Below are 70037 nucleotides of genomic sequence, written 5' to 3'. Positions count from 1 at the left end.
GATGCCGACCTGAGAGCAGAGCTTGATTGGTTGGCTTTTACCGAGCTGTAGGCTGAGGCCGAACTCTTTGTTCGGTCGAATACTGAGACCGAACTGCTTTGGTTGCCGATCTGAGAGTAGAGCTTGATTGGTTGGCTTTTACCGAGCTGTAGGCTGAGGCCGAACTCTTTGGTAATGCCGAACTCATACTCTTCCTTGGGCTTTGGGCTGATGGGCCGTCATTGCTGTTGGGCTTGTTTAGTACGCACCCCATCACTACCCCCCTCGAAGGGCGAAGTGAATCACTTCGGCGAAGTGAGTCACTTCGGCATTCTGGATAAAGGCAAGGGGGAGGCTGATGTCAGGGGACGTGCCTTGCATTAAATGCGACAGTAAAATCCGGCCGTTGAATCCTGAAAAGGTGGGATTCGAAACGGTGCGACGATTTTGAAATCTTCGCCGAATCTGATAAATACCTCCTTTCTTCATCATTGAAGCACTTTTGCGACTGCTTCTTCTGCACTCTCTCTTTTTTGCGAAAATTCTCTCTCCGCTTTCAAGAATTTCTTCAGACTTTCTTCACCTTCAAAAAGTAAGAAAAATGTCTTCTTCTTCTTCTTCGGAGTCGGGTAGCGGTAGGAGAGGCGGTAAGGGGTCTTCTGGCCGGAAAGAGTCCGGGGAGAAGACCGTAGAGTATTTCCATAGTATTTTGAGTAAGGATACTGTGATATCCCTACCCGAAAAATACTTTTTTCCTGGGGGGAAGGTGGTGGTACCTGACGGTGATCATAGGGCTGACTCCCCGCCGGAGGGTTACGCCACCGTGTACGAGGCCTGCTTAGAATGCGGGCTTCGTTTCCCCCTCCCTTCTGCTTTTATAGATTTACTAGATTTTTTTCAGCTTCCTTTAGGCCAGGTGACTCCGAACTCTTGGAGGCACTTGTCGGCCTTCGCTGCCGAACTCCGTAATTTAGGAAGGGATTTGTCTTTGAAGGCGATCCTTAAATTCTTTCAATTTAAGAGGAAGGGGTCTTGGTTTTACTTGATCCCTGTACAGCCCTTTAGGGCCTTTTGTAAAACGAAGTGGCCGAAGTGGCAAAATCGCTTCTTCTACTATGATAGGACCGCGGCTCCTAGTTTTCCCTGGAGAGGGCCGAAGTCCGTTATCCGTCATCCTCGGCCTGAACCGTTGGACGAGCTCGATGGCGAGCTCAACAAGATTCCCATAGTTAGGAAACAATACACGGAGTCTGAGCTCGTCAAGGGCGACGTCGTGTTCGACATCTCGTCTTCGGACGAAGAGGCCGAGGGTGAGGATTTCTCTTTATCTTTATGCTCTGCTGCTTTAACGAAGAAAACTAACCTTGTTTTCTTGCTTTTTGGCAGTGTACATGCTGAATAAGGCTATCCGAAAGTCCTCCGAGCTTGTGGAGCCGGAGAGGCCGAGAGCCCCTCGCTCGGCGTCTGAAGCCGAGAAGGATCCGAAGAGGCAAAAAACCTCTTCTTCGGATCCGAAAGAGCCGGAGTCGTGTTCGGCTAAAGGGAAGGGGAAATTTCATGAGTCCCCAAGAGTGCCGGGGAAAGACCTGGTCATCTCCGAGGTGGTTGCAGACATCCCGGAACACGTCCCTGAGCCTTTTCAATGGCCGACGAATTTTGTGGAGGTAAGCTTTCTGACTTGGCTTCTTTTCCACATTTTTTGATGGCCATTCTGTTGAGTTTTTTCCTTGTTCATCTTCAGAGAGCCAAGCTCGTCTCCGTGGAGCTCTCCAAAGCATCCCACGACTACGAGGAGATGCAGAAGAAGTTGCATCTTGCTCGTAGTCTGGCCGAACAGGCTGAGGCCAAATTTGAGAGGGCCCGAGCTGCTAGGATCTCGGCTCAGGATGAAGCCCGGTCAGCCAAAAACCAGCTCATCATCCTGCAAGAGCAGACGAAGCACCGGGAGGCTCAGAAGGAGGCTGCCGCCGTGGCTGCCCAGGGGGAGGCTCTCCGTGTTTACACGGAGAGACTCTTTTTGAGCAGCCAGTTCTCGGCCTTTGTCGGTAGTCTGGTAAGGCTAATTACCGATAAGGGCGAGCAGGGGGCCGACGTCGTGTTGCCTCTGTACAGCCGAGAGATAGCAGCTCGGCTTCAGAATCTGCCGCTCCTTGAGGAGCTCGCTTCATCCTCGGTCCTGCTTTCTGCAGACCGAGTCCGGAGTTGTCGAGCTGATCGGGACGAGAACCTGGAGGCTATCTTTGCCTCCGTGGGACCCGTTTCACCCGCTTCGACTTACAACGGAGAGGGTGAGGCCGAGCCGCTGGAGCTGGAGGCCGAAGTCGAGCGGGCCGGGCATCCGGAGAAGGAAGCCGATCAGGAGGCGGAGGCGAGGCCGGCAGGATGCGAGGCCGAGGCTGAGGTAGCTCAGGAGAAAGAAGCTGAACCAGACCGAGGATCCGGAGACGAAGCTGGCGGAGTATGATTTCGTCTCCCTTCTCTTAGTCTAGTTTCTTCCTTGTAAAATGGCCTTGAAGCCCTCCTAGTGTAAAAAATTTTCCTTGTGAATGAAAAATTCTCTACACTTGTCTTCGTATAGCTTTTCGTACTCGCCTTTATTCCTGTTGTATTTTACTATCTGCTCGGTACAGCTGCCGAACTAATATAGCTGCCTTGTACTCAAGGAGATGGAGATACTTCACTGGAAACGGCTGTACTCTTCGGCTTTAGACGAAGCTGAGAAAAGAGCTATAGCCGATCAGACGAAGAATGACGAGCTTCTGGCTCGTTTAGTGAAGCTGGAGGCCGATAATAAGGACTTAGAGTCCGATAAGAAGGATCTGGAGGCCGAGCTGAATACGACCATTGCTGAGAGGACTGCGTACGAGGATTACATCCGTGTGCGCGGGGGAGTGACCATATCAGATGTTTAGAGTCGAGTTGACGAACTGTGGGAGGAATATCATGTACTCCGGAGGAACAATGCGCTGGAGAGCTTGGCTTGCCAACAAGTTGTGAAATCATTACGGCGCTGGGTGATGTGAATCAAATTATACATTTTTATTCCCCTAACTTTACATGATTTATATAGTTTGATGCTTGCAAAAGTATGTTTTACGGTGTAGGAATGAAGCTCGGATGGTGAAAAAGCGGTTCAGAAAGCTCTCAAAATTGGCCACCCGGCCGGGTGTATTTTATGCCTAATAATTCTACCCGGCCGGGTATAATGTTCAGAATACGAAAATTCCAGGAAGTCCTCAAAATTGGCCACCCGGCCGGGTGAATTTTATGCCCAATAATCCACCCGGCCGGGTATTTCAAATCTAACTGCAAGTTGGCTGTTACTGTAGCGGTACTGTAGCAGTTACTGTAGCAGACGTGCTGCAGAGAAAGAGAGTGATGGGACGGTTTTTGGGGAGAGCATTAATGATGGAACAAAAAACTGAGAAAAAGAGAGAGGTGACGTGAGGGGGTTGGATTTTGTTGAACAAAAATTGAGGAAAGAGAGTGGACTTGGGTGGTGGCGAATTCACACAAGTTTCGATCAACTTTCCGACGATCCGACTCCAAATCTCCACTCCACTCAACGAGAGCTCGAATCCTACGGTTTTTATTGCAAATTTCACCATGTTTCTAGGCTAAGCTCTCTTTGTTGCTCCAAGTTGTAATCTAGGCTTGTACGGATATTTTTACACCATCAATATCATATGTTTGTGTCCTACAATGTGCTTAATTTTATTCACTATGTTTTTGGCTAATGATGTAGTGATGTTAATTCCTTTGCTATCGTCTCTTTAACATAGCTTAGGATTGATTGTTTGTTGGTATGCTTTCGATTTAGAACTGTTCAGGGGATAAATTGATAGTGGATTAGGTAAGTGATTATAGTAGACGACGTTCGTTCCCGCGCATCTGCAGGAATTAAATGTCGTTGAAAGTTGGTTCATGGAACAAGTGTTCAGCTGACTGTGAACTATACGTCGTAGACATGTTCAGTGCACGCGATTAGGTTGATTAGTTAATCCCAAATATGTGCTTTTAATATAGGTGTAGAACAATACAAGCCTCGTGAGCAACTTGGAGTGACATCTTTTTCCTATTTGAAAAGTCTTCCTTAGTTTGTAAATTTAGTTTTTTTAATCTTGTCAATTCTTGTTAAATAACCTACGCCTCCCTGTGGTTCGACACTCGAAGTACTACAGTCGACTCTGTACTCTTGCAGATAGATTGTAATATTAGAGCTATTTTATTAAATTTGTGTGTTAATAATCCATTAATATAAAAGCTCGAAAATTACACATCAAGTTTTGGCGCCGTTGCCGGGGAGGCAACTGGTTATTTAATTTAGGAGTCTTTTTGTTTTTATTTTAGTATAGTTGTCTAACGTTTTATTTTTTTTGTTTCAGAGTTGTAACTAGAAGACTAAGTCGAGCCAACGACTTTAAACAAAGGCGCTAGTTGGGAGGCAACCCAATGAGTTTTTAGTTTTTTTTTTTTTCCTCTTAATAAATCGAGGGTTTTGTTCGCTCAATTCTTTCCTTCGATGTATTTTTATGAATTGAGTATTTTGTTTTCTTTTTGTTGTTTTTAATTTTTCTTTTTGTAGGAGCAACATGGAGATGGGATTCACATTCGAGCTTATGAGGAAGCACACCGACAAAGGAAAATACACCCACCCACCCACCCGAATGCACTATGGATATCACGCCTAGTTTGGGGGAGTCTTCTTTCCCTTTACTTTTTATGTTCTTCTTTGCTTGCATTGAGGACAATGAAGCATTCAAGTTTGGGGGGGTTGTGATTGATTTGTTATGCATTATGCACGTTTATTGGGTGTATTATATGCTAAAGTGTTGTGAATCATGTAATTGACGGGTGCATGCTAGATCTTCGGCTTTCTGGTTGGGAAATCTTGCTTGATTTTACTTGATCGTTGAAGCTTAGGATGGATGGAATTTGTGCATGTATTTATTTGAAAGAGCATGTTCTGACTACATCCGATTTCTTGAGTTGAGGAGAGTATGAAAGTCATGTCTTGTGGAAATTATCTTGGATTGATTTGCTTTATCGAGTGAACCGCTTGTATTCATTTGTGTCAATGATTTGGGAGGATAAGGCACTAGGATGAACTCCATGGCCAAATGATCACATGCCTAGTCCATCTAATGATCCCCTAGAAGCCACTTTTGAGCTTAATTCCCTTTTATTTGTGTAAACACTTAACCAATTACTTAGCCACTTAAATAAGCCTCATTTTAGCCTCATCAATGGACCTTGCTACTATTTGGGTGCTAAAAACAAGTTTGAGCTTTGGTGATTTGAGTTTTGAGTGTTGGGTGGTGAATTGTAAAGTGTAGACATTTTTTTAGACTTGATGTAATGTATAGGTGAAAAGAATGAAGTTCTTAGAGAAAAAAAAAAGAAGAAACAAAAAGAAAGAAAAAGACGACCTCCAAATTTGCAAAAGTCGAGGTCTTATCTAAAAAAAGAGAAAAGAAAGATGAAAAAAAAATTTGTGAAATAAAGTTAGAGCTTCTATTTGTTTTTAAGAGGTAATCTTGTCTAGAATGATCTCAAGTTTGGGGGAGTGATAGTTTGGTTGTAAAATCTGGTTGTTTGATTTTTGGAAGGGAGTTGTAGGAGGAAAGAATTTGGCACTCAAATGTGTAGCCTTTGAGCTCACTATCCATATTTATCCTACCTCATCCCTAGCCCCATTACAACCTTAAAATAAGACCTTGGACCTTATTGTTGATGCTTGTGGATGTTTTGTGAATAGCTCGGTAGAGTTTTTGAAGTTTGATTTGAAATCCGCAAGTCTATGTGGTAAGTAATGCTTGACGAGTCAATGATGACGGTTTGAGTTGTATGATCATATGTTTGGACTTATTTTGAAATGCACCATGACTTGAAGTTCTAGGTTGATAAGTGATGGTTCATGAGAGTGAGAAATCTTGAATGGAATTGTTGGGGGTTTAGATTTTGTCATTCATGTCTCTATGTGATTCACTCTTTTGGAAAAACTTTTGTGAGTTGAGCTTCAAAGTTTTGTGTTTTATGTGATCTTGCTCGAGGACGAGCAAGCAAATAAGTTTGGGGGTATTTGATGTGAATCAAATTATACATTTTTATTCCCCTAACTTTACATGATTTATATAGTTTGATGCTTGCAAAAGTATGTTTTACGGTGTAGGAATGAAGCTCGGATGGTGAAAAAGCGGTTCAGAAAGCTCTCAAAATTGGCCACCCGGCCGGGTGTATTTTATGCCTAATAATTCTACCCGGCCGGGTATAATGTTCAGAATACGAAAATTCCAGGAAGTCCTCAAAATTGGCCACCCGGCCGGGTGAATTTTATGCCCAATAATCCACCCGGCCGGGTATTTCAAATCTAACTGCAAGTTGGCTGTTACTGTAGCGGTACTGTAGCAGTTACTGTAGCAGACGTGCTGCAGAGAAAGAGAGTGATGGGACGGTTTTTGGGGAGAGCATTAATGATGGAACAAAAAACTGAGAAAAAGAGAGAGGTGACGTGAGGGGGTTGGATTTTGTTGAACAAAAATTGAGGAAAGAGAGTGGACTTGGGTGGTGGCGAATTCACACAAGTTTCGATCAACTTTCCGACGATCCGACTCCAAATCTCCACTCCACTCAACGAGAGCTCGAATCCTACGGTTTTTATTGCAAATTTCACCATGTTTCTAGGCTAAGCTCTCTTTGTTGCTCCAAGTTGTAATCTAGGCTTGTACGGATATTTTTACACCATCAATATCATATGTTTGTGTCCTACAATGTGCTTAATTTTATTCACTATGTTTTTGGCTAATGATGTAGTGATGTTAATTCCTTTGCTATCGTCTCTTTAACATAGCTTAGGATTGATTGTTTGTTGGTATGCTTTCGATTTAGAACTGTTCAGGGGATAAATTGATAGTGGATTAGGTAAGTGATTATAGTAGACGACGTTCGTTCCCGCGCATCTGCAGGAATTAAATGTCGTTGAAAGTTGGTTCATGGAACAAGTGTTCAGCTGACTGTGAACTATACGTCGTAGACATGTTCAGTGCACGCGATTAGGTTGATTAGTTAATCCCAAATATGTGCTTTTAATATAGGTGTAGAACAATACAAGCCTCGTGAGCAACTTGGAGTGACATCTTTTTCCTATTTGAAAAGTCTTCCTTAGTTTGTAAATTTAGTTTTTTTAATCTTGTCAATTCTTGTTAAATAACCTACGCCTCCCTGTGGTTCGACACTCGAAGTACTACAGTCGACTCTGTACTCTTGCAGATAGATTGTAATATTAGAGCTATTTTATTAAATTTGTGTGTTAATAATCCATTAATATAAAAGCTCGAAAATTACACATCACTGGGCTTCTCGGTACGACATCATTCTTTCCCGGCGTCCCGCAATCGAGAGGTTCCTTAGGCATTTCCCGCCAACAGATGCTCGCACTCCAGATCAAGCCTCTGGTTCCCTTGTTCAAAATCCTACTCCAAGTCAACAACGAACTCCGGAACAGCCGGAAACGTCAAGACGAGAACGGGCTCAGGAGCAACCGGAATCGTCAAGACAGGGACGGACTGAAATTCGCCGAGGAGTTGTGACTATGAGCGAGCAAGATCAGCAGATGCTTATTGCAGAGACTCTTCATCGCCGAGGGGTTAGAGCTTCTGGGGCTCGCGGAAGAGGTGTTGGGTCGAGGATAGCGTCTCGTCGACCTGCTTATTCTTCATTTGCTCGGAACAACCGAACTCGGCTTCCAGAGGATTTTGCAGATAGGTGGCTTAACTTCAGCAACCCTGGACAGTAGAATAGTCCTTTGTAATAGCGTAACGCCATTTTGTAGGGTAGCTGAGTTGTATGCCGAACAAGATTTGAAAAATGAAATTTTGTTTTCGCTTCTAACACTGTATTTACAGCTTAGCGAAAAAATTTCATCGTACTTGTCCTCGGTCTTATGAAGTAAACTTCTTTGACCGGACTTGGTCCTTGGTCTTATGAAGTAAACTTCTTTGACCGGACTTGGTCCTTGGTCTGATGAAATAAACATCTTTGACCGGACTTGGTTTGTGTCCTAATTTGGCGAGTTTTATCGCTCGGATCGGACTTTCCGTTGTCCTAATTTGGGGATCGGACTTTCCCTTGTCCTAATTCGGCGAGTTTTATCGCGTGGATCGGACTTTCCCTGTTAACCGAAGTGGTCTCATGCAGTAAACCTCTTTGACTAGACATGGTCGTCCCCGGTCTTATGAGGTAAACTTCTTTGACCGAACTTGGTCGTCCTAATTCGGCGAGGTTTATCGCGTGGATCGGACTTTCCCTTATTGCAGTTCGTTTCAGACGAAGTGCTTATTAAGCTGAATTGCGGTCTTGTATCCTCCTTGGAAGCTTGGACTCACAATCGTTGGCTTATTGCAGTTCGTTCCAGACGGACTGCTTGTTAAGCTGAATTGTGGTCTTATATCCTCCTTAGAAGCTTGGACTCACAATAGTCTTTAATAATCGATCTAAAAAGGGGATCAGTCTTTAAAGAACGATATACCTTGGTACCATTTGTAAGAGACGACAAGCACATAGAGACAGGACACATAGAGAAAAAAATGAAAAAGATGAAGGAAAAAAACTTTAAACTTTTTTTTTTTTTTAAAAAACGACAAGTAAAAGGTACAAGTAAGAAACAAACAAATAAAAACACATACCCCTATGACCGAACTAGACACGAGACGGACTGACCGGACTTTTGTCTCTTACAAGTGGAACTTCTTGAGGTTGGAGACGTGCCATGTTCGGGGTACTTGTTCTCCTGACATGTGAGTCAATTTATAAGACCCTTTGCCGAGGACTTCTGACACCCGATATGGACCCTCCCATGTGGGTTCGAGTTTGCCCAGCTTTTCTGCTCGGCTTACTTCGTTGTTTCTCAAGACGAGATCTCCCACTTGAAATTGAAGCTTTTTCACCCTTTGGTTATAATACCGGGCTACTTGCTCCTTATACTTGGCTGCTTTTATGCACGCCAATTCTCTTCTTTCTTCGGCGAGATCTAGTTCTGCTCTCAGTCCGTCGTCATTCATTTCTGAGGAGAAATTTAGAGTTCGGGGACTGGGTACGCCGATCTCCACCGGAATTACGGCTTCAGTGCCGTACACCAGACTATACGGAGTTTCACCGTTGGAGGTTTTGGGTGTAGTTCGGTAGGACCATAGGACTTGAGGGAGATTTTCTACCCATTGTCCTTTGGCTTGTTCTAACCGAGCTTTTAACCCTTTCACCAGAATCCGGTTCGTTACTTCCGTTTGTCCGTTTGCTTGGGGATGGGAGACCGAAGTGAACCGCTGTTGAATGTTCAGCTCTTGGCACCAATTCTTGAACGTCTTGTCGGTGAACTGAGTCCCATTATCCGAGATGAGGATGTGGGGTATGCCAAATCGGCACACTATGTTCTTCCAGACGAAGTCCAATGCCTTTGAGCTCGTTATCGTAGCTAATGGTTCAGCCTCCACCCACTTCGTGAAGTAGTCCACGGCAACGATAAGGAATTTCATTTGCCGATGAGCTTGAGGAAGTGGTCCCACTATGTCTATGCCCCATTGCATGAAAGGCCAAGGGCTTTGCATAGTGTATAGATCGGTCTGCGGCATCCTTGGGACATTTGCATGAATTTGGCACTTCGTACACTTCTTGACGAGCTGCACTGCCTCTTGTACCATGGTTGGCCAATAATATCCCCATCTCAGAACTTTTTTAGCTAAAGCTCTGGCTCCGATGTGGCTACCGCACGATCCTTCATGAACTTCTCTGAGGATGTAGTCCGTCTCTTCTGGTCCTACGCACCGCAATAACGGCTGGAGGTAAGACTTTCTAAAGAGGACTCCTTCATGAAGTTCGTACCGAAGTGCTCGGCACGTGATCTTCCGAGCTTCCCTCTTATCCTCGGGCAATTGTCCTTGATCCAGATACTGCAAGATCGGCGTCATCCAGTTCGGCGAGCTGGATACTGAATGTACCTCGGCTTCATCAATGCTTCGATGCATTAATTCTTCCGCCTTTGAGCTCGGATCTGAGGCCAACTTACTTAAGGTATCTGCTCGGCTATTTTCCGCTCTGGGAATGCGGATTATCTGAAAATAGGAGAAATTTCGGCTGATGCTTTGCGCTTTGTCCAAATACTTCTTCATTCTCTCGTCACGAGCTTCACTTGTGCCCAACATGTGATTTACTATGACTTGTGAATCACAATGGACTTTGAGAGATTTGACGAGCAGACTTTGCGCTAACTGGAGTCCGGCCAGGAGGGCTTCGTACTCGGCTTCATTATTAGTAGTGGGGAATAGGAACCGAAGTGAGTAGGTTACCTCGTGTCCGTCGGGAGCGACAAGTAGAATACCAGCTCCACTTCCCATCTTGTTTGAAGCTCCATCTACGAATCCGCTCCAGCAGTCCGGCGGCTCTACTTCGGATTCCAAGGGCTGTGCTAGTTCGGCATTGGCGGAATTCTTCTGTTCGGCAATAACAGGAATTGCTTGATCGAACTTTGCTTCTGCAAGAAAATCTGCCAAGGCTTGTCCCTTGATGGCTTTCCGAGGTAGATATTCAATTGTGTGCTCTCCCAACTCTATAGCCCACTTGGCGATTCTGCCTGATGCTTCTGGTTTGGTCAACACTTGCCGAAGTGGCAGATCAGTTAAGACGCATACCTTGTGAGCATAGAAGTATGGCCGCAGTCTCCTTGCTGCATTTACTAATGCCAGAGCAATCTTTTCCAGAGGTTGATACCTGGTTTCTGGACCTCTTAATGCTCGGCTTGTAAAATAGATGGGAAGCTGCTTTAGGCCTTCTTCTCGTACAAGCACCGCGCTGATGGTTTGATCCGATGCCGCTAAGTATAAGAATATTACTTCGGCTTCGGTTGGAGCAGAGAGAATAGGAAGCTCGGCTAGATAACTTTTGAGCTCGTCAAAGGCCTTTTTCTGCTCGGCTCCCCACTCGAACTTTGGTGCCTTTTTCAACACCTTGAAGAACGGCAGTTGCTTTTCGGCTGCTTGGGAAAGGAATCGATTCAGTGCGGCTAGACATCCGGTTAGCCTTTGCACGTCATGTATGGACTTCGGCATTGCCATGTTCTGAACGACTTGAACTTTTGAGGGGTTTGCCTTGAGTCCGTCCTTTGAAACCCAACAACCCAGAAACTTTCCCGAATCTACCAAAAAGGTACACTTTTGGGGATTAAGTTTGAGGTTGGCTTTCTTGAGCACGTTGAGAGTGGACTTGAGGTTGTGCTCGTACTCCGAAGTGCTTTTGCTTTTGACGACTATATCGTCAACATACACTTCGACCTCCTTTCCAATCAGGTGCCGAAAAAGCTTGTCTACCATCCTTTGATAAGTGGCTCCGGCATTCTTTAAACCGAATGGCATCTTTTTATAAGCGAAAATGCCGAAATCAGTAATGAAGGCCGTTTTTGAAGCGTCAATCTCATCCATTAAAACTTGATGGTATCCTTTGTATAGATCAAGAAAACAAAAAATTTCAAAGCCTATCAAAGCTTCTACTTTTTTATCTATGTTCGGAAGGGGATAGCAATCTTTGGGACAATGCTTATTTAGATCGGTGAAATCTATGCACATCCGCCATCCTCCTTCCTTTTTCTTGATCATGACAGGATTGGCCACCCACGAAGGATACTTCACTTCGAATAACACATCCGCCTTCAATAATTGACGGACTTCGTCATGGATGACTTGACTTCGTTCTGCCGCAAAGAGTCTTTGCTTCTGTTTTACCGGCCGGACCGAAGGATCAATATTTAACCGATGAGTGATTACCTCGGGGGGCACTCCGGTCATGTCCAACGGAGACCATGCAAAGACGTCTTTATACTCCTTGAGGAGCTGGATGGTTTTTTCCCGAAGTAGAGGCGTTCCCGCGAAGCCGATCTTAACCGTTCTGGATGGATCGTCTTCGTACAGCTGAACTGTCATCGAATTCGGCTCCGGTATGACTTCGGTCATTGCCTCTGACTCCGGCTGCTGTGATTGCTATGCTTGGTGGTGCCGATCTGACTGCTCGGCACTTCTAAGCGCAATTTGCAGACATTCCTTTGCTCTCTTTTGGTCACCTCGGATGACCGCTATCCCTCCTTTAGTAGGGATCTTGATGGTGAGGTGATAAGTGGAGCAAATGGCCCGAACTGTGTTGAGCCAGTCTCTTCCCAGGATGACGTTGTACGGGGACCGAGCTTTCACCACGAAAAACTCAATCATCGTACTGGAGCTAGTAGGCGCTTTCCCCACCGTGATCGGAAGGCTGATAATACCTTCAGGGCGGGTGTCCTCCTGGGCGAAGCTCTTCAGGGGAAGCGGAGCCGGACTGAGCCGAGCTGGGTCCACTTCTAGTTTGTCGAAGCACTCTTTGAAAAGAATGCTGACTGACGCTCCTGTATCCACAAACACCCTGTGGATCAGTTTGTTTGCCACTCCGGCTTGGATGACAATGGCGTCTTGGTGAGGAGAGATGGCCGGGACGGGATCAGCATCCGAGAAAGTAATCACTTCGTCCTGCTTCAGCCTTTTATGCGTTGGCTCCTCTCGATTGGAGCCTCTGCGCTCTGACTTCAGGGACGACTTGGTCTTCCCGGCAGGGAGAGCGTCAATAGTCAGGATTACTCCATCATATTGCGGCTCGTCATCGTCTTCGGGATCCGGCTGCCTTTTCGGATCCTGAGGAGCGCAGTTCGCACCTCTCTGCTTCTTATTCTTCTTTGACTGCTTGCTTTGGTATTTTTTCAATGTCCCTGCCCTCACAAGAACATCGATACCTGCAGCCAAGTTTCTGCACTCCTCGGTATCGTGACCGTGGTCTTGATGGTAGGAGCAGTAGTTATCCTGGGGTCGGCGCGCGGCTGATTTCGTCATCCGCTTTGGCTTTTCGAACAGGTCAGAGTGCAGTTCGAAAATTTCCGCTCTCGGCTTGTTCAGCGGTACGAACTGAGCGGACGGCTTCTCGGGATTGAGACGGGGTTCCAATCTGTCTTGCACCGGAGTCCTTTGAATCCTTTCAAAAGGAGTTCGGCGAGGATGTCCCTGATCGCCAAAAGAGTTCGGCGAGGATGTCCCTGATCGCTATGATCGGGCTTCCTCCTGTCTCCTCGGGATGAGCTGTCTAAAGACCGTTTGCGACGGTCAGCCTCATCGGCACGGGAGAACTGGTCCGCAATGTCCCACATCTCTTGAGCTGTTTGCGGACTGCATTCCACGAGCTTTCTGTAGAGAGCTCCGGGCAGGATTCCATTTTGGAATGCCGAAATGACAAGTAGATCGTTGAGATCATCTACTTGTAGGCATTCCTTGTGGAATATCGTCATGAAGTCGCTGATCCTTTCGTCGCGACCTTGACGTATAGAAAGCAGCTGAGCCGAAGTGATCCGGGCTTCCGCTTTCTGAAAGAACCTCCTGTGGAAAGCATCCATTAGATCTCGGTAAGATCTAATGCTGCCTTGGGGGAGGCTATCGAACCACCTTCTCGCGTTCCCGATAAGCAGCTCGGGGAACAGCTTGCACATGTGGACCTCATTGAGACCCTGGTTCGCCATGTTATACTGATAGCGTCCCAGGAAGTCATGAGGATCCACGAGTCCGTCATAGGTTATCGACGGAGTTCGGTAGTTCTGTGGAAGGGGAGTTCGGGTGATATCGTCCGAGAACGGAGTCTTCAATGCTCCGTACATTGCGAACCCGACATCTCTTCGGTATGGAGGAGATGGAGATCTCCTGTGATTCCGGTACCGAGGAGGAACAGGAATATGTCGGGGTTGAGGATTCTTCTTCCTGGAAGACACGGCACTACTGCGGTAGTGACTTTCATGTCTGGATGAGGAAGGAGAATCCTCCGTTTTCGTCTTCGGCTCTTGGCTCTTTTGCAGGAAGGCTAAGAACTCATCCTGCTTCTCAGCCAAGAACAGCTTGACAGCCTCATTCAAATCAGGCTGCTGGGAAGACTCAGTGGGACGATTTTTGGAGCGGCTTGTTCCTTCGCCATGAGAACTGGTGGTGGATTTATCCCTAGGCTGTTTTCCAGACCTATGGGATGGATTGGCTTCCTCCTGGTTCTCACGGGCAGGAATACGGGTACTCTGCGATCTGGTATGCATTTTTTGGGTGGAAAAAATGGATCAAAAATTCGCTTTATCACAAATTTTGTTCTCTGGTTCCCACAGACGGCGCCAGTGATGAATCCGCGAATTTCTGATGTTAGTAAATGCTGGTAGAGAATGAAGACTACGACACAAAGAATTTACGTGGTTCGATTTACTGAAGTAAATCTACGTCCACGGGAAGAAGGGAGGGCAAGATTGTATTGCTTGATCTGGGATTACAGCTTACAACACAGACTTGCTATATGATTTTATCTCTAGAGAGCTTAACCTCTTTCTATCTGATCTAAGTTCTATTTATATATTGAACTAAGATCGTGGCTTGCATCACCACCCTAAGTCGTGGATGTCGTGTAGGTCATGGCCTAAGATCGTGGATGTAGCGTAGGTCATGGCCTACGATCGTGGCCTGAGTTGACACCAAGTGGTAGTGGGTGTGTTGGAAGTTGTGGAAATCCTGTATGGGTCCACTAACTCCTTGTTCGGTCGAATACTGAGACCGAACTGCTTTGGTTGCCGATCTGAGAGCAGAGCTTGATGCCGACCTGAGAGCAGAGCTTGATTGGTTGGCTTTTACCGAGCTGTAGGCTGAGGCCGAACTCTTTGTTCGGTCGAATACTGAGACCGAACTGCTTTGGTTGCCGATCTGAGAGTAGAGCTTGATTGGTTGGCTTTTACCGAGCTGTAGGCTGAGGCCGAACTCTTTGGTAATGCCGAACTCATACTCTTCCTTGGGCTTTGGGCTGATGGGCCGTCATTGCTGTTGGGCTTGTTTAGTACGCACCCCATCAGTAACAATGAAGGAAATGGCACAGGTGAGAAACAGAGGATCCAATAAGCATAAGTAGATTGCAGGTAATCTCACTACAATAGATCAGAAACTGATGAAGCAATGGAAATTACCAGTCTCACATTTATACTTTAAAGTTGTGGCGCGATACAGATACAAGATCAAGACGAACCAGAAACAGTTAGTGGCAATCCAAAAACATCTCACGCCACGAACCAACAAACAGAAAAAACTCAATTTATACAAGACTCGAATAGCACAAATACAATCTCAGATCCTGCAACTCAGTTGGCGTTTCATCCGTGTCACAAGACTCACAACCAACCCGATCAATACAACACAGATTCAAGTTAATGTTGATTTTGTCCAAGCAATGCAATTGATCAAACACGAGGCCAAGATTCAAGCAAGCACACCACCACTCACAAAGCAATAGAGCTCAGCAACTAACCACGCGTTTGATCCACTACATTGAAAATTAATTCCATAACACAGGCTGCTAGACAGGGAATCCTATAAAAAACGAGTTTGTATACACAAGTTTGAAGCACACAAATATACAAGGGAAACCAGATAGCGCATATCTAGCATCTTTGGATGATTTTCATTTCAATAAAGAAACTCAGCCAACATATTAGTATATATTACCAGCTGAAGCAGAAGAATAAGCAATCAGCCATGTGTAATTATACCAAGCTATTTCAGCTCTCCATGCATTTCAGACCTCTGCAGACCCACAACCAGACAACAAACAAGATTGCACACGCAATCAAATCGAGCGAAAGAATCACCCAAACTTGCTTCTTCCAAACTTTCTTGGCCTTTTGATGGCAATTCAGTTCCCCGGAATAGAGTCCTCTACTCTTATGCGAGGTAGGGCTGAACCCCGGGCTTGAACAGATGGCGGTGGCGTTGCCACTGTTGTCATTAACCTCTTTCTTCCCATTTCTCCCACCAATCTTGAATTCTTCAAGCAAAGCATTCTTCATCTTAACAAACCCTTTGTCCCCACCAAGCCTGCTCCTTCCTCGAATGGGGCCCGAGCCGCCATGAGAGCTCCCATTTCCCCCTATTCTCTGCCCCATTGGAGACTCAATCCCATCCATTTGATACAATGCCGTGCCAAGCAGCTGCCGGAAAATAGGGTTGAATTCGCCCTGGAAGCAATGAGAACTCAACCTGTCCAACTCGCTAACACCATTGAAATCCTTAACGAACGCATCCTTCACGCTCCCCAGAAACGCCAAGCCCTCAGATTTCTCCAATTTATCGTCGTAGACCACGAAATACGAGAAGGGATCGTCGATCATGAAGGCATAGGTCTTCGAACGGACGGTGTGGCTGAAGGTGGCGTGGAGCGGCGGCGTTTTCTCGAGGCATTTCGCCGCGATCGCGCCGAGCTCGGCATCCTTGGAGTTGAATTCCGCTAATATGGAGGTCCCTTTCGCAATGCAGCAATAGTAGATCAGACCTGGATCCGAATTCATAGCTCCGGAAAAGGGAAATTGGATAACAAAAATGAAAACAAGATCAAAACCCTTGTACCCCTTTCTCCGAATTCTTCTTTCTAATATTTACAGAAGGAATCCAGATCCAAGTGTTGGTCGAAATTGGGGGAAATTGCGGAGGAAGAATTGAAATTGAGGGAGAATTGAGGGTTTGGAGGATGTGGCTTAAGCCGTCGGAAAAGTACAAAATGGAGAACTCCTTCTCCACCGGCCAAAAACAGATTCAACATTTATTTCTTTATTTATTTATCTAAATTACACTCTCTTTCCTAATAATCTTTCTTTTTTGGATAAATGTAAAAATGAAATCATATTTACTCAAACTTAAAAATAGCAAAATTGCAACAAAATTTTGATCTTTTTGGGACGTGCTGTTAGTGTAATCGCATTAGGTGCAATCTGAGTCACCACCGCCACTAGGCTAGGCTAATACATTTGTTCTTCCAAAAATAGAACTTAATTTTATCACAACAAATATTGAACAAATATTACTTAATAGAAAAACATTCATATGATCCAATTATGTCTAAAATCAATCAAAGCGTGAGAAATAAAACACCAATCATCACTTTTTTCAATATTTATTCAATAATTTTAATTTAATGCTTGCCAATCTATGCCCATTATTCAATATCCAGCTGAACTAAACAACAAAACCACCTCTTCTAAAATTTGATTTGTAACCATAACAAAAAAATATCAAATCAGAAGAACAAAAACCATCCTAAAATATTGTTGAATTTTGAGAATATAATGAGCATATTGTTAGGGTTTGTAAATAGTTATCTTTGTTATACTTCTCATCACACTACCAACCTTCTATTGACAATCCATTGTTTCATCATCTTCCATCTCCAGAGACTTAGAGCATCCGCAGCGGTGGCGAAAGACGCCACCGCCGTCCGCGCCGTTGGCAAGGCGCAGGACCGCCGCCGCTGCAGCCGCGCCGCTGGCACGGCGCTGCTCGATGTATCGAGCACGTCCGTGCCAGCGGACGCACACGTGGCGCGCTCCCATTCGTCAACGGCATAGCCGTTGTGTTTAAACTTTTTTTTATTTTTTTTTTAAAAATCGGTATTTAATTATAAATAATGCTAAAAAATAAAAAAAAAATATTTTCCAAATCCCAAAAATATGGCCGTTTTTTTCCCGTTTTTTCTGAATTTTTTTGATTTTTTTTTATTTTTTTTTTCCCCAAAATCATCTATAAATACACACATTCATCATCCATTTATCACATCAAATCATCTCTCATTCATCTCTCATTCATAATTCTCATACAAACTATCAACACATTCATCCCCCACTCAAAATCTCAAATGGATTTCACCCATATTATGGCGGAAGCGGAACGCGAAGAACAAGAATACTACGAACAACATCGTGCCGCTTACGAAGCATATGTCGCGGCGAATACCCCTGCTCCTCCTCCTCAACGAACCAGATCAAATCGACGGTACATCCATCGTGACCGGGAGGGAGCCCACGAAAGGCTCGTTGCCGACTACTTTGCCGACCAGCCGCGGTTTCCGGCAGATTACTTCAGGCGCCGTTTTCGCATGTCAAAGCGCTTGTTCATGCGAATTGTCAACACATTGTCCGCACGTGTTGAATACTTTCAAACAGGTGTAGATGCAGCCGGCCGGCAAAGTATCACGGCGTTGCAGAAGTGTACGTGTGCCATCCGACAACTCGCTACTGGGCAAACGGCCGACATGTTCGACGAGTATTTGCATATCGGTGAGTCCACTGAAATCCTATGTTTAAAGAATTTTTGCGAGGGCGTTCGTTCTGCTTTTGGGGATGAATTCCTTCGAGCACCCACCACTGATGATTGCCAACGGTTGCTTCGTCTTCACGAATCAGTCCATGGCTTTCCCGGAATGCTTGGCAGCATTGACTGCATGCATTGGAGGTGGAAGAATTGTCCGACTGCTTGGAGGGGGCAACACTTGAGCGGTCACAAAGGCGGCGGCCCAACGCTTATCCTTGAGGCGGTCGCCGACTACCGCCTATGGATTTGGCATGCATATTTCGGCGTTGCTGGATCCAACAACGACTTGAATGTGCTATATTCGTCACCACTCTTCAATGATGTGATGAATGGTGTAGCACCGGCGATCGACTTCACCATCAACGGAAATATATACCGCATGGGTTACTATCTCGCCGATGGTATCTACCCAAGGTGGTCGACGTTCGTGAAGACGCTCCACAACCCGCACGACCCGAGACGGGTTCTTTTTGCGCAGCGTCAAGAGTCAGCGCGGAAAGATGTCGAAAGAGCCTTCGGGGTCCTTCAAGCTCGATTCAACATTGTGAAGGCCCCGGCTCGGCTGTGGTACGTGAATAATATCGCCGACATCATGTTCACGTGTATTATATTACACAACATGATTATAGCCGACGAAGGGCCGAGGGCGGCTAGCTTCTACGACGAGGACGAAGCCGGAAGCTCAACAGCGAGGTCTCCCCTACGCCGAGGCGAGCATACGACGGTTGGCGAGAGGATCGAGACAAGACACACAATGCGCGATACTCGAATCCACAATCAACTACAAGAAGACCTAATCAACCACATGTGGGCGAAATTCGGCAACGAGTAGTGTCATTTTTAATTTTTAGGATTTTAATTATGTAATTTTTAATTTTTAGGATTTTAATTATGTAATTTTTAATTTTTAGGATTTTAATTATGCAATGTTTAATTTTATTTGTCATTTGTAATATTTATTGTGGGTTTTAAATGAATTTTAATATTATGGAAATGTTTTTGTGTAATTGAATTTTATATTAATTGTGCTCGTCCTTGCGGAAGAGCACAGTTGTGGGTGTTGTGCTCTTGCCAGAGAGCAGGCATGAATAGTACCGCCCGGGCCCACAACCGTGCCGCTGGCAAGAGCACGGTTGTGGATGCTCTTAGCTTCAACCAGAACTAAGCTTATCGAGCACAAGCACAAGCACGTGTCGGAAGTTCGACATTGAGACGCAACACTCGAAAGAACGAGCAAGAGAGCTCCTACATTTGCTATGTTTTATATGTATGGTGTGACTATCCTCAGACGTAATAGCAAAAGAATTTTGAGCAGAATCAGCAACAACATCCAGATTTTTTTTTATTGCGTAGTGTAGCAAAAATGTGCAAGTTTTACCGCCTGCAAGCTGCATTTTTTGTGTTCCTGCAGAGTCAGCCAGCATAAGGAGGATCGATGAAGGCCCAGTTGAAGACTTGCTCGTACTGAACTGCAGCGTTGTCCCACGACATGTTCTTCTCCATCCCACGCTTCATTAGTCCCTCCCACGAAATTTTGTGCTCTATGAACGTCGAAACTGCTATCCGTAGGGTCTGTAGAGACGAAACGACAGATGAGAAATCATATGATATCAGAGCGACCGTTCATGTACGATCACAAGATAAGAACTTACAGTCAATAAACTTTCTTTTGTTAGAGGAGAAAATGCCCACCTATGACAAAGCCCAAGAATTTTCACAAGTTGATGACATACAAAGATCTTGCAATTGAAATGGTTTGAGTCGGAAAATGTCGATGGAAATGACACGTACCCGGTACCTTCGCCAGTGCCTTCATTCGCATATGGGTCATAAGTTTGAACCGTGTCCTGATGAATAGAAAGGTGAGGAGTCAAATCACTTTATTCGATAAACTGAAAAAAAAACGCTCGTAGACCGCGGTGGGTGATCTCACTCTAAGTCCCCCGGTGCAGTGGACAACGGGAACAGTGCCGTATCTCATTGCATACAACTGGTTCAGCCCACATGGCTCGAATCTTGAAGGCATCACAAGTATGTCACAGCTGCAAAAGCTCTACTCGTATCAACAAATTATTACTCACATAGGGCAATCAGTTAGACCAATCATCAATTACCCTGCTGTAATCCTATGAGAGATCGGGACGTTGAACCCAACCCAACCCCGATACTTGTCCTTGTAAGTGGATTCGAGTTGCCTCATCCAGTCTTCATATTGTTTCTCTCCGGATCCGAGCATTACCTGAAATATAACAAACTTGAGTTTGGTAATAATACATGTACGGCGATTTGCAGATATATCTCACTAAAAGCTTCAAAAAGGGTGGCATTTATCAATCGAACAAGGATGTAGCAGTCTTACAAGTTGGACATCATCGTGCATAAGATCTGGGGCCGCTGAAAGAAGAATGTCTACACCTTTCTGGTAGTCGAGTCTCCCGATAAACCCAATCTGTGGAGACATCAAACTTTGAGAAGAACTTAAGATTGAGTAAACCTAGAATTGACTAAAACATGGGAGAACTAAGCTCTCACCAGAGGAACATCGGGTCGGATTGGAAGACCGAGTTCTGCTTGCAGCGCAGCCTTACACTCAACCTGGAATAAACACGAGCAGATAGTTAAGCTAGCTGTCATAGCCATACACTGACGTCGAAAGAATATTAACAATTTTGGGAGCATCACAACCTTTCCAGAGAGGTCCTCAATCGAGTAGAAAGAAGGAAGATGCGGATCAATAGATGGATTCCATTCATTGGTATCAACCCCGTTTGTGATTCCTGCAGGGTCGCATGTTATTATAAGTAAACCGACTTGATTCGTTGATGCAGACATCTCATTATCATCTCACTTCTTTATTTTAATATACTTATGGTTATTAGCCAAATTTACATGTTCTTTAACAGGGCAATCGACACAACATACCCGTCAAAACTGATTTCCGACTGCTTAATAGCTCTTGCAAGCCATATCCACCTTCGGGGGTGGTTATTTCCCAGGAGTACCCCTGCATGAAAAAACGAAAGAGAGTAAGAAAATGTGATAATTACCAGAAAACAGGAAGGCGGTGAAAGTTGAGGACTTGGTTTAGGGTCAATATGACAGAAGAAAACTGATACCAATTTATTGTAACGCCATAGCCCACTGTCAGCCTTACCCATCCCAATACGATCGATATCACATGATTTGTATCATAATATTACCTGGCTTACTGTCACTATCCTGTCAGCAGTGACTATAGCAGATTTCAGAACATTGACTGCTTCGCCAGGGTCGAGAGCATGTGTCCTCGCCCAAGTTGGGAACACCCATTCTAGCGCCTTGTACCACCCAGGAGGCAATCCCAGATTCTTATACGTGACTGCTGGCTCCACACCCTGAACAATTAATAGATAGATCGTGTATTGTTACTACTTAATTACGATAATCAATGTCATTCACACCTCGTCAGTCATCACTGTTCTTCAAACAAGGCAACAAGTAAAAGTTTACAATTTATGTCGAAGCATGTGGGTTCTCTAATGAAATACTTTGTGCCTGACCACATGTCCCCTCATGTTTTTATACGTCATTACACAGACACTTGCACAAAGAAAGAGAGTAGTATGTAAAAAAAGAACTACAGTAGTATGTAAAAATACCCAAGTCCCTTTGTAACTCTCCAACTTATCTCAAATAAAACTGAACTCACCTGATGGGCTAGATTATGAATCACAATTATACTCCGTGCATCCTTGTATACACCATGTGGACGATACTTTGCGGCTAAGAGCCTAAAATCATTGAACAAATGGAAATCACAATTTATATCCACTCGAAGGCAAATTATGGTTAAAGAGAAACATTAGTAATCATCACTTGGTACTGTTGAAAGAAAATCCATTTTAGTCCATTTACTTGTTAATCTGCTCAACAGCCATTTCAAAAACATGCCGTAGTAGCTATGCTTAAGGTGAGAGTTAAAAGACCTTAATAAGGAACCATGAATTGTTCATAAAAGAGAAGATGTAAAGGGTCACATACACAGGAACTAGGCCAGCATGCCAGTCATTTGCAATAAATAGACACTTTTCTCCATAAGTATAACCTCCCAGCGGTAGCACTAAGGGAGCCTCACAAGCTGCGTGACAGAGCAAAGTGAACCGGAACTGTTCACGAAAGAGGGTAAAGATTATAAAAAAAGTGTATTGTTGTTATCGGATAGTATAACACTTGATACTGGAATTGAATATGAAGGCATATGCAGTTAAAATTAATGTAGGAGAAGCCCCACCTGAGCTATAGTGCAGTCTCGTGCTCTATTCTTAATAAGATGCACAGATTCATCAATTACTTTTGAGTGCAGATCGTATTTCTATATCTATGAGATCAGCCACTTACCTGATTATCACCAAAAGCACCAAAACTATCACCATACGGAGTCCCAGGTCGATGGTATGAGGGGTGGTCGACAAAGACCTAATATATGAAAAACCAATGTTGGTTATGGCACAAGATATACAACTGAACAAGTTAAAGACGGCTATCTTTAGATATAACTCAATAATAAGTAGAAGATAGTTGAATCTATTTACCCAATCAACTCCAGCCCTGTATTCATGTAAGAATCCAACCTCCTGCACACCACCAAAGCAATGGATCTTGGTCGGCCTTTCCATATCAACAGCATTCGCAAATTTTTTATCCGATAAACCTCCAACCAAATATCTAGGAGAGACGACCATCACACGGTGACCTCGTGCGGCCAATGCTATCGGTAAAGAGCCACAAACATCTCCCAAGCCTCCGGTTTTCGAATACGGGGCTGCTTCAGAGGTCACAAAAACCACATTGTAGGTGGTGGTGGGTGAAGTAGTATCGCTACTTTTGATTTCTTCAAACAGCTTATCTGCTTCAGCTTGTTGAGTTTCCAAGACTCTTTCATCACTGATAGCTGCAATCGGACATACTTATCCTTAGAACTAGGATTGCCTCAATATTTCATGGAAAAGTTTCATCCAACTAAAATACCCCAACAAAACAAATTTTACTATTGAAAAAAGTACTCATGCAGCTCAATCCACAAAAGAACCCCCAAAAAACAAGATACTACACTCTCAACTTCAGCGCTTACTTCCCAAGCTTCTATCTCATTTAAGATTCTCTTATACCAGAGTAAACGTTGTTCGATTATTCTTGATCTTGACAACGAGGACACATCAAATACTGCAACATGAATCACAATCTTTTTCCACTGGAAAGCCAAAAATGGAAGAGAAACAATGATACATAAAACTAAGTCTTATTCAAGCCAAGGAATCACTCTGTTTATTTGTTTATGAGAAACATGAAACTGCAATCATACTAATATTTAACTCATTAAAACAGAAGCATAATATCCACCAGCAGTTCACTGAAGATGAGATTTTCTCGCCTACCACACATGCAAGCAGAGAGAGAGCGACATTACACCAACATTATACAGACAACGACAGTGATATTTAAGCAAGAGGGACATTAGACCAATCCCACTAACTTTCAACAGCAGATTCATTTCAATGAATCGAAGCCATAAACCCATCCATACTCTTCTAGAACAAAAACACACACATTAAATAATAAAACACAATTGCGCCGATGAAAAACTAAGAAGGATTTTCTCCCAATTCTGACCAGAGTGAGGAATCAAGTGAAAGCCAACAACAGAGCCAGTCCCATCCCTCTCAGCTCCCAGAAAAATTCCCTGCTCCGTCTCCTTATTCTGGGCATTACCCCTTCCCCTACTCGCAATCTCACCCTCTTCCTTATACGATCTCGCCCTAACACAAAAGGACCGATCTTTTCTCTTCCCAGATAACAAAGAAGCAAAGCCCACCTGCCTAACACCGCTAAAGCAATCAACGCCGCTGTTTTGAACAAATTTTACGGCGAGATTTCTCCCAGGGGCGATGTGCAGCGCCTCCATGGGAGGTGGAGGAGAAACGAAGAAGAGAGTAGCCGAGGCAAGAAGCAAGGAATTGAAGAAGAAGTGAATATGAAGGGAAATGTTGAGGGAACAGCGCACACAAAGTAGCCATAGGATCTGATGAAAGCGCGAAAAAAACAGCTGTGTCATGAGAGGGCGATGGAACGGCGTCGTTTGGAAGCCTGTGAAGTTTAACGTATGACACGTGTCAAGTTATGTTGGCCATCATCTCGTGATACTGATTACTGAAGCTGTGGTAGTTACACGCTGTCTATCTATCTATCTATACTTACTATTTAAATACTATATTTTGTTGTATCAACTTGCTAAATTTGTCTCCTACTATAATCTTTTGAGTTTTAGTATTCCATCTTCACAAGTTGATGCAAATTTCAGCCACCAACAGTCTCCGACAAATGGAGATATCATTGTCATGTCCGAATTAGTATGGAATTCACCAAATATGTTATTGATTTGAATAGCTTCATGGGCTCAGATTGGATGACCATGTTTATTGAGTAAGTCTTTAGTGGAAGACTTATTTTTCTTGGAAAAGGACTTCAATTCAACATTATCGGAATAGAATTATCAATTATGTACTATGAAATTGACTAATCAATTAGTAAGATCTAGTTTGAGTTAATTTTTCTTACCTCTAATAATTTATCAATCGAAATAATACAAATTTAATTGAATACTAGTATCAATATGGCCCAAAAACATTACATTATGGGCTGATAGAAGCCCATCTTCTGTATTGCAAACTCGGAAGCCCTAACTCTTCCCGCTATTTAAATCCCCACCCCACATTCAGCGATTTCTTCATTTCACATCAATCTGAATTTGTGATTGGATACAATTTTGTGTTTGTGAAAATGGTAGATTGGTGTTTTTGCGGTGATGATAAGATTGATTAATCCCAGCTCATTATAAGACCTTCTTTGTGTAAGGTCAGGGAAAATAATTACTTCTCATATCTATCTGAGCATTTCGATCCCCCTTTTTTTCTTTTACTTTTCCTTTCGTCCTTGTCTGGCGTTCCTGCTGATGGAATCTTAAACCATGCTAATACTGAATATGTCGTGATTGATATTGATCCTTTCGAAATTCTCCGAAGGGCGCCTCTAATTTATTTTAATTTTCATATTATTTCTCTCTGTGGATTTCCCTTTTTCTTTGATTAAAAAATCTGCGTTTGAAGAAATTCAAAGTGTTTGAGTTAATTTTTTTTCCTTCAAATTCGTCCATAACTTTATTGGTGTTTTACGACCCAATTTCAGATTTGAAAAGAACTTTGGCTTTGAAGAGATTTGTTTCCAGAATCTCCGATCCAACACACGTAATTATGATGTCAAATGTCAACCATTGAAAAATTTAGATAATTTTCATTAATCCTAATTAAATGAGCAGCATTAATATTTAATTATTAATTATATTCATATACTCTAGCGTTTAATAATATCGATATTAATTACAGTTTGGAAATGGATGTAATTTGAATATTTACTTCAATCCAAATAAAAATCGGTTGGCATAATAGTATTTTTCCTTGCTCATGGAAGAATAACTTATTTTCGTGTCAAAATAGTTTTTAAATCAGAAATATTACGTGACTAAGAATAAAAAAGTATACATATACTTATTTTAAAAAACTGGAAATGTCACTTCCAGTCATTTGAAATTTTGTCTAGTAATCTGATTGTTTTTTATATTTATGTAATCTTTCAAAAAAAAAACTAAATGATCGCCCTATATTGGAGGTATACCATTTTTCTGAACAATTAATTTGTATTATATGATATTAAATTGGTGTTGAATTGATACTATTAAATGATTCAATTGAAGGTAGATTGATCCATTGATCACAAAATCTGGTTTCCTATTGTCAAATATAGATGAATAAAATATATCTCCGTCTCTTAAAATAAAAACTAATTTTATTTTGGATTGTTTTTTAAAATTAGAAGCTTTCTAACTTTTTTTTTAATTTTAGGAAGTGGACTTCACAGTTCATTAATTGTTCATTGTTTTTTTTCTTTTTCTTTTTCTTTCTTATTTATTCATTTTTCTCCTCCTTTTTATACTTTACCAATTTTATTTCATATTTTTAAAATTGTGCATTAAAATCAGTTGGCGAGAAGAGCACTAGTAGTACAATATATAGATCTTTGGAAATTGGAATTAACTTGAAACGGAAAAAGAGGCTGGTAAACAAAGAACAAAATTAGATGCAATAATCCCAAGGTTTGGTTCTAAACTTATGACCATTAAGGTCGGAACAAATATACACATTTTTGTTTTAGAGGAGATGTTCACAAAATTATTTATTTCACAACGTTTTATCATAAGTTAATAGACTTGATCACACAACAGTTTTGACTCATGATATTAAGATGAATACTAACATTATTAATATGGATAGTATCACACGAAAGTATGTCTCGAGCCCGATGAGTAAGCCCGATCCTCACTGCTTGACTCCGGGCTGCACATCCACTTAGCCATGCCACGATCTTTGGGGTTCGGGCTTCGTTGAGCCTGATAAGTTGTCCCTCCACCCGAACTTGACGAGTCGTATCCATTGACTCTCTTCGTAGATGAATTCCACTGAATTCCCGGCAGCTGGCTGGGCTGTTTAGTCGCCCCTTGAGTCCGTACCTTTGCTTTCGCGGATTGTGTTGGGGCCATGTAGCTAGGGACGTCCACCATGCACCCTCCTCGCGTTCGTGCTTGTGTTCGTGTATAAGGGCTTGATTCGATACAGTCCCCGCTTAGTCGACCCATAACCAAGTCCATTTCAACCGTTTTCTCAGAAATGTCGTCGCGCGCCACCACCTGTCGGGTGTGGTAGGGTTGCGACGCCATCCATCGCTCCAGCCAATTCCAACCCCACTGCGACTTTTCAGTCCCAACATTGTGCTCATTCATATCAGAATGTACCATTTGTTGCTGACAGCAATAAGTTTGATATTAGATACTAATTCGAATAAATTTATGATTTTAGAGACCAATATCTTGAAAGTTAAACATCTTTAGAACCTGGTTGTAGGCTAGAGCATAGGCAAGAGCTCTGTCCCTCTTGACTTCAAATTCATGCAATTTTCTTGTAGGACTATCTCTCATTCTACTCCTACCCCATTCTTCACTCTCAAACTTCTTCCTCTGCTTCTCCTCCTCCTCCAACTTGCCCCGAAGCTTGGCGTGTGTTAGCTGGAGCCTACGAGCACGAACGCGTGCTTGCACGCGCACAAGCGCTTGCATGCACCGCATGGTCATCTGCGCCTGCTTCCGCACGTTGTGACCCCTAACAAGAGCCTGCAGCCTCACCAACCCCTTGAGCGCGCGCAAAGCCCGCCTCGCCTAAAAATCGACACCACTATAAGCCCATACGGCCCAATTCAAAATATATCAAACACACACTTCACTAACCAGATATCCTCTGTAGTGGGCTTGTATGCGCGTTGCTGCCCTATCTTCCTTCGACTGGCGGCCATACCCGGCCAGCCTAACCACTTTGGCAGCCGCCTGAGCTGCCGCCACTGCTGCCTCAGCCGCGGCTGCTGTGGCCGCGGCCACAGCCATGGCATGGCTCGGATCCTCGCCCACAGGGGAGGACTCTATGCTCTCCCCGTTGGTGAACCCGGGCGAACTCTCGAGGGACACCTCCTCCGGAGCTTCATAGTGCCATTTCTCCACTTCTTCCTTCTAAATCATCAAGACACATGAACAAACCTTCCATGATCAGCCTTATGTTAATTAAGGGTCAAGATTTGCACTAACATATCCATTTTCATCTCTCAACATCAAGATCAAACAAAACTCCAAAACTTTACAAGATCTATCAACAGAAAAAGCATAGGTTGTGAGTGAGAAGTGAGTCAATCAGAGCACATGATGAAAGTTGGGGGCTTGGTTGGAAGGAAAGCAACATGTGAGAGAGTTGAGGCCATGGTGTTCTTGTTTTGGCCTTTTCTTCATTTGGGACCATACAAGTGGTCGCCATTCTTACATGATTGGATTTGGATACACCAATAATCTTTAATGATAACATCATTACAACCAAAATTAACATTAGCTTCTTGATTACTGAGGATAATCTTGATTGTTGTCTCCCAAAATGGAGGATTTGATGGCATTTAATAAACACTTTCACAAAGAAGGTAATGTGGGAGAAATGATGTGTACTAACAAACACAAGTTTCATCAAAGTATGCTAAGTGATCATCATTCATCACAAAAATTGGTCATTTTCTCACATACAAATGGAGAAAAGAGAGTGATGAACATTCCAAGCAAAAAAACTAACCTTTTTTTCAGGGGATTCTTTGGTGGGAGACTGCTTGAAGACTTTCTTCACCGACGAAAACCAGCCGCCACCGCCGCCTTTCTTCCCCATTTTCCGGCCACTGAAAAACGTTACTTGATCATGTAAACATACATATTAAAAAGAATAAACGTAGAAGAAATGATGATGAAGAAACAAACCAGAAAGGCTAGTGATCCTGCACCATGTTTGTTTCTACTTTGTGTCTATTTCTTGATATGTGAAAGTTTTTAAAGCGCTCCAACTAAATGAAACCGTAATACTATTATCAGCATGTGACTAAAATTAAAGAAAAATAAAGGGGAAAGGCAGTACATGTAACAAAATGTATACACATGATATGAGTATATATTTGGAGAGAGAGAGAGAAAAGTAAAGTGATTGCCCGCGCACTTGCTATAGTATTTAATCGTTCTCACGGGGGTAGCTGCACCATTACAGTTGTGATCACCCAATGGGAAGATGACAGATGTCGACTGCATGCCCTCTTCACCAGGTTACTAATAATATACACATTCTTCAACATTTCATAAACTTATGAATATGAATATCCAATATCCCTCTTCTCAATGTTATCACTTAATGTTATCACTTATCATAAATGCTACACTTGATCATGAAGAATATCGACAAACATGTAATATGATATGCTCACTTGATAAATGATTTGATCAATTTAGTACTCCATCTCACATTTAAATATTGTATTTTATTTTAGGATAAAATTGGAGGTTGCATTGCATGCTAACCAAATAGACCCCTACATTAAAATGATTTAGTGTTAAAGAAAGCATGGCACTACTTTAGAGGTTGTGTCAAATTTTTAAAAAAAATTGTGACTAAATTTTTATTTTATTTTATTGTGGATTTGGTGTGGCCATTAAGCTCGCATATCACATACATCTCTAAACATCATTAAAAAAAAGGTGGTGTACCTAAATAATAAAGACATTGGCACTTAAAAACTAAAATAAGTTAAATAGTATTTAGTTTATTTTTTACTCCATATAGTATGAAAAATTCCATTAAAAGATAAAGCTACCAATAACATTTTGGTGATTACTAGATGAAGTCTTCAAAAGGCAATTAAAAGGATAAGCAAGAATACAAGATATGTATGGATACTTATTTCTATCTCAAACAGAAATGTTAAAGTATCAAATATATGCAATTATATGAAAGATTGAATTTACAATATCATGAAAAGGACTTTTTAAATGTCAATTATCACTAAACAAGATATTATAATTAGGAAATATATAGGACCACAATGTCAAAATTAGAAAGCTGATATTTTAGATTCAAGAAAATGAATTATAACAACAACTAACAAAATGAGATTATTTCCAAAAACTATCATCATAATTATTTAGGTTGTCGGGTGTCTTACTAAACACGCTTGTCAAGATAAATGTCAATTTTTCTACCTAATCAAACATTTCCTTCTCCTCATTATTATTATTATTGAAAAATATTACGTCAAATATAATACTTACATGAGCACTATTATATATTTTGATACTAATATTTGAATTCATTAATTTTTTAATATTACTAAAAATCAAATATCGATTTGTTCATTTTCTTTACAGCTTCAAATAAATAAATAATTAAAATGATAATCGAGCTTTGGAATTTATATAATTTATATATTTGATAAAACAATACAACTTTCCTCTCGAAATATGCAGAAGATTTGTGTATGCTATAATGCTATAACATAAATTGTCTTTCGAATAATTGAATTATATATGTTCTCTATTTCTCAAATAGGTAATTAAGCTTTATTCGAGAATTCCTATTTTTGTAGCTTATGGGTATTATAATATCGAAAAAGTAAACATTAATTAGACGAATGTTACTATCAGCTAGTATGAATGGTCGGTCAAGGCGATCGAGCAGTGGGAAAAAAACAGTATAAAATTAAATCATTCACATAAAATCTAAATTAAGTTTGCTGAGCTGTGGAGTTTCATTTTCACCACCAGTTTTATGATATAAAAAATGTAGTTGAATCGCTATAAAAATCAATGAAGACCCTCTAATTTAGGTAGACTCGGATTAATGCATTTTACGTACATTAAAAGGAATTTAATGATTTTGTTTAATTGTTTTGATTATCTGCCGAAGCATTATGACGTTTCCTATAATTTACTAAAGAGATGCTCGGGCATTTTTGTTGTTCTATTGATTAGCTAAATATTTTAGTAACAAACTTAACAATAATCAAATTATCAGTCTTAATCAATTTCTAAGACAGATTAATGTTTCAAATATGATTAGGCATTGGTAATCACATTGGTACACGGTGATGGGGTTTGGAGCCCTTTGCACAACAGAAGACTTGTACAAAACAAATAAATTAGACGTAAGATCTATTTGACAGATTATGGATCAATCAATTCACATGTTAACACAGAATTGCATGCTAGAAAGCAAATAATTATGCTTAAAGAATATAAATCCTAAAACATTAATTCTATGGTTTAAAGTTACCGATTTGATTCTCCAAAGAATCGTCGATTGTTCGCGCCTTCTTCACGTGATGGTCTTCAATACTAGACCACAGATCTTCTGACTGGTTCGCGAGCTGTATTCCGAAATCAGTGTGGGCTGATCTTATCAGAACACTATGACTCGAATAAAGAAGACATAACTTCTCACGGAAGAGGAGCTGAAATTTTCATCCCCTTCCCTAATTGGAGAGGGACGACATTTTCTGCAGAGAAAAATAATTAATTTCGTCTCTCCTTTATTCTCCTATTTATATTAAGTTCATATTTGGGCCCAGTCAGGGATTTATGGAGGTTTGGAGGTTTGGATGTGGCCTCACCAAATTAGCTTTACTAATTAAATTGAACTCACAATTTAATATAAACTTATATTGGAATATTACGAGCAGCCACTACAGAAGTAATATTGCACTGCACATCCAAATCCGAAATTACAAGTAATCCGGGTTTCCATTTTATTTAAATATTTATTTCCCGCGCTTAAGATACAAATGTCCATTAATTAATTGAAGTCTGTTATGGACTTAATTAATTAACATCTTATCAATTCCAAGAGTGGACTTAGCAAGAAACACTTATTTATTATTCATGGAATGATTAAATTCCAACTAGTCAGTTTCCGAATAATAAAACCTTGTTCAAGCTCCTCTTGAGGACATTATCAAACGAAACTCACCTCGCGCACGATTCAACATAATAGCAATCCTAGCACCGCTAGATATTAATCACCACTACCCAATATATCATGATTATTGGGTTGCGAAAAAACCGCACCATTTGATAAGTCAAAGTAGTGAATAATCAATACCGTATGCTCAATGCTAACGTATGTAGATTAAGAAATATTTATTTATCAAGACCTAGTCTTTCAGTAGATAGCATAAAGACACGTCTTGATGTTAGATCCATTCAGTGCTATACCACACCAACGTCATCTTATTTCAGAAAGGCTTAGAAATAATCGGACTGACATTGCAACCTTTCACGATAGGTAGTCTAAGCCTATCTGGATTGTTAAATTCTTCTTTTTCTTTTGCAAAGCATTGCATAGAACCGATTGTGTTACCTTAAAGTGGACGAAACCCACAACCGGTCTACTAAGCAAAAGACTTAGACTTTGTTTGCTTCTTATGCATTTAAATGTTTATAAAACATCTTATAAATGCACAAACAAACACAATGTAATAATATACTGATTATATTCGTGCAAACTGCTCGAATAATACTGAATCGGATTAAAAGTGGATTGTAGAGTTTTTCGTATACAAACAAGATTCTATTCGCACGAACTTGCTCGAAACATGCTTTTCAGTATACCAAACCTAACACACGGAACCCATGATTTTCTAAAATTTTAAAAACAATTAGCGATATTTCATTATTTATATTTGGAAATGTGTCTAGTGAGGTAATAAAAATATGACTAGTTCATTGGGAATATGACTAGTTACATTTAAAAATCTACTATAGTCTATATTTCTTGACAAAATTAACTTGGTTCTTCTGTATTTGATGTACAATTCAAATGTATTTTTTAAACAAATTTGGGGGTAGTTTTCTAATTTTATTCATTTTAATGAATTTAGGTAAAAAAAAATTGACTTGAAAGTTGTTAACTTAAATTATTTTTACATTATTTTTACTAAAAAATGCTACCGATATTGCATCGTTGAGATCTTTTCAAATTTCAACAATATATTTAAATTTAACAAAATACTCCATAAAAGTTCATGATTTTTACGAAAAAAAAATAGTTAATTGTCTGTATTTATAGAGCAACCGATAATGCATTATTGAGATCTTTTCAACAATACATTTAAATTTAATTAAATACTAAAGTTCATGTATTTTAGAAGTATAAAATTAAGATTATCAACATGGTTCAAAAAGTACAATCGATGGTTAAAATATTGATTGATTATTCCAATAATCAATGAGTTGTACAAGGGTTTCTTTTTAAGAAATCAGCTGCATTCGGTTTGCATACCAACTGTTTGCGTTTTTGCCCATGTCGACTTTCCTCATGTTCCAGTAATTCATTGAATGGAAGCTTCATAAGCAGGTAAATTTGGTGCTTGTGCAACCACCTCATGCTATATGTTTCATGTTAATCACATAAAAAAATGATCTTTGCACGAAAATCATAATGAATGTTGCTTGGTTTTGTAGATATACCACTGCCACTAGATAAATTGCCCTTGGAATTTATCAAGAAAGATAGTTTATCGACTTCTGAAGCCAAGTAAGTCTCTCTATATATAGTCTTATCCGATTCTGGTAATACTGTGGCGTTTGTACGAGTTAGCAAGTTCAAATTATGACACTGAATGAGGAAAATATTTTGGCCTTCCTCTGAAACAGGGGAAAGAATCTTGTAGTTTTGGTTTCAACTGGAAGTTAAGGTATTATGATAATGCTATATAGCGAGAGTTATGTATGATGATGTCTACTCTGTGTAATTGGTTAGAAGCAAATGATTTATTGATTACATATTACTCCACTACGGAATCAAAAACAAAACTATGAGTACAATACAGATACATGTAGAAGAAAGAGATGGATGGATTATGGAGAACTGGAGACTGGGAAGAAGAGGTTCATGCAATAGTAATCTCTAAGGTGCTAGCATTGTTATGATGGAGCATATGTACAGAATCAGTTGCATCTGTAAGCCAACTCTCTTCCTCATTTCCAGCAATTTGTGTTGATTGTGATGATGGAACCTCTGGAATCTGCAGGCGCTCCACATCACCTTCTAACATTTGCAACACTTGATTCATTGATGGACGATCATCCGGATTCATTTGTATGCACCATAACGCAACTATTGTCATCTTCCGAACACTCTCATCCTCATCATTACTATTGTTCTCCTCCGCCCTTTCAATATTAATCTCCATGCCTTGTTTAATGTGGTCATATATCCAATGTGGGAAATACTTCGTAGAATCATCTTTGTTTTCCCTCAACACTCTGTTTAAGCCTAGCATTTCCATCAACAACATCCCGAAACTATAGACATCCACCTTGGAAGAGATTCCGCCTATACCTCTATTGATGAGTTCTGGAGCAACATACCCTATGGTTCCTCTAATGGCTGTTAACGTTATTACCTCCTTCTCTACAGAGCATAACTTGGCTAGCCCGAAATCAGATATTTTGGGGATGAAGTTATGGTCGAGGAGTATGTTGTGAGGCTTGATGTCAAAATGAAGAATCTGGATGTCACACCCTCCATGCAAATACTCAATTCCTCGAGCTATTCCAACAGCAATATCAAACTTTGTATTCCAATTTAAGTAATTCATTCTTTCTCTATTGAAGAGGTATTTTTCAAGAGAACCATTGGTCATGAAATCAAAGACGAGAGCAAGCTTGGAACCTTGTGCACAATAGCCAACTAGTTGCACCACATTGACATGACGTATTCTTCCAATAGTTGTTATTTCATTTATAAAGTCTTGCTCATTTCCTCCGGATTGCACCAGCATTTTGACTGCTACATGATGCCCGCTTCGGAGCTTTCCTTTGTAAACACAACCATAGCCTCCTTCACCTATTTTTTCTTGAAAACCTCTTGTCATCCTCTTTATGTCTGAATATGAATATCTGATTTGTGAGAGTTTGTTATCACTCTGGAGGAAGGATTCTATAATGTTACGGTCGGACAAAGACCTTCTTCGGAATTTGTATATCAAAAGCCACAACATGAAAGGGAAAATGATACCCCTTGATAGCAAGACGATCAAGTCTGTCATGTCAAGAAAATAATCAAATGCATACTATGCTTCCTCAATATTTGCACAAACAAAAGGTGTGACATTAAAATGAATTTTAAATAATTTATAATACTATTGGATAATTTAAATATCACCTTAAATTCAAGGGATATAACTAGGCCGGTCAAAATGTGGATATCATGTATCCAAATCCCAAAATTTGGGTAATTGGATACCCAATATCCGATTTTTCGGGTTTCGGATTGGGATCGGGTATACCCGATTTTAGAGTACCACAAAAAACTTAAAAACCATGAACGCACACCTCCCTCCCCTCTCCTGCCACTGCTCTCGCCTAGGCGCCTCCCTCAGCTGTCGTCCACCGCCGTGGCGCTGCCTCTCCCTCTCTGTCTGATCCTGCAACGAGCTCTCGGCCCTCTCCTCTCCCAGCACTGCAGCGCGCTCTCGGCACTGCTCTGCCCAACCGCTGCCGCTGTCAGCTCGTCATCAACCAGCTTTTTGTTGGATTCTTTGAAGTTTCCTTTTTTGTATTGCTTTTTTGTTGGATTATTTATGTTTGAAGATGATCTTTAATTCTATATTTGTTTAGTGTATCTTGGTGTGTAGGTAAACTCACTGTAAGAAATTAACGACAGAAGGCAAACCAGATTAAGAGCATTAGCAATGGTTGGGCCTTCACATAGGGCCCTTCTTTTTTTTATTATTTCCACATTATCATTTTTTGAAAGGGCCTATCTCCCCCACAATCCCTTTTCTTTCCATTTCATTTCCACTTCATCATTATTTTATTTTAATTCTTTAGCACTTCTACATTTAATATGTTATTAACTTAATCAAATTAAAATGTAAAAATATTATAGTACATGAAATAAATTTTAATTTATCTCAAATATGTGACAACTTATTAATTAATTAAATGAAAACCTAAATTATGCCATCTCAAATATAGTCATTAATTTAATAAAATTATTGGTATTTAATAAAATTATGGGCCCACTAATTTATAGTTTAAATATAAATTAGAGTTCCATTTTCTTAATCTTTCACAACAGCACCCTTTCTTCTTCTTCCTCTCTCTTTCTGTTTCAACAAAAAAAAAGAGGAAGATCATAGGGCCGATTGTTGTCCCTCTCACCACAATGGAGGGCCGATCAACGCCCCATCGACGGCCTTTCTGCCGCAGTGGTGGGGCGATGGAGGCCGATGGGGAATGCCCCTCCATCGGCCCTCCATTGTGAGTGCTCTAAGAAGCCTTTAATTGTAATACTAGTTTGTTACATAATTTTGTAGACCTGTGTTTTATCATAGCTTGAACTCATTGTAGTCAATACACGATTTTTCCAAATTTGAGACTAAATGACAGAGCATGCATCAAACTTGTTATATTCCAAAATAAAATTAACATACATCTAAAAAAATAAACCCCAAAATCGGGACTGGATACCCGAGTCTGGTTTCCAGGTACCCGAAATCAATTTCAGATCGGGTATCGGTTATCAGTTATTGGAAAATTTGGAATCCGGTAGCCGAAATTTTCGGATCGGGTATCTGTGGTTACCCGATTTGACAAACCTAGATATAACAATTTAAATCTCTTAATTTGGTCTAAGTATGTTTAATACCATAAGAATTGAAAATGAAATACTCCGAATTAAATGAGTATTAATTACAAAATTTCAAGTTTCTGAATTATTCCATCCATTCACAAAACAATGTGTTTTTTATGCTCAAATGATTTCGTTTTATTTTTACTACTATTATTTTTATTAAATAGATCCTATATTCTATCAACTAATTTTCTTTCATATTCTAAGACAACTTACCATTTTTTATCCAAACGAATACTCGTCGTCTTTTGCCACGTTGGCACTTCCGGTGAACACATCAGTTTCAATTTAAAGAAAATTTAATCTTGGGAAAAAATTAGAAAAACTCAAAGTTAATGTATTTAGATTAAAAAATATAAGTTTGGGGAAAAACCAGAAAAAAAATGACTTCATTTTCCTTTTTCCATTAATTTATAATATATTCTCAAAACTCATGGTGAATCAAATTGAGACATATAATGAGAGACAAAGGGAATATCATTTTATGCTATTATTGTTATTTTTAAAAATAAATAAAAAAATAAGAAAAATGAAAATTTGTGATTTTGTAAACTTTTCAAAGTCAATATCCCATGCATGCTTAGGAATATTTGGTGAGAAGTTTGAATATTAGTACTATAAATGAGGAGTTGAAAAGTTGTAGTAGTGAGTAGAGCAGAAACTAAGAGCGCACCGATGGCAACTGCTACTTGAGCCAGCAGCGGGTTCGATGGCACGACATATGGGACTCTAACTGCAAGCACACCGAGTAGATGGAATGCGAATCCATATATTCTACGGAATGTTGATCCATTGAACAACGGGTTACTTATATGCTCGTGCCCTGCACACCCATCGAGTGGATACATATGGTAAGCACACAAGAATATACTTGCCATATAAAAATACAGACAACTAATTAAAAACAAAGAATTCTTACCCGTGTATAATATATATCTCAATAGCAATAGAATGTGAAGTACGAGTAGTGATACTGTGGCGAATCCACATATGGTGAATACAGGAGGGATTATTGCTACACACAACATACCTGCAACTTACAAGCAATAAAATTAGTTGATTGATATCTGAATTTCTAAAATTAATAAAAATGAAGAGGATATCATATCAGAAATGAAGAACTTACATGCTAGGAAGACCACAAGAATTGGGAGAAACCCTGCAGATTTGAGGTACATACAACACATGAGTAGACAGTAGAAGTGATCAACACCATTTTCTGAAATATATGTGGGAATCATGCCTCCTTTCATGCTTACGCTGAATTAAGGAGACTTTGGATGTTCCACACCAGGGGCAGATGGTGAGTTCAAATCCATACAAGAGGGAGTCATGGATTTCTGAAAGCGAAGCATTGTTCAAATCCTTGAAATTATAGTTGCTGGATGTCATCGCTATGGAGTCTAATCGACAAGTGTATGGCATCTCCGAGGCCTTCATATTGCCGACTCTGATATAAGCATATCTATGATGATGGGATGAGTTAGAGACGCAAGGAGTATTGATATCAGTAAAAAGGGATGAATTCCTCAACGGATTTGGGCAGCTTATCAAGTTTATAGGCAAGGAATTAATCGGGAATAGGTGAGTATAGGCATATGTAGAAAAGGTGGGAAAGGAGCAGATGTCGTCATTGTTTATGGAAGCATCAACCAGCCTCATGATGGAGTTGTCGTAGTTGATTGCTTGGACATAGTATTTGTGAGAATGAAGGGAGATGGAGGTCACATTATTTTCACATGATAATTCAAATCTTGGATCACCGCAGTTTTTGGGGTCGCCAGTGAGGCGGAAAGGGTAGCTGATGTTGGCAAAGATGCCACATGAAGAAGGAGGAGGGCATATGATGGCATCACAAGATTCAAACAAACTATGGAGTGAAAGAATCATCATCAAGAGAGATGAAGAAGTGATGAGGTTTTGATGTGTTGAGATCATGGCTCTCATGGAATTAATCATTACTAGATGTTTAACAAAACCCCACAAGAAACTGATTATGCAGCAGCACCAACACCAGCATACATTCATAGTCTATTAGGGTGGTGTTCGGTTTCCAAGATAAAATAATACCAAGATACAATCTAGGATTGAGTTGTGAGATTATTTTAGTCATAGGGGGTTAGCTATGACTAATTATCACATGATTATCCATATAGGATTGAGTTGTGGGGTTGGATCTCATGAACCAAACACACTATAAATTTAATCAAGGATACAATCTTGCAAACCGAACACCCCCTGTATAATTGGGTGGACATGATTAAAGTATTTAAAGCAGAAGACTCCAAGTAAGTCTAGAGTTGAGTTGCTCATTTTTTTGATGCTGACCACACCACGTGTCGTATATTGAGTAGTAATTACGTATCATCCGGGACAAACTAATTCAGTCACGACAGCTGATTGCAGACAAATTTAGAAAAAGGCTAAATCTATTTGTTCGTATAATATTTCGTGTATATTTCATGTGGTTTCTTAGGAATAATTTTCAAGGTCTAACCCGAAATGATCAGATTCCTTTGAATGATGATATAGTGTTTAATTCTTACTAGTACAACTTTGTTTCACAATGACTTTCTCAATTTATTCCATTCACCTAGTTCATTAAAATATCAATGACTAAGGGTTACCAAAGTTTTAGCTAAATTAAAGGTGATACTAGCATTTATGATTGTATGGAAGGTAAATATTCTCAAAAGTAACGATTGACTTAAGAGGTCCAGCAAAGACTTAGTCAACATGTAGTGCAACTTACGCAAATGCAAAATTTCAATAGATTTCAGTAATTAATGACTTTGCTACGAACGGGGATAAGGTTGACTCAAAGTCATTGAAGACCCACTCAATGCCAAACAGATTCTTAATTATGTTTCCTTTTTTATATAGCACCAATTTTGATTTATTTCCCGATATATACTCCCAAATCATTGTAATCCAAATTACTTAGAATATTGTGGTAGTATATCTTTTAGAAAGTTGTTTGGTTGCATGTTTACTTCTGAGTTGTGACTAAATTGCATGTTTAGTTTTATATCTTGTTTGGTTCTTTTTTTACTCTTTAATTATCTTGTAATATATTTTAGTTCTCTTTTATTGCATTTAATATTTTTATCTTTTTTTTTTGTTTCTAAGACATTTAAATTTTTGTTTTTCTATTTTTTTTAAAAATAACTAAAGTTTTCTTAAATAATCCTAAAAATGATTTCTTAATAAAAATAACGCACTCTACAAAAGCTGAAATGAGATAGTTAAAAGTATTTATTAAAAAAACTAATTAATATTTAGGGTTGGAAATAGTTAAAATGAATAAATTCACGTTGTCTATAATAAACATGATACAAATTTTTGTGAATAAACTTCTATAAAAAACTTGTAATATTAGTGCTTGGATGGTTATCAACCCAATGTCTAACTCAAATATAACTCAAAATCATCGGGTTCTTATTGAATAATTTGTGTTTAATATAGATACAAGACTTTGTTACATAATGACTTTCTCAATTTATACCATGCACTTAGCTAGTCTATTAAAATGACGACTAAGGCTTACCCAGTTTTAGCAATATTAAAGGATGATGATAAATATGATTGTATGGAAAGGTAGATATTCTTAAGCAACTTATGCCTTACTCCTCCGTCCCATTACATATGAGACAATTTTTTAGGGCACAACTTTTTATGAGTAAAAGAAGTAGAGAGAAAATATATGAGAAAAGATAAAGTAAGATAGAAATAGAATGTTGCTTTTTGTCATAAAAGAAAATTTCTCACTATACTTATAGTGAGACGGCCCAAAAAGGAATATGTCTCACCTGTAATGGAATGGAGGGAGTATGACTTATGAGCTTAACAAAGGCTGAGCAACTTCCGCAATGGGACAACTTGAATAATAGTCACCTATCAATAAACATGTGTTCGCTTTACTAGATTTCAGTAATGACTTTGATATGAATGGTGGTGTGTTTCTTAGAGTGTCCACAATGCGGACAGCCACGGAGGCGCTCAAGATATAGCCATAAAAACTTGTCCACAACCACATAAATTTGTTCAGCCCAATAGTGGACACGTTACAGTCATAAATCACATTATTTTATCAATTGTTGTATATTTTTATTCAATTAGAATGAAAATCATCGGACGATAATAATTAGAAAAAACACATAAATTAATTTTTTTTAAAATTTAAAACCAAATATTCGTTGTATTATAAAAAGGGGAAAATTATACAACGAAAATTATCGACATCACACAAACAACGCTGCCTTGCATATCACGATGTGCCCGCTCCCCTACTTACCCAAATCTCTTCAACCAAATCGGCCTGAAGTTGGGTATGTGTTGTTTCCCTGCGCATATCGGTGAACCGTTGGATCAAGTATTCATTAGTATGTGGTACACCCATCTGCAGGGGCGCGGTGGCAACACCGTGACTTGAACTAGCAGCATCGTCCGATGCCCAACGCTCTGCAGCAAATCATTCATCATCTATTATCATGTCATGCATACATGATATCAGCGACATAATTTTCGTGCCAAACTCGTGTCGGGCACCGTATAATGGCCCATCGCGCTTGGAGCACACCAAAAGCTCGCTCAACATCCTTCCTAGCACCCTCTTGACGTCGTGCGAAATAGTATTTTTTCAAACCAACCGGATGCCGGATTGTCTTGACAAATATTGGCCAACGAGGGTATATCCCATCTGACAAATAATATGCTTTGTCATACCGTGTGCCGTTGGCCACGAATCTGACTTCCGGACCCTCACCCCCACACTCGTCATTGAAGAGATGCGACGACTGCAGAACGTTGATGTTGTTGTTCAACCCTACGATACCGAAATACACATGCCAGATCCGCAACCAGTAGTCAGCAACGGCTTTCAGGATCATTGAGAGGTGTTTGCTTTTGAATCCAGTAGTGAACCGCCCTTTCCAAGCCACCGGGCAGTTCCTCCACTCCCAGTGCATGCAATCGATGCTGCCCATCATCCCTGGAAAACCGTGCACCCTCCCATGCATATTAAGCAGTACCTGGCAGTCCTAGGCGGTTGGCTTTCGTAGATACTCTGGCCAGAAGATGTCCTGGATGCCCCTACAAAACTGCCTCAGTACCTCTAGGCTAGTCGTCTCACCCATATGTAGGTATTCGTCGAACATGTCAGCCGGCCCAACATAGGCAAGCTGCCTAATTGCAATGGTGCGCTTCTGAAACATCGACAGCCCGATCTGGCCGCTGGCATCACGTTTGAGGGTGAAGCACCTATACCGCTCTGCCAATGACGTCGCTATATGGATGAAGAGCGGTTGCGACATTCTGAAACGCCGACGGAAAATCTCTGACGGATAACGGGGGTTATCGCCAAAGTAGTCATCCATCAGCCGCTGGTTAGCTCCGGAATGGTCACGTCAGATTGTCCGCCGATGATGGATAGGACGAGGGACCACCGCCGCCTCCCGCTCCGATTCCTCCTCAGCTTCCTGCTACACCTCTTCAACCACCGTATTAAACGCATCATCGATCAATTATTGATAATCGTCGTCATCCATTTTTTGAAAGTTGAATAGAGAAAAATTTAGAAGATTGAAGATTGAAATGGTGTGAAAATAATGAAAGGAATGGGTGTATTTATAGGGAAAAAATGAAAATTTAAAAAAAATTAAGAAAAAACGTTTCCAGCGTCGCGGCGCCGGTCCCACCGCCGCTGGCTCGCCGCCAACGCGGCGCATGGCCGTTCACCCACCCTCGCCGCGCCCACCCATTTCCGCAGCAGTAGGGAGCCGCGGCGCCGCCGAGGACGCGGTGGCAGCCGCAGGCTTCCTATTGTGGACACTCTTAGGGGAGGGGCAAATAATTTTTTTTCTCTTTAAATGTAGGGGGCAAATAGTATGAATTTACAAATGTTAAGAGGGTACTAGTATAATATAAATGCCTACATAGCTATGAAAAATTGAGGTGGGGCATTTGCCCCTTCTCATTCTACACTGGAAGATCTGTATTTGTTTCCCACTAGTCTCTGTCTCGTGCAGATTCCTGTTAGGACCAGAGATGGCATAACAGACAGAGTCGTGGTAGATGAAGAGTCAATTGGATCCGAGGGGCGTGGACGTGGGGCCAAAATCCTCTACGGCAGAGGGTCATTCGAGTGCTACTTCTCACAAGATAAGGCGCATCAGGTGTTGGTGATGGCATGCGAGTATATGAATTATAGTCTTGTCGTATCTATGGTCTGATACGATCTTTACGGCACAGGCGACAGCTGCATAGACGAGCGAAGGAGAGGGCGAGCAAGAGCTTCCGTCGATCGCAGCATTGTAGATTTAGGCTAGTAACAAGACATGTACCACACCATGTAAATAGCAGGAATGATGATCTCTCTCTCATAAATATGACTATGGTTTTCAATCCAATACAGTTACCAGTGGATAATAAAATTTAACTTAGTTGGTAAGACAGTTTCACTTTCGTCCAATAGTTGGGATTCGAGTTAACATGGATAAATGTATATATAATATCTTGAGTCTCAATATATCAATTTTCATTATTTTTTTCCCACCAAATTAAATATTTGATCCCAATTACTAATCTTGAGCAAGACCCCAACGAAAATCCAATCAGATTCTTTCGATTGAGACATATAACAATATTTTTTGTTAGGTGGATTTAGTCTTATCCGATTCTGGTAATACTGTGGAAAATATTTTGGCCTTCCCCTGAAACAGGGGAAAGAATCTTGTAGTTTTGGTTTCAACTGGAAGTTAAGGTATTATGATAATGTGATACGATCCTAACTCTCTTCTATTATAATTATTTTATTTAGATATCATAGGGATTTAGCATATCTCCTTTTATTATTTTGTTTAGATATTATATGGATTTAGCATATCTTTTTTTGTATCCACACATATTATAAATATGTGTGGAGTCTTCCATAATATTCATTCAATGAAATACAATATTATTTTGGCCAAGTCCACGTGTGATTCTTTGAATCCCTAATTCCTTACGCTACCTGCTGCCCGACGGAAGGTCTCCGCGCACAGCCGGAACGTATATCTGATCTGTAGCCGTTGCCCGAAGGGTTGGAACCCGTGCACAGCCGCCCAGATCTTTATCTCCGCCGACCCTCACGGGCGCCGGATTATCTTTATCTCGTTATTGTCCGTTTTATCGGATCGTTAGGGATTTAGGTCCTTAACAACTGGTGCTTTCATCGTGATCTCACCCTCCCACTATCTCGAACCGAAGCTACACCGCTGCCCGACGGAAAACATTCCGCGCACAGCAACTGCTTTGGTTGCCGAGTCCCGCCTGTCCGCCGAGCTCTAGCCGCCGGACAACTCTACTTCTGCAACGCCCGACGGGAAAGATTCCCGCGTGCCGCTCATCATCCACCACAGCCACGCTTCAGTCCGTCGACATGTCATACGACTACGTCGGCTATCGCCGTCGTCAATACGACATCTCTCAGGCCACACAGCCATTCCGTCCCTACCAGCTGGCCCAACCTCGCAGTGTAACCTGTTGGGACCCTCCGAGCAGCCGGGTGGAAGTACTCCGTTCACCGTCGTGGCCTGATCCAGAATCACCCTACGTCTCACACCACTTGGACCCACCTGATCGTCGCCCACGACCGAGATACCAACTCCAGGATTTCGATCCCTATGACCCTCCACCGACGCGGCAGCCCTCTTGTTGGGAACCACCGCCTCACCGGGCATCGCCGGGATACTCGGATTATGATCAGCCACTGCCGCGTCCACCTAGTTACTGGAATCCGCCCAGACATCGAACCAATCGCTGTTGTCCACCGGCGCAACAGCAGGACCGCGGCTACCTGCCTTTTGACCGGCCCCGACGCTCGGAGACGTGCTGGGATCGACCTCACCCTCAGAAGGAGGTGAGAGCGCTGCGAGTCCAGCCCCCCTCCCACCGGCCCCGCTACTCCACCGAACAGCCACCGCGGGACCTATACAGTCAGCCCACGCTTGTGACCAGTCAAACTTCTGACCAACCTACGCACTCGCCTACCTGTTGGGATTCACCGGAAGAGTTGCACACACAGCCTATGTACCAGCCACCACCGCGCGACCGATCGTTGGGTCACCGCACAACGACGTTGCCTGTTGTTGCCCCCAGTCTCAAGGTTCGTTCGCCTTGCCCGGCCCAACTAGCTGCCGTAAGTGATTTCAACGAGAAGTTACGTAGTTGTAGATTGGAGCAAGCCGCCCTTCTCGCCTGCGTGAATGCATTGTTTGAGGAGAATATTGATGACGATAATCTAGCTGAGGATGTTCCCGACAACGTTGCTCACAATGGGAGTGCTAATCTTGTTGTACAAAATGACGAGTCCCTGGAAGAGATCATCAAGACCAACAATACGCCGCTGCAAGTGCTTGTCGGGGCATATGGCGAGAAGATTGATGATATTAGTGTTCCAACACATAAGGAATTGGAGATGAAAGATGATGTAGCGACTTTGCTGGAGAAAGGAAATAAAACCGAAGCCCTTCGATCTAGTTTAGAGCAGAAAGAAAAAGATTTCAGTGTGTTGAGTGAGAAGCTGAACAAGAGAGAGAGCATGGAGAATCAGAGCCTTGTTGATGGCATCGAGGCTGGATTGGATATGAAAAAACAGGACAGTCAAGAGGAAATGGAAGAGAAGCAAAGGTTGTTGGAGGATGAGCTTAAATTAAAAGCAGAAGAATTGGGTAAGATAGGTGATGCTCACTCCGGTTCGCAAGCACTTGTTTGTGTCTATGTGGATTTGAATGTCAGTAATGTTACAAGTATAAATCCTCGATTACCGTCGCTCGCCGCCGATGCAAGGTTGATTCCTCCGGGAAATGACACGCCGTGTTTGAGCATTCATGGAGGTGTGGCAAAACTTTTCATTTTTGCGTTGAATTGTCACGACAACAATATGGCGGGGGTGTCCACCATATCTTATACCCTACACGGTTCTCTATTGGTGATTTTGGGTGGAAATGATGAAGGGAGACGCACAACTATTCGGTGGGCGTTTGATCCAGGAGGAGATACCTCGCCAGAGCTTCTACTTTCAACTCTCTTCGTGGTTTTATGGTTCCTACCTTGAGGACAAGGTGGATTTCAACCGTGGGGGAGTTGATACGATCCTAACTCTCTTCTATTATAATTATTTTGTTTAGATATCATAGGGATTTAGCATATCTTCTTTTATTATTTTGTTTAGATATTATATGGATTTAGCATATCTTTTTTGTATCCACACATATTATAAATATGTGTGGAGTCTTCCATAATATTCATTCAATGAAATACAATATTATTTTGGCCAAGTCCACGTGTGATTCTTTGAATCCCTAATTCCTTACGCTACCTGCTGCCCAACGGAAGGTCTCCGCGCACAGCCGGAACGTATATCTGATCTGTAGCCGTTGCCCGACGGGTTGGAACCCGCGCACAGCCGCCCAGATCTTTATCTCCGCCGACCCTCACGGGCGCCGGATTATCTTTATCTCGTTATTGTCCGTTTTATCGGATCGTTAGGGATTTAGGTCCTTAACATAATGCTATATAGCGAGAGATAATGTATGATGGTGTCTACTCCGTGTTATTGGTTAGAAGCAAATGATTTATTGATTACATATTACTCCACTAAGGAATCAAAGGCAAAACTATGAGTACAATACAGATACATGTAGAAGAAAGAGATGGATGGACTCTATGGAGAACAGGAGACTGGGAAGAAGAGGTTCATGCAATAGTAATCTCTAAGGTGCTGGCATTGTTATGATGGAGCAATGATACAGAATCAGTTGCATCTGTAAGCCAACTCTCTTCCTCATTTCCAGCAATTTGTGTTGATTGTGATGATGAAATTTGGGTTGATTGTAATGATGGAACCTCTGGAATCTACAAGCGGTCAACATCACCTTCTAACATTTGCAACACTTGATTCATTGATGGGCGATCATCTGGGTTCATTTGTATGCACCATAACGCAACTATTGTTATCTTCCGAACTCTCTCATTCTCATCATTACCACTGCTTTCCTCCACCTTTCAATTTCAATCTCCCTGCCTTGCTTAATGTGGTCATATATCCAATTTGGGAAATACTTGTAGAATCATCTTTGTTTTCCTTCATCACTCTGTTTAAGCCTACCATTTCCATTAGTAGCATCCCGAAACTATACACATCCGCCTTGGAAGCGACTCCGCCTATACCCCGGTTGATTAGTTCTGGAGCAACATATCCTATGATTCCTCTAGCGGTTGTTAACGTAACTACCTTCTTCTCTGCATAGTATAACTTGGCTAGCCCGAAATCAGATATTTTGGGGATGATGTTCTGGTCGAGGAGAATGTTGTGAGGCTTGATGTCAAAATGAAAAATCTGGATATCACACCCTCGATGCAAATATTCAATTCCTTGAGCTATTCCAACGGCAATATCAAACTTTGTATTCCAATTTAAGTAATTCATCATTTCCTGATTGAAGAGGTACTTTTCAAGAGAACCGTTGGGCATGAAATCAAAGACGAGGCCGCGCTTGGAGCCTTGTGCACAATATCCAACTAGTTGCACGACATTGACATGATTTATTCTTCCAATAGTTGATATTTCATTCATAAAGTCTTGCCCATTTCCTCATGATTTTCCAAGCATTTTGACTGCTACATGATGTCCACTTTGAAGCTTTCTTTTGTAAACACAACCATAACCTCCTTCAACTAGTTTTTCTTTAAAACCTCTTGTCATTTGTCTTTATGTTTGAATATGAATATCTGATTGGTGAGAGTTTATTATCACTCTAGAGGAAGGATTCTATAGTGTTATCTTCACACAAACGCCTTCTTCGGAATTTGTAGACCAAGAGCCATAACACCAAAGAAAATATGATAACCCTTGGTAACAAGATGGTGAAGGCTGTCATGAGATGAGTTACACAAAAAAATATCAAATGTCAATTATGACACGCCAAACCAAAAGGTATAATGTGCATAAAGGTATGACCTAAAAATGTATATAATAATATTTGTAAAATATGTAAAAAATTTCGTTCCATAAGAGTATGCACTTCACTCTTTCCTTTTTAGTCCGTCTCACAATATGCTTTTTCTAATTTTGGAAACTATTTTCCCAATAATAGGTGAATCACATTCTTCACTAACAATATTTTAATCACTTTTTTCTTTTTATCTCTCTTTTAATCTATTAACGCATTAGAACTTGGAAAAATATGCACTAGCTCACACAGAAAAGCTTCTAAAAATTAACCAACACACAACACAAGAGCGGTTGTAATGAGCACCATTTTCCAGCATTACCAAAATATAGGAGTAGAATATGACTGACATAGACATAGACATAGACATAGTACACCCTTACCCCAATTAAAGGATGTTTCATACAAAACGGAGAGTTCAAATCCATACACTTTATTTAGGCCCACCATTTCCATTAGTAGAATCCAAAAACTATACACATCTGCCTTTGAAGAAACTCCGCCTATACCTCTGTTGATAAGTTCTGGAGCAACATACCCTATAGTTCCTCTAGCGGCCGTTAGCGTAACTACCTCCTTCTCTATAGAGCATAACTTGGCTAGCCCAAAATCAGATATTTTGGGGATGAAGTTATCGTCAAGGAGAATGTTATGTGGCTTGATATCAAAATGAAGAATCTGGATGTCACACCCTCGATGCAAATACGCAATTCCTCGAGCTATTCCAACAGCAATATCAAACTTTGTATTCCAATTTAAGTAATTCATTCTTTCTCTATTGAAGAGGTATTTTTCAAGAGAACCATTGGTCATGAAATCAAAGACGAGGGCACGCTTGGAACCTTGTGCACAATAGCCAACTAGTTGCACCACATTGACATGGTGTATTCTTCCAATAGTTGCTATTTCATTCATAAAGTCTTGCCCATTTCCTCCAGATTTTCCCAGCATTTTAACTGCTACATGATGTCCGCTTTGAAGCTTTCCTTTATAAACACAACCATAGCCTCCCTCGCCTAGCTTTTCTTGAAAACCTCTTGTCATTCTCTTTATGTCCGAATATGAATATCTGACTGGTGATAGTTTGTTGTCACTTTGGAGGAATGATTCTATTGTGCTATCTTCGGACAAACGTCTTCTTCGAAATTTGTAAATCAAAAACCACAACACCAAAGGGAAAATGATAATCCTTATTGACAAGATGCTGAGCTCTGTCATGAGATGAGTGACAGAACACAAAATTTAAAGTCATCAAATGCATTCTATGTTTCCACAATTCCTAATTTACATACAATTCCTAATTTACATACTTCATTTACTTTGGAATATTATAGGAGCATAGATTAGGAGCTCACCAATGATGACTACTCCTTGAGCGAGCAACGGGTTAACTCTTTCGTCGGCCCCTGTAACTGCAAGCACACCGAGTAGAAGGTAAGCAAACAAGAACATATATGCAAGGATTCATACCATTACACTCAAACTTACAAAGAATGCAAGGCTTCATACCGTTACGGAAATATATTATATCGAACAATAGATGGTGAATATCAAACAAGAGCAGTGATGCAGTGGCGAAGCCACAGATGGTGAATACAGCTCCACACAACAAACCTGCAATTTATGTTCTTCCCAAGTTAAGAATATATAGTGCCAAATTGAGCTATCAGAAGCTGAGTCTTATGCCTTGAAATGAAAGAGATTTACCAGCAAGAATGAGCACAGGAAATAGGAGAAACTCTGCAGATATACATACAAGACAAGAGCAATATTGGTGAGCAGCATTTACCAAAATATAGAGTGACATTCAATTCATGCTTACCCAACGTTTTAGTAAGATTTTGGATGTTTCACACCAGGGGCATATCCTGAGTTCAAATCCATACAAGAGGGACTCGAGGATTTCTGAAAGCGAAACGTTGTTCAAATCCTTAAAATTATACCAGGATGTCATCGCTATGAGGTCTACTCCACATGTGTATGGAACCTCAGAGGCATTCATGTGGCCGACCTTGATATAAGCATATCTGTGATGATGGGATGAATTAGAGGCACAGTGAGTAGTTATATCAGTAAAAAGGGATGAATTGGTCAAGGGATTTGGGCAGCTTATGAAGTTTAAAGGTGTGTAGCTGGAATAAATGGGCTTTAGGTAAGGAAGACGATTAGGATTATCATAAGTGAAGCTATAGGCATATGTAGAAAAGGGGGGAAACGAGCAGATGCAGATCTCGTCGTTGTTTATGGAGGCATCAGCCAGCCTGATGCGGGAGTTGTCTTCAAACCCATTGTTGATGTAGTTGATTGCTTTGACATAGTATTTGTGGGAATGAAGGGAGAAGTAGGTCACATTGTTTTCACATTCTAATTCAAATCGTGGATCGCCGCAATTCTTGGGGTCGCCCTTGAGACCATCCACAACGGGTCTCGCCGGCGTCTCGCGTCTCGTCTCAGCGAGACGAGACCCCGGCGAGACGCGTTGCAGCCTCCATCTCGTCCCGTCTCGTCGCGCGTCTCGTCGCGCGTCTCGCCTCGGCGAGCCACGAGACGAGCTGTCTCGCGACGTGGCGCAACCCGGCGTCGTGCGTGACGCCCACTCGCCGGCCCGCGAGTGGGCGTCGTCACGTGCTGACGCAATAAATATTTTTTTTAAAAAAAATTCGAATTTAAATAAAAAAAAAAATTTGTAACGGTATTATTACCGTTTTTTTTGTTTTTTTTTTATATTTTTTTTGTTTTTTATTAAATTTTTTACTCTATAAATACTCCTAAACCCATCCTCATTTACACACAACTACACATCTATTCTTCCTATCATCTAAATTTTCTCTCAAATTTTCGCTGAAATTTTCATAACCCAACTCAAGATGTCCGGCGACGGCGAGGGCAACTATGGCGGCTCCGGCTCCGGCGGGTGGGATCTCAACTCATTCGGCGATTGGGAGAACATGATCAACACATTGGGCGGTGGAGGTTCGTCAACGCCGGGGACCCAGGGTTCGGCGACGCCGGGGGGGTACTAACCACCCAATTTTGACCTTGATGCATATGTTCGTCCCAACGTCCCGCGGTTTTCGCAGGGATTATCCCAGATCCGGGAGGATTTTCCAGTTGATCCCACGCCGGGAGTAGGCCGAGGCGGTGGAAGTGGGCGAGGCGGTGGAGGTGGCCGAGGCAGTGTACAACCCCAGACGGGCGAGGACGAGGAGGAAGAAGAGGAAGAGGATCTTGGCCGACATCCGTACAACAACCTCGAAACGATGGCGGTGTACAACGCCTGGATCACGGTCTCGTACGATCCCATCGTCGGGAATCAACAAACCCGGAAGTGTTTCTGGGAAAAGGTTGTCGAGGTCTACCACCAAATAAAGCCGAACCGCTCCCGCAAGCGCACAGTTAAAATGATCCGCTGTCACTTTGACCGAGTCGACCGACAGGTCAAAAAATTCTGCGGCATCTACTCGGCGAAAGCGGCTAGAGCAAGGAAGGGCCGAGGCGAATCAAGCCAGTCGGCCTCAGGATCGGGCTCGTGAGGAGGCTCGGACACACTTATGGTGGCGTACATGACCGCCACAATGGCGGACACTTCCCGCTTCTCGCACTCCCAATTCGCGGCCTGGTGGAACGGAATTGTGCATATGGCAGCACAACTTGGCCTTCCGACTCCCCCTCAACCTCGACCGCCTCCGGAGGATGATTAGCCCTTCCGATTAGTTTTTTTTTTATTTTGTGTGTTTTTTTATTTTGTGTTTTTTTTAAATTTTTTTTTTGTGTGTTTTTTTTATTTTGTGTGTTTTTTTTTTGTTTTAATTTTAATAAAGTGTGTTTGTTTAAATTGAATTGGGTTTTAAAAAAAATTATAAATTAAATTGAATGAATAGTAATTAAGAGACGGTATAGAGACGGTTAAGAGACGGAGCGTTGCAGGTTCCGTCTCTTAGTTAAGAGATGGAGGAAAAAAAGACAGTGGGGCCCTCAAATAGTGCTCAAATAGTAGTTAAGAGACGGTTTAAGAGACGGTATAGAGACAGCGTTGTGGATGGCCTGAGGCATGTAAATACGTATAGAGAGAGATTGTATGGAAATTGTGACACTCAAGCTACACGTCTAGTCATGTCAAGGGGCAGGTTTTTGCAGAAATTGGGAAAAAGTGAGAAGAGAGAGAGATTGTATGTTCAATTTTGAAGAGAGAGATACTGTGACACTCAAGCTACACGTCTAGTCACTCTAAATTTATATGCCTTCTGCCTAAATATTATTTTGCTTTATACGTTCAATTTTAAATTAAAAATTGCACTGTATTTAGCTTGTTAAATAGCCTAAATAAAGTGTTTAATCATAGAAACTTATGCCTAAAAGTACTTGATTAATAACATAAATATAATATCTTCTTTTATACTCGTATTTTGCTTATCAAGAGGCACATATTTAAATTTATGAGTATGATACATCTTATCTCATATGAATTTTTAACATAGTTATATGATTAATTAGGGAAAGCTAACATATTATGTTTCTTAGTTGTTTGCCCACATGGATTAAGAAAATGTATATGATTTTTAGGTTTTGTAAAATGATTAACTAATTCTACATAAATTAATAACTTATTTAATATTTATTTTTATTTAGAGCAAAATATATGTTCACCGAACATAAATTATGGAGTAAAAAAATCATTTGAGTTTAATATATATGATGGAGTAATATGTATGTATTTATACAATCTCTCTCTCTTCCACTTTTCCCCAATTTCTCAAAACCTGCCCCCTTGACGTGACCTGACTTGTATTTATACAATCTCTCTATATGTATTTAGAGACGCATGACCCTCATGCGTCTCTCCCTAAGACGCATGACGGTCATGCGTCACTCAAAAAAAATCGAAAAAAATTAGAGACGCATGTCCCTCATGCGTCTCTATAAAAGACGCATCTCCGTCATGCGTTTCATTAAAAAAAGACGCATGAAGGTCATGCGTCTCTCCCAAACACGGAATAAAAAAAAACTCTAGTACACTAAAAGAATCTAAGTTCTAATCTAGAAAAAAAAAGAAAAAACCCGGGGAGCTGATGTTGGGAATGATGCCGCACGAAGAAGGACTGCATTTCGCATCACATGGTTCAAACAAACTATGGAGTGACAGAAATAGAATCAAAAAAGAGAGATGAAGTGATGAGGTTTCGATGTGTTGTGATCATTGTTGGAGGAATTAATCAGTTAGCGAGTAATAATTATAAAACCAGACAACAAATGATTTTTCATAAATTATATTTACATGATTGTAGTCTTAAAAGCAGGCGCCTAGCAAGACTAGTGTTGAGTGGTTAATTATAAGGCCACGACAACAGATCCTTTTCTTTTCTTTTTTTTGGTGTCGGAATATTGACTATGGTCTCGACTTGCAAATTAAATAAAGTGGGTACAAAAAGATTATTTCTTTATACTTATTTATTTACATGAGTAGCATCTTGGACTGTTGAGTGTTGGTTGGACATACTAATTCCATTACTACAGCTGATTGCAGTGACAATTATAAAATGTCCAATTCAAATAGGGAACCGATTAGGGTATCTACCACAATTAATGACATTCACTGTAATTATACTATCAACTAGCATGCTATGAAATGTTTTGGTGGTGGTACACTCAAGTCAAGTACTCCTATTTAATTTGTAGGAACAATTGAAAACGCAATATTTCATCCTTGGACCAGTTGTATCATTCATCGAAGTGCTTACAGATCAGCGCGGGGAATAATCACTGGATCTGCCGGTAGATACCATTGGTAATTAAAAAAACGCAATTCAAAGATGAAAATTGCAATAAAAACTATTTACAGTTGTGAGAAAGCAAACGGCATATAAGGTCCATCAAGCAAGCTTCATTTTCGCACTTTGTTGGATTTCACCAATTAATCAGATATGTAATAAAGTCAAAGGAGAATATTTTATGAATGATTTCATGTATAAGGAAACACGCGTGAATGAACCACTTCATTCTCTTGCAATAGAAATCGGTTTACAGAGAGCTTTTTCTAGAGTATTCCATTTTCATTGATTTGTTGGAATGTTGCAGTTTCCCTCCCAAATATCTTCCCCATTTCTTAATAGAGAAAAAAATTTAATCTTTACTGTCATCGTGGAATTATCAAATTAAAAATGAAACATAACTTAGTTGGTATGAATTTTCACTATCATCCGATAGATCATCCGATAGTCGGATTTGAGTCATTACTGGATAAATGTATGATATACTAATATCTTAAGTTTCAATATATCAATTTTTCTATTTTTCCACTAATTTAAATGTTTGATCCCAATTACTAATCTTGAGTAGGACCCCAACGAAAATCCAATCAGATTATTTCGATTGAGACATATAACAATATTTTTTGTTAGATTGATTTGTTGGCTCAACTAATATTGAGAGCGATGCAATCCCCTTTTGTTTAAAATTAAATTATGACAACATAACTACATAACATTAATAACCCAAAATTGGTGTTTAACTGCAATACTAAACCTCAGTGTCAACATTTATATCCTAATAATTATCCAAATGAATGTAGACTATTTTTGTTGGTTTTGGATTTCTCACATGCATATGCTTGTAATTGTATGTTCAAAACATATCAACTTATAATCAAAACATATCATTCAGCATGCTATTATACCTTGAATGTAATTGACCATTATGATTTATTAAAATTGAACAATAGTAATTATTTAGTGACAGTTGCCTTTATTATTCGTTTCATTTAACAGGTAGGATAATTTTAGGTGAACGTTAGATAAAACTTATCTTTGTGGAATGGACAATCAGTTGCATTCCTAAAATAATCTCAATAATCATCTCTCTTTTTCTTGATCAACTTCCAAATTTTAATTATTTCTTGATCAACGATCATCTCTCTTTTTCTCCTCTCCCAGAAACCTGAACAAAAGAACCTGTCTTTCAGGGGAGGTGATCTTTTTCTGATTATTTTTTGTAATAGATCTCTTTTGATTTTCCTCCAATTTCCTTACAAAATTCTTAGGTTTCTTCTTCCCTTGATTGAACAGAGAAAACTAAGGGAGGAGGAAAACAGGCCAAAAAGTACGAAGCAGGGCCCCTTAATTCCAGAAAATTTTTGAATTTTTTGGGAAGTGGGGGTCTCAAATTTCTGTCAAAGATCTAATTTTTAGAAGTACGGATTTGATATTTCATCAAATCATTAGGTTTCTTGAAATTGGCTGTTGATGTCATACCAAATATACTCTTGCAGAGGTTGGAGCTAATTTTGAAAGAAAATTAAGGTGTTTTGAATTGGGTGTTGGGAATTTCTGCAAACTGTTGTTAAATTTTGGGATATATTTTTTTCCTTCCTTAGTTAGAAATGGCAACAATAGAAATACAAAGTGTGGAGTGTGTGCCTGCATCAGATGGAGTTGAAGATGAAGAGATTTCTTCACAGACTCACCCCAATAACCAGTATTCTTCAAAACCCCACCTTTTATTATCTTCCGCAATTGCCCCTACTAGTGTTCATGAATTGCTGGAGTGCCCTGTTTGCACTAATTTCATGTACCCTCCAATCCATCAGGTTTGATTGTTTTAACTAATGTGAGACATATCTATTTTCGAAATGCACTCTGTTTTTTGATATCTTGAGCTGAACTGGAATCAAATATGATCGTAGATAATGCTAAACACATGCAAGTTTTTTCGCATGGTTTAGAAATAGAACCTATGAAATTCCATGCTTTTTAGAGGGTAGTAGAATGAATCTTTGCCTAAATGTGGATCCTAATTTAGATAGAAACAATATATGTTGCTTTGGATTAATGAGTTCATGTAGATTGAAACAAAAATTTTTCCATGGGATTACCAAGTTACATGTCATCTCCTTTTTGAGTTAGCAAAAGAAAGTCAAAACATGTAATAACAAGGAAGAATGTTACTTCAAGTGAGCTAAATAGAATGAATGAGTGATGTGTGTTCTTGTATTTCTGTAGTGTCACAATGGGCACACTCTCTGTTCGACTTGCAAGACACGGGTGCATAACCGGTGCCCTACCTGCAGACAAGAGCTAGGGGACATCAGATGCTTGGCACTAGAGAAGGTTGCAGAATCGCTAGAGCTGCCCTGTAGGTACTACTCGCTAGGCTGCCCGGAGATATTCCCATACTACAGCAAACTCAAACACGAAGCCATTTGTAACTTCCGACCTTATAGTTGTCCATATGCTGGATCGGAGTGTATAGTAACAGGGGACATTCCTCATCTCGTTGCTCACTTGAGAGATGACCATAAAGTGGACATGCACACAGGATTCACGTTCAATCACCGATATGTGAAGTCCAATCCTCGTGAAGTAGAAAACGCAACATGGATGTTGACTGTGAGTTCAATGCTTTTCTTCTTATGTTCTTTTATTGTCATGCATTGAGCATTACTAATTATGTAGAATCTGATAGATACTGGTTTAAACTTGAGTTAACCATTGGATTGAGCTTCTCTAGTGATACGAACTTATTATCCAACTTATGCTGTCTAGTCTAGTCTAGTATATACCAATTCAAGAATATTTGAATTCCCTTCATAAAATGCTGCAAGTCTAATTGTTGTCAAGAATTGTATATGTGGTAGTGAATGGAAGAGTAAATATTGCCTCTCCCCTGTTTGATTAGGTATTCAATTGTTTTGGGCAATATTTCTGCCTTCACTTTGAAGCATTTCAGCTGGGAATGGCACCTGTTTACATGGCGTTCCTACGTTTCATGGGTGACGAAGTTGAAGCCCACAACTATAGCTACAGCCTAGAGGTAGGAGCAAATGGTAGAAAGCTCACGTGGGAAGGCACCCCACGAAGCATTAGAGATAGTCATCGCAAGGTCAGGGATAGCCACGACGGTCTTATCATCCAACGCAACATGGCACTCTTCTTCTCCGGAGGCGACAAGAAGGAGCTTAAGCTAAGAGTTACTGGAAGGATCTGGAAGGAACAGCAGAACATAGACGCTGCAGGGGCTTGTGTGCCTAATATTTCTATCTAATCAGATTCACTCTGTAATTTTGTAACTTCTCGTGTTCGTGTGTCACTGCATAAATGTATTGCCAGAGTTTTACCTTTGTTTGCTAAAGATTTACCTTTGCACTAGATGCTTCTGATGTTAGGGCCAATGCATAGCAACAATTTGCAACGAGTACTATTTTATGCATACCAATTGCAGATTGCTGTTAAAACTGAACCACATTAAAATAAAATGAAACCCAAATTACATCAAAATGACTCCTCATCACCAACCACATCATGGCTCTAATACATTATGAATAATCAATCATCTTTGCATCTCAATTTCAATGATATAGAATGATTGAGGTGAGGCAATATTGGAGTGATGCTAAAAAGCTACAATTGAGAAATAAAACAATTATTTGCTATCTAGTATACCTCCGAGTCAAGCAGTTGCTTTCTCATTTACACTGTTGCCTTCATTTCTGCTGATTCTTCACCAATAACCTCATTTTCTGTGGCAGCATTCCCCACTACGTTCTCCACTTCAGCGGCCATGGGAACAGAATCCTCATCTTCGCCTTCACCTGACGGTTCTTCCACATTCGGCTTCTTTCCAAACGACTTAGATGACAACAAATCAGCCATAGCAAGGCTAGTACTGGCCTTAGCTTTCGCAGCTTCTTCGGCAGCTTTAGCAGCAGCCTCAGCTTTCTCCTTCTCCAACTGCAATTTAAGATTTGTCACCTCATCCTCCATCCCTTCCTTCCTCAACAATTCCCTAACAAACTCTTCCAACTCCTCGGTGAAATCCCCGGGATCCTCCCTCAACATTCCATCAACAATCTTCACCACTTCATCATGCTTCCCAACCCCAGCTAGTGCATTCATGATGAACTTGTATGCATCATCATTCATCCTCAGCTTTGGCACCATCAAGTCAAAGAAGAACTTCGCCTCATCAACCTCGCCAGCTTTAACCAGCTCCTCAACAAGCCTGTTATAAACTGCCAAGTTCGGCCTACGTTTCGATTCAACCATTTTCCCAAAGTATTTAGCTGCATCAACTAACCTATTCTCCTTCAAGCAAGTATCCATAAGCGTAACAAAGGTATATTCATCCGGATTCACATTCGTATCTGGCATCCTATTGTACAGCTCCTCCGCATCAGCCAGTTTGCTGTTACTACACAGCTGATCAATCAGCACATTATACGACAATGTATCAGGATTGCATCTTTTCTCTCCCATGCTATTGAAAACCTCAACAGCCTCATCAAATCTCTTCTCTGCGCAATAACCATCAACTATAACATTATAGCTACCCAAATCCACACTCAACTTCCTCGGAGGATCATGCTCATGCTTCATCCTCTCGAACAACTGTAATGCCACGTCAAACTTCCCATTCTTGCTCAAAGCCTCCAAAACAAAATTGAATGAGTCAGCATTCATCTTAACGGTCGAATTTTCAGCAAGAACCTTGCTATACACCTCCATGGCCTCTGCTTCCATCCCCTTCAAAAAGTAGCCTTTCATCAAATTCCCGTATATCACCCCATCCAAGATCTCATCTGTCCCCAATTTTTGCTTCAATTCCTCATACAACTCCAAAATCCCATCTGCATTCAAATTGTTTGCTTGACCTACCATCGAATAGGAATAAATAGTAGGATCTGGCTTAAACCCCTTAGTCTCCATTTCGTTCTTAATCTCAATTGCCTTTTCGAGTTGCTGGTTATCTACTAACCCTTTAACCAAAATGCGATAAGTTGTGGGCGATGGATTGAACGGGGCATCATTAATCAGCTGCTTGTATTGCTCTAGAGCTAAATCGATTTTCCGACAATCGAGATAAAGAGAAAGGATGATATTGTACGTGACGACATTAGCGGCTATGCCGGCTTGCGTGATGAAGCGGTGGAGCGTGAGGAGCTCGGACAATTTTCCCTGGCGAAGCTGCGCCGCCATCACGGCATTGCAGGTGTAGATGGTGGGCCGGCAATTGGAGTAGACAGAGTGGCGCGTGAAGAGCGCGGCCTCCTCGAGATCGTTCTCGCGTATGAGCGTGAGGATCTTGTTGTGGAGGTTGAGGCGGCTGCCGAAGAGCGCGGATACGGGTTCGGGGAGCTTCGGAGCGTTGGGGTTCTGCGGCGCCGGGGCGGAGCGGGGCTGCTGCTGGTGGCGGAGGGCGGAGAGCGGCGGCTCGATGCGGAGGCGGCGCTTGCGCTTGCGACGCTCGGCGGCGGCTTCCTCCGGGGTGGCGAAGGAGAAGTGGCGGAGCGGGAGATAGGCCTGCGGCGGCGCGTGACGGCGGGAAGCCGTTAGGGCTCTGAGGAGCTGATTGAGAAATGAGGGTTTGGAAAGCGCCATTGATTTGTGGGTGAAAGGGTTTTCGGGGTTTATGTTTTACAAATCTGTAAAAAAACGGGAAATAAATGGGCTTCATTCACATGAACTGTAATAAATATAGTTAGCAATGGGCTGAATGATGGGCCAAATGACCAACCCCTTAAATTAAAGCCCAAACTAATAAACATCCAATAAGAAAATGTAGAATAATATAGGGAAATGATGGGAAAACACACCGGAGAAAAGGATGGGAACGAGGAATGTCCTAGTTGGTTAGTGGAGCATTTCTTTTTCGACATGAAATTTTATATTATTTTATTTTGTGAGTTAAATGAAGAAAGTATAAAGTATAGACAATACTGTTTTATTTTAGAAAATGTATTAAAATAGGACATCTGAAAAAGAAAAATGTGTTAATGGGATAGAATCATAGAAAGAGTATTATTTATCCAAAGGAACATGTAAAAAGAGAAAAAGCTAGTACTCTAAAATAAGTGTGGGGGATTATATGATATTGATGTATTTTTGTAAGAGCATCTACATCCGTGCTCTTTGGCAAGAGCATGGATGTGCGCTCGGATCCACTTTTATTAATTTTTTACTCCTTGCTCTTCCCCAAGAGCACAACACCTACATTCATGTTCTTCCGCAAGGACATGCTCAAGGGTCCCACCATTCTATTATTCAATTTAAATAAAAACATTTCCACAATATTAAAATGCATTAAAAATATCCGATATCATTACAAATTACTAAAAAATTAAAAATTACATAATTAAATTCATAAAATTAAAAAAAGACACTACTCGTGGCCGAATTTCGCCAAAATGTGTTTGATTAGAGAGGGTTCATAGGCGACACGATATTGTTCATAGTATTCTTGTTCTTCGCGCTCCGCTTCAGCCATGATATCGGTGAAATCCATTTTTAGAGAGGGTCTAAGTGAGAGAGAAAGATGTAGATGAGTTGTATGAAAAAAGGATGAATGAGAGATAATTTGATGTGAAAAATAGATGATGAATGTGTGTATTTATAGATGATTTTGGGGTTTTAAAAAATTATAAAAAATCAAAAAAATTCCCAAAACACGGTAATAAAAAGGCTATAATTTTGGGAATATGAAAAAATATATTTTTTATTTTTAGTATTATTTTCGGTGTTATTTTTTATTTTTTGAAAAAAAAATTCCAACGGATAATTCATTGGCGAATAGAAACGGCCACGTCGCCTGCTCAGCGACACGGACGCCGTCCGTCCCAGCGAGCACCGCTGCTGATGCTCTAAATTTTGGTTTTAGAGCAGAGTTGGGGGACCACGTAATCTCATATCATGGTTCCACCATATCCATGACTTTTTTTTAATTGGTGAGCTTTACAGTGCAATGTTATCATAAATCATAGCATATTAATATCACATGGTCCATCTATTTAAGTCTACACTCTACTACTCTAAAATGTGTTTCAATATAGTGAGTTATTGAGTAATTAAAGCTGTAGTATTAATAAGTATTTCATCCTTTCCACTTTAGAAATCTCATTTGAGTTTAGTACGAGTTTTAAAAAATATAAAAGAAAATTAGTGAAAAAAAAAGATAATGTAATGTGAGGCTTAGGAAATATTTCATTTATGAAATATTCTAACCAAAACTCTTTAAATGGGACATCCAAAATTAGTAAACCAGGACTACTAAAGTGAGACGGGGGAGTACTATTTTTCTTGTGACCAAACGTGTAATTTTGGAAGAATATATGTCTAGATTTTGGGCTGATAGAAGAGATATATTTATTAGCTCAGATTCTTTTTTCAATGAGTTTTAATTGTGAAATCATGAAAGAAATGTGAATAGGCATTAATGATGATTTAAGGCCACATGCCAATTTTGGACTCAAAATTAGGTCATGTAGAGTTTTGAGTCTGTGACTTACTACCCATAATTCCTTTTTAAATAAGGCAAAATGGGGGGAAAAACCACGTTATTTGGTTATTTTTTTTATTAATCCCATAGTTTTGGATAATACTAGATAATAGAATTAAGTAATACAAATTGCCACAGTTTGTTTCAGTCAATGATAAGCCATTTGATTATCAACATAGTATCTGCTATTGATATAAGTCTACATGACATCCACTCTATTTAATCAATGGTAAATTGTCACATATATTCTTGCATATAAAATCGTATATTGGTTAATTTTTAATTGGTCGAAGGTCACATTATTCAGATTTGTTATCTTATGACTGCTGATTATTTTTTAATTAGCAGGTCAATTTCCATAGTTATATTACATGAAGTTGACTCAACAAATTAAATTATCTTTGATAGCTCAACCAACCTATATAGTTAGGAAAACTACAAAAAAATTCATCATGCATATGCATTAAGATTGTAACTTTAATGTGGTGTTATGTGTAAGTGTAAGTATAATCACTGATTTATTGCACCTATTTATTAATTGTTACTCCATTTTGAACCATAGCTAGCTGACCAGACGCTTTGCTTATCGTCGATAACTACTATATTAACTAAGGTCTAAGGTATAAGTACTATAAAATTCTCCAATAAAACAATAATTTAACCACCATTGTCTATTGATGATGGCGGTGGAATGGCTGTCTGTAAAGTCAAATATCTCATTTTTAGTTCTAATTAATTGTGCCTGTATTATGTGCTTCTGAGTATATTATTCAAGTTGGAAGTTATCAAAAAATACTACTCCAGCTATGGAGTACTCTAGTATTTTGGGCCATTCACTATTGAGAATTAATGCTTTATATAGGAAAAAAAAAGTCTAAATTTTATCAATTTGGGAGCATCTCCTTAATAATCAAGATAATTAATATTCAGTAGTATATAATTATAATTAATATTGGCTTTAATTGTGTAAATATTGATGGAACTGATGTATCATATCATGTACTAGCTAGTATATTATAATATTCAGTTGCATGTATATAAGTTCTAGAGGGAACATCTTTTTAGGTCCACGAACTTTGTTAAAGTATCATTTTAGGTCCGTGAACTTTGAAAATATCATTTTTAGGTCCGTCAACTACAAGTTAATATCATTTGCAGTATTTTAAACTTTTTTCAGGACGAAAATGCCCTTAAGGCCTTCAAATGGCAATTTGGACAATTCTTTCGCAACTCATCTTACGTCAAAGACCTAGAGTCCAACAATTTATTTTACTAGTATTTAATTTAATTACCATCCAACTTGAATTTAAATATAATTACAATTTGACGTAAAAAATATGTGTTAATTTTTCAATTATTAGATGACCAATTATTTAGGGATAGTGAATTAAGACTTGATACTTTATTTTATTTTTTCAATCTAAACTGCATTTTAAGAACTGTAGGTGATTTGTGAATTATATTTAGTTTATTTGTTTTGAAATTAGATAGCTATTAATTTGGATTGTCATTCGGAGTATTAATTATATGAACTTTATTTTATTTTTTCAATCTAAACTGCATTTTAAGAACTTACTATAGGTGATTTGTGAATTATATTTAGTTTATTTGTTTTGAAATTAGATAGCTATTAATTTGGATTGTCATTCGGAGTATTATTTATATGAATTTCAGAATGGAGAACAATTAACATCCAAATTGAATTTAAATATAAAAATTTTTCGTTAAAAATTGTTGGACTCTAGGTCTCTGATACAAGATGAGTGGCGAAAGAATTGTCCAAATTGACCTTTGAATGCCATAAGGGCATTTTCGTCCGGAAAAAAGTTTAAATACCTCAAATGATATTAACTTGTAGTTGACAGACCTAAAATGATATTTTCAAAATTCACGGACCTAAAATGATACTTTGACAAAGTTCGTGAACCTAAAAAGATGTTCCTTCTAAGTTCTATTGTTGCATGCAGTATTCTGTTAAATGTACTTTCTATGCATTTTTTTAACTCAAATATTATAACTAATTGAACTATGATTACAATCTTGCTATAAACACTATATATGCATACTTTTCAAAATCTTATGATAAATTGCTATAAGTTCTATATATATGGATATTTTTCAAATCTTATTACTAAATCGAATTGCGATTGAAACCCATTATTCAGATTTCGACTATTGGAGGGGCGCAAAACTATATTCATCTTCTAGATTTTTCAGCGCATTAGTTTGAACATTTACTAATTATTTATATTTTCAACTTAATTTTTTGTCAAAGATTTGGGATTTGAATATTTGATCACTTATTAGGGTTTTGCTATCTTAAATAAGATCCGACGTGGATTATTGAATCTTCACAATCTCCCACTCTAATAATTGAATAAGATAAAGTTATTTGTTGTATTTAATTTCCCAAATCATGGGTCAGTTCGAAAACAGTGATGTTCATGAATAATCTTATCAACTTCATAGTCATGTCAACATATACGCATAGTTACCTTCGAAAAATACTTAGTAAAGGAAAGAGAAAAAAAGAGAGCATATGATGCATACCCCTTTTCTCCTTTGATTTCATTTTTCAAAAAGCAAAGCCGCTTGAGCATCCATAATGGCGGCGAGCCCATCGGCTAGCCGATCCCTGGCGCTCGCCGGTCCGCTCGCCGAACCATTGCAGCGCCAAATCGGCGAAAAAAATGGCGAGCGCACGCCGATTCCCGCCATTGCAGGCTCCCGATTGGCGAGCGATCGGCAAGCAGATTTTTTTTTATTTAATTTTCGAAACACTATATATACGCGACTTACACGTCATTTTCATTTGCACCACTTGTTTTAATGAGTATTCTCTCTATCTTAATTTCTGTACAAGAGCAACAACGCGAAATGAGTAGCGCGGGTGGTAGTAGTGGTGGTAGTGGTGGGGATGCTGAGGAATACGACCGGCCAATGAACGAAGCGTTGGAGGCGTATACGTCCAGTGAGATAGACCGGCTGTTACAGAGTGCCTTGCAGCCGGCGGTACCTCGACCTCAACCCGTTGTCCACCGCCGAGCAGTGATTAAGCGGGATCACGTAGTTGCACATCAGCGGCTATATGAAGACTACTTCGCACCGGAGCCGCGGTTTAACGCCAACCTTTTCAGGCGGCGTTTTAGGATGAGCAGGGCCCAGTTTATGAGTATTGTTGAAGCTTTGGAGCGTCGATATCTGTATTTCCGCTTCAGGCATGATGCGGCCGGCAAACCCGGCCACACACCTATTCAAAAGTGCACTGCGGCAATCAGGCAGTTGGCCTACGGAGGCGCGACAGACATGTGGGACGAGTACCTCCACATCAGTGAGACGACTGCCCTTGAATGTATAAAGTATTTCTGTCAGGGCGTGGTTGAAATATTCCGTGATCAGTACCTTCGAAGCCCTACCCCCGAAGACTGCCAGGAGCTGATGCAGATGCACGGGGAGAAGCATGGGTTCCCGGGTATGTTAGGCAGCATAGATTGTATGCATTGGGAGTGGAATAACTGTCCCGCTGCCTGAAAGGGGTTCTACACGACCGGCTACAAGGGAAAGAATCCCACGATGATCCTCGAGGCCGTAGCTGATTACCGGCTATGGATTTGGCATGCATATTTTGGGGTATCCGGGTCGAACAACGACCTCAACGTCCTCAACTCGTCGCCTCTTTTCAACGAGCAGTGCCAGGGCGTCGGTCCGGCCATCAGTTTTATCGCCAACGGGAACCAGCATGATATGGGCTACTACTTGGCGGATGAGATATACCCTAGGTGGCCCGTCTTTGTGAAGACGATCAGGTGCGCATCAGATGAGATGAAGGCCTACTTTGCGGAACGGCAAGAGTCGGCGCGTAAGGACGTGGAGCGCGCATTTGGTGTGCTCCAGTCTCGATGGGCGGCAATTAGGGGTCCAGCGCGGTTGTGGCATGTCGACTGCATTGCAGATATAATGTACGCATGTATTATCATGCACAACATGATTGTCGAAGATGAAGGTGTACAACTGACTAGTTGGGCCAACGACGATAATGAAGCCGGTCCAAGCCACGGCGTGGCCGCCCCGAACGTACGAAGTGGGGTACCTCACGATGAAGCCGACCGCCTCCAAGCACATGTAGACATGCGCCAAGTAGAAGCTCATATTCGACTCCAAAAGGATTTAATTGAAGAGTTGTGGGTGCGGAGGACTGCACGGAGTTAGTTTTTTTTTATATTATGTAATTTTTTTTAATGTACCTTTTTTTTATTTAAATAAAATTATTGCATTTTCCCGTATCTGTGTCGTAAGTTGAAGTCCGTATTTTGTGTTATTGTTATTTTTATTATTTTATTTATTGTGGCTAGGCTATGATTAGGCTATTGCTTGTCCAGTTGTTTGTCCTGATGATATGACAGGATGAGTTTTTAGTGCTGATGATGTGACATGAGGAGTTTGTGGCTAGACTATGGCTCGGCTATTAGTTGTCCAAAACCACGGTGGATACTTCCAACTTCAAACAAAGTTAGCAAATAGTTATTCCGCAAAAGATTTTCTACGTTTTATTAACTACAGTTAACTTTTAGGCTTTTAGAGAGTAGTACTTAGATTATCGTTTTCAATAAAGGTAAATATTGGTATGTCTCGTCGTGTTCAACTTTTTTTTAAAAAATTTTCCACTCTTGAGTGTATAATTACATTTTGATCTAAAATAATTCTCATTTGTGATCCAAAAAAATACTACTGATTCGTAAAATTTGATATATATTGTCAAATTAGACTATTAGAGCCTAGACATGACATGTCGACGAGGATATGCAAACTCACATAAAGCGCGGACTTAAACAACATCGTTATAATTTTATAAAAATTAATTAGATTATGAATTTACAATTTTATTTTCATTAAAGTAAGAATTTACTCTTCTTTCTCAATTCTCATCCCTGGCAAATCATGCCATCTGATAGATCTCTGAAAAAATTATGTTTTTAATCCGTCAGTGCTTGTATCTAACCAATTTTATTCTCATGATTCTTTTTTCTTAATAATAGAATATTAATAATTGTTCATCAACATTTACTCTTGTGATTGTATTGATTAAGGAAATTGTATTAACAATTAAGACGTTATTTTCTCCACAGTTTCTAAGCTCAATGGCAAAAGAGTGGGCATAAATGGGATCTAATTAAGTCGAACTGTCCAACTGCACAAAAAGAAGCGTCAAAATTGCTAAAAAAATAAACACAGAGGATATAAATGTGATTTAATATGCTGTTTACCTATACCCAAATGTTGAATAATCTAGAAAGGCATATAGAATAAAAACAAGAAGTTAGCAATTAAAAATAAAATAAAATACCTAGGCAATGAAAACAGCCTTAATCCAATACAACTTATACTAATACTTATTCACTGTCATTACGTGACGGATATGAGCCACTGGAAATTGAAATTATTATATATCTAAATCGCTGTCAGTTTAACCAATCTCAGTTATTTATCATTTAAGCGCCCAAACTCGTTATACTCGTGCATGATTACGAGTTTCAATTATAGTATTTTCAATATAAGTTTCATCTTTTTGATTAAGTTCCAAAAACTTTATAAACTTCTTGATAAATATTAGTAATAAGTTTCTTCCTCGACTCCCAATTTATTTTTCTATAATCTTAAAAAATAATCCTATTATGGTTTGTTAAAATTATCAGCATATATCATTTCCGTAAAAAAAATGTGGGCGCCGCGATCCACCTCTAAATATCACTAATTACGTAGAATATAGTATATAAATAAGTATTAATTATGGTTTTAAATTGTTAATCAAAGTGATCAATTGCATAGATAATTGAGAGCGCACATGAGATCGTTGCACTTCCAATTTCATATCTAGCTAGTTAGAATATTTCCTCCTCAGTCTATAAACTTAATCATTTAGATATTGTAATAATTTATAAGTTCGTAAATATATCTCATAAGCTTTTGAAATTTATAAATTCTCTTAAAATATGTTTAATCAAATAAATAACTCCTTAATCGTTTAGTGGACTATTAGTCTATAATAACTACTCAGAAATCAAATTCAAGTCAAACTTGTGCATTTCGTGTTTGAAAATTTATCAGTACAAATGTTTCAAAGTTAGGCTAATCAAATTATTTAGACCAATTTATACCAATTAATCGGACCTTCTCAAATTTGAGGTGGACCAAAAATATTGCACAAAACTATCGGAATTGAATTTTTTTTTTTGATGGCTTATAAAATGATCAAAGATCCTACTCAGCTATCAAGTATATACCCGACTTTGCAACTTTGCATATTTTAGGTATTAATTGACTAAAACCTAATAATTCTGATAGGGGTTAAAAAATGTATTATAGTTGAGGATAAATATGATTAATTCGAGTACAAAAGATAATACACTAAATTTGATTAAAAATGGCGTTACATTGAAATTGGGTTTACTTCCATTAATCTCCAACCAAGTGAAAATTTTAATTATTGAGTGAATAATACTCCCTATGTCCGCGAATAGCAGTCCCGTTTTTCTATTTTAGTCCGTCCGCAAATATGAGTCCCGGTTCACTTTTACCATGAATGGTAATAGGGTCTCATCTTCCACTAACTCATTTCACTCACATTTTATTTAAAACTAATATATACAAGTGGGACCCCTATTCCACTAACTTTTTTCCACTCACTTTTCTTAGGCCACCCGCAACGCGTCCCGCGGATGGCTCGTATCTCGTCTCGCTGAGACGAGACGGCGGCGAGACGCGTTGCAGCGCCCCGTCTCGTCCCGGTCTCGCCGAGACGCCCGTCCCACCGACACGTCTTGCGGGCTGGCTCGCCACGCGCCTGCGCCACATGGCGCGAGCTGGCGCCACGCGTGACGCCCACTCGCCGGCCCGCGAGTAGGTTTCGTCACGCTGAAGCAATAAATCATTTTTAAAAAAAATCGAATTTAATAAAAAAAAGTAAAAAAATGAAAACGGTAATATTACCATTTTTTCGACCGTTTTTTCTTTTTACATATATTTTTTATTTTTTTACTCTATATATACTCTTATTTCATCCTCATTACACACACAAACACACATTTATTCTTCCAAAATCATCTCCATTTCCTCTCCAATTTTCATCACAAAATGTCCGGCGACGGAAACGAGGGTGGCTCCGGCGGGTTTGACATCAACGCGTTTGGCGACTGGGGGGCATGTACAATGTCTTGGGTGGTTCCGGTTCCGGTTCGTCGAAGTCGGGCACCCAGGGCTCGTCGATGCGGGCAGGGTACCAACCACCCCATTTTGATGTTGATGCATACGCTCGTCCCACCGCCCCGAGGTATTTGCAGGGATTATCCCAAATTCGGGAGAATTATCCGGATGAACGCAGTCCGGAAGGAGGACGAGGCGGTGGAAGCTCCATGGCATTCGACGCCGAGGAGGAAGAGGCGGAGGCGGCCGAGGAGGAGGAGGAGGATGTAGGCCGGCATCCGTACAGCCGCAAGGACACGATGACTGTGTACAACGCCTAGATCAGCGTCTCGTACGATCCCATCGTCGGGAATCAACAAACCTGGAAGTGCTTCTAGGAAAAGGTCACCGAGGCCTACAACGAGATTAAGCCGAAGGGGTCCCGCCGCTGCACATTGAAGATGCTCCGCGCTCACTTTGACCGAGTCGACAGAGAGGTCAAAAAATTCTGCGGCATCTACAAGAACGAAACGGCTCATTACCAAAGCGGAGCTACGGGAGCCGACATTCTGAGATTGGCTTTGCGAATCTATTTCAACGACACCGGCAAAGAATTCAGACATGTCGATATTTGGGAGGCCGTCAAAGACGAGGAAAGGTGGGTCGGCGGTGTCCGGTCCAGATCGGGCTCGACCTCGAAGCACACGACGGGCGGCCAATACTCGTCTAGTGGGGGCGGTTCGGGCAGCGCCGCACAAGAGGTTGCCTCGCAGGAGGTTGAGGGCACGGCGGACAATGCAAGGGGGTCCTCCCGTGGGCGCCGTCGGCTGCAAGGGACCAAGGAGGCGAAGGCGGCTAGAGGGAGGAGGGGCCGAGGCGAATCAAGCCAGGTGGGCTCCCAAGGGCCGCCCTCCTCCTTAATGTCCATGTACTTCACCGCCACGATGGCGGACACTTCCCGCATGACGCCTGCCCAATTTCAAGCCCATCATGCCGGCATTGTGTATCTGGCGGGACAACTTGGTATTCCGCCTCCACTGCCTCCCTCGGGAAATGATTCGCCGGCGGAGTAGTTTTTATAATTTCTATAAAATTGTATTTTTAATTATGTCTTTTTTATTTATTTTGCCACAAATTTAATTATGTATTTTTTTATGATTTTAAGTTGTAATTTTATTTTATTTAATGAAGTGTGTTTTTATTAATTGAATTTGTTGGAAATAAAAATAAAAAATGAAATTGAATGAATAGCTAATGGATGAGATGATTAAGGTACAGATAAGAGATGAAGGGTTGCAGGTTCTGTCTCTTAGTTAAGAGATTGAGTGAAAAGTACAGTGGAGCCTATGAATAGTTAAGAGATGAGACGGTTAATAGACGGATAAGAGACAGCGTTGCGGATGGCATTCGCATTTCTTAAAACTCGCGTCGCTCATAAATGAGACTCTTAATGGCAGACCTAGGGAGTATAATTATATATTATTTTTGTAATTATATATTATTTTTGTAATTATTATTATTATAAAAAATCGCATCTAAAACTGTCATTTTTATACATGGGGTTCGGATATACCATTAGTCATTCTACGTCTCTTTACCACCATACATCGTAGGTTATACGTATCAAGCAATCAGCTCACGTTTTTTATCCTTTTAATTCCATTCTTGTATCAATAAGGAAATATTATAGCCATTGATGAGACTTAATATATTAAAAGTTATCTTTTCTTTTCTTTTCTTTTCCTAATGGAGTGAAGCTATTCCGCTTTCTTGTCAATTTTGTGCCAACATCTATAGCTATTAACTTACTATTAATTACGAATGAGATGATGTCTCATCCACCTAAACATTTTCTTTATTTATATTTTATGTAATTGACAAATTTTGTTTTTATTTCGAATTATTTCCAATGGAGATTACTTAATGTTGGTGTGTCTAGGTGACTAGGTCAATACAAGTGGACATCGTAGAAGATAGACGACCAAATAAATAAAATAGAAATAGTCCAAATATTATTTATAGTAACTATTAAATAGTTATTTAAATGTGGTGGCTTATACTGGGGCTTGTTTTTTTTTACTATTATTAGGTTTCCCGCATGCTATACATATTTGTGAAGCTTGAATCAATTTTGATCATAATACCATTTCAACTTCTTTTTAATGTAATTTTCATCCAATTTTCGTCGAAAGATCATATTAACCAAACGAGATTAATTTTGAGAATTGTAATTGTATGTAAGGACAAAATTTCAAGCACTAATGTTTCTATGCTTGGTTCATGGTACTTTT

General features: G+C 40.3%; 7 protein-coding genes, 1 non-coding gene and 1 pseudogene across 11 annotated transcripts; 2 read left to right on the top strand and 7 right to left on the bottom strand.

Moving 5' to 3' along the window:
* Positions 1–15001: 15001 nt before the first annotated feature.
* LOC121748544 (phytolongin Phyl2.2-like) lies at positions 15002–16713 on the bottom strand. The gene has a single exon (XM_042142971.1). It carries the CDS (start codon positions 16391–16393, stop codon positions 15608–15610), a length of 786 nt encoding a protein of 261 aa, XP_041998905.1. The 5' UTR covers positions 16394–16713; the 3' UTR covers positions 15002–15607.
* Positions 16714–19409: 2696 nt separating this feature from the next.
* Positions 19410–24455, bottom strand: LOC121748543 (soluble starch synthase 1, chloroplastic/amyloplastic-like). Of its 2 annotated transcripts, XM_042142968.1 has the most exons (15): positions 23838–24448; positions 22760–23118; positions 22566–22643; positions 22209–22333; positions 21877–21958; positions 21389–21562; positions 21111–21192; positions 20874–20965; positions 20721–20783; positions 20548–20637; positions 20303–20427; positions 20122–20230; positions 19980–20035; positions 19841–19880; positions 19410–19760 (listed from the first exon to the last, which is right to left on the bottom strand). In XM_042142968.1, exons 1-15 carry the CDS (start codon positions 24277–24279, stop codon positions 19602–19604), a joined length of 2076 nt encoding a protein of 691 aa, XP_041998902.1. In that variant the 5' UTR covers positions 24280–24448; the 3' UTR covers positions 19410–19601. The 2 variants fall into 2 exon arrangements, with proteins under 2 accessions (XP_041998902.1, XP_041998903.1); XM_042142969.1 differs by lacking the exon at positions 19841–19880 and having other exon boundaries at positions 19605–19760; positions 19881–20035; positions 23838–24455.
* A 567-nt stretch (positions 24456–25022) lies between these two features.
* LOC121749954 lies at positions 25023–25122 on the top strand. The gene has a single exon (XR_006039756.1). It is a non-coding gene; the product is annotated as a small nucleolar RNA snoR69Y (small nucleolar RNA).
* Positions 25123–26337: 1215 nt separating this feature from the next.
* Positions 26338–28820, bottom strand: LOC121748859 (protein IQ-DOMAIN 5-like). The gene is made up of 5 exons (XM_042143408.1): positions 28615–28820; positions 28436–28535; positions 27559–27834; positions 27169–27489; positions 26338–27078 (listed from the first exon to the last, which is right to left on the bottom strand). Exons 2-5 carry the CDS (start codon positions 28523–28525, stop codon positions 26554–26556), a joined length of 1212 nt encoding a protein of 403 aa, XP_041999342.1. The 5' UTR covers positions 28526–28535; positions 28615–28820; the 3' UTR covers positions 26338–26553.
* Positions 28821–33396: 4576 nt separating this feature from the next.
* Positions 33397–38272, bottom strand: LOC121749072 (LEAF RUST 10 DISEASE-RESISTANCE LOCUS RECEPTOR-LIKE PROTEIN KINASE-like 2.5). The gene is made up of 5 exons (XM_042143684.1): positions 37573–38272; positions 37440–37472; positions 37233–37343; positions 36987–37136; positions 33397–34717 (listed from the first exon to the last, which is right to left on the bottom strand). Exons 1-5 carry the CDS (start codon positions 38270–38272, stop codon positions 33564–33566), a joined length of 2148 nt encoding a protein of 715 aa, XP_041999618.1. The 3' UTR covers positions 33397–33563.
* Positions 38273–46269: 7997 nt separating this feature from the next.
* On the bottom strand, positions 46270–47057 carry LOC121749070 (annotated as a pseudogene).
* Positions 47058–47612: 555 nt separating this feature from the next.
* LOC121746780 (rust resistance kinase Lr10-like) lies at positions 47613–49648 on the bottom strand. Of its 3 annotated transcripts, none has more exons than XM_042140709.1 (5): positions 49127–49648; positions 49012–49044; positions 48814–48918; positions 48660–48716; positions 47613–48515 (listed from the first exon to the last, which is right to left on the bottom strand). In XM_042140709.1, the coding sequence occupies exon 5, from the start codon at positions 48346–48348 to the stop codon at positions 47623–47625; it is 726 nt and encodes a 241-aa protein (XP_041996643.1). In that variant the 5' UTR covers positions 48349–48515; positions 48660–48716; positions 48814–48918; positions 49012–49044; positions 49127–49648; the 3' UTR covers positions 47613–47622. The 3 variants fall into 3 exon arrangements, with proteins under 3 accessions (XP_041996643.1, XP_041996644.1, XP_041996642.1); XM_042140710.1 differs by having other exon boundaries at positions 47613–48442; XM_042140708.1 differs by having other exon boundaries at positions 47613–48716.
* Positions 49649–54059: 4411 nt separating this feature from the next.
* Positions 54060–56444, top strand: LOC121748189 (E3 ubiquitin-protein ligase SINAT3-like). Its single transcript, XM_042142415.1, has 4 exons — positions 54060–54267; positions 54366–54886; positions 55299–55685; positions 55975–56444. The coding sequence occupies exons 2-4, from the start codon at positions 54680–54682 to the stop codon at positions 56338–56340; spliced, it is 960 nt and encodes a 319-aa protein (XP_041998349.1). The 5' UTR covers positions 54060–54267; positions 54366–54679; the 3' UTR covers positions 56341–56444.
* A 74-nt stretch (positions 56445–56518) lies between these two features.
* LOC121748188 (pentatricopeptide repeat-containing protein At3g49240, mitochondrial-like) lies at positions 56519–58707 on the bottom strand. The gene has a single exon (XM_042142414.1). The coding sequence runs from the start codon at positions 58671–58673 to the stop codon at positions 56766–56768; it is 1908 nt and encodes a 635-aa protein (XP_041998348.1). The 5' UTR covers positions 58674–58707; the 3' UTR covers positions 56519–56765.
* Between the last annotated feature and the right edge of the window lie 11330 nt (positions 58708–70037).

The sequence above is a fragment of the Salvia splendens genome, chromosome 9 (assembly GCF_004379255.2).
Source record: "Salvia splendens isolate huo1 chromosome 9, SspV2, whole genome shotgun sequence".
Classification (NCBI taxonomy): domain Eukaryota; kingdom Viridiplantae; phylum Streptophyta; class Magnoliopsida; order Lamiales; family Lamiaceae; genus Salvia; species Salvia splendens.
Note: the sequence above shows the minus strand (reverse complement) of the source record. Positions and strands in the feature narration are given on the sequence as shown.

Excerpts from the sequence above, each read along its gene's own strand:
- LOC121748544 (XM_042142971.1), bottom strand. The coding sequence starts at position 16,393 with ATGAATTCGGATCCAGGTCTGATCTACTATTGCTGCATTGCGAAAGGG.
- LOC121748543 (XM_042142968.1), bottom strand. The coding sequence starts at position 24,279 with ATGACACAGCTGTTTTTTTCGCGCTTTCATCAGATCCTATGGCTACTT. Across the intron at positions 23,119-23,837 it reads TCACTTGATTCCTCACTCTG|CTATCAGTGATGAAAGAGTC; the intron begins GTCAGAATTGGG and ends GTCCGATTGCAG. Across the intron at positions 21,563-21,876 it reads TTCATAATCTAGCCCATCAG|GGTGTGGAGCCAGCAGTCAC; the intron begins GTGAGTTCAGTT and ends TTAATTGTTCAG.
- LOC121748859 (XM_042143408.1), bottom strand. The coding sequence starts at position 28,525 with ATGGGGAAGAAAGGCGGCGGTGGCGGCTGGTTTTCGTCGGTGAAGAAA. Across the intron at positions 27,835-28,435 it reads AAGAATCCCCTGAAAAAAAG|AAGGAAGAAGTGGAGAAATG; the intron begins GTTAGTTTTTTT and ends TTGATGATTTAG. Across the intron at positions 27,079-27,168 it reads ATGCTCTAGCCTACAACCAG|CAACAAATGGTACATTCTGA; the intron begins GTTCTAAAGATG and ends TATTGCTGTCAG.
- LOC121749072 (XM_042143684.1), bottom strand. The coding sequence starts at position 38,272 with ATGATTAATTCCATGAGAGCCATGATCTCAACACATCAAAACCTCATC. Across the intron at positions 37,344-37,439 it reads TCTTGTGGTCTTCCTAGCAT|GTATGTTGTGTGTAGCAATA; the intron begins GTAAGTTCTTCA and ends TGTAAGTTGCAG. Across the intron at positions 37,137-37,232 it reads GAGATATATATTATACACGG|GGCACGAGCATATAAGTAAC; the intron begins GTAAGAATTCTT and ends ATGGGTGTGCAG.
- LOC121746780 (XM_042140708.1), bottom strand. The coding sequence starts at position 48,522 with ATGACAGAGCTCAGCATCTTGTCAATAAGGATTATCATTTTCCCTTTG.
- LOC121748189 (XM_042142415.1), top strand. The coding sequence starts at position 54,680 with ATGGCAACAATAGAAATACAAAGTGTGGAGTGTGTGCCTGCATCAGAT. Across the intron at positions 54,887-55,298 it reads TGTACCCTCCAATCCATCAG|TGTCACAATGGGCACACTCT; the intron begins GTTTGATTGTTT and ends GTATTTCTGTAG. Across the intron at positions 55,686-55,974 it reads ACGCAACATGGATGTTGACT|GTATTCAATTGTTTTGGGCA; the intron begins GTGAGTTCAATG and ends CTGTTTGATTAG.
- LOC121748188 (XM_042142414.1), bottom strand. The coding sequence starts at position 58,673 with ATGGCGCTTTCCAAACCCTCATTTCTCAATCAGCTCCTCAGAGCCCTA.